This window comes from Coffea eugenioides, chromosome 2 (assembly GCF_003713205.1).
Source record: "Coffea eugenioides isolate CCC68of chromosome 2, Ceug_1.0, whole genome shotgun sequence".
Classification (NCBI taxonomy): Eukaryota; Viridiplantae; Streptophyta; class Magnoliopsida; order Gentianales; family Rubiaceae; genus Coffea; species Coffea eugenioides.
Window position 1 is genome coordinate 2819218 of NC_040036.1, and position 70026 is coordinate 2889243.

Genomic DNA, 70026 nt, shown 5'->3' on the forward strand with positions numbered 1-70026 from the left:
TGTATTTTCCTTATCTCTACGAGGGAATTGGATTTGCCAATTGTTGTTCCTCTACTTTTTGCTATGTTGAATAGTGGTCTAAATTTTAGGATTTTCTTTTTCTAGTTTCTGTACACTATCCGCTCATTAGTAATTTGAGGATGTCGTATCAGCAATTGCTAAATTGCTGTGTCATGTGTGTTAATAATTGAACTGCAACACTCTGAACTTAAGCAATGTAATGGACTTTATTTTTTTTTCTCAATATTCTCTTTAGCATTCTGAAGGCTTGATTTGGAGTGCTTAATTTTCTGTTGTCTTCTCAACTCCAATTTTGTACTCTTTTTTTTTTTTTGTCAGTCGTTATCCCTACTCCTACTCTATTCTAATCTAACTACGGGGAGGTTCAACTGGACCTACGGACCAACGAGGACCAGCACCTATGAATTTTGTACTTTGAAACACGAGATTTTTGCACTGTAAAACATCTTTAATAGGGGAGATTTCCCGGCAGTCTAGCTAAATGCCAATCTGCGTGAAGCATGGAATGTGATGCTCTGTGTAGGCAAGTGATGTATCAGTCGTCCTGCTTGTGCCTGTGCACGGATGCACGATATGAAGAAGAATTGGAAGGGAAAGAGAGAGATGGGAAGCATCTTAGGCTTAGATTGGGGATAATTTCAGAAACCTCCCTTGAGGTTTGTGACAATATCACTTGATACCCCTAAATTTTGAGAAATCTTACCACCTCTTTTATTTTCAACTGTTGTAACATTATCAATCTATTTCAAAAATGTATTATTAAAAAACTCAAATTTGGAGAGAGAAAATGTTTTCATGCCAAAATTGCCCTTGTGTTATCCTATTTTCTTCCAAAAGTAAACATACATTACTAAAAGCCTGAAAATAAAGAGAAATAGTGTGAAAGCATAATTCTAATAGAATAAATTATATTAGTTGGTGTTTTGAAGGTACAAAATATTACTATTTTAGAGTATGTTTGAGGTGATTAAAGTCAAAAAAATTAATTTTGTACGTTATAAGGTGTTTTAGTTAATTTGAAGAGTTTTACAAATTTAAGAATTTTAAACTTTCTAAATTTTTTCATATGGCAATATTAGAAACAGACTCACTTGACGTGTTTTAAAAAATGTAAAAGTAAACTTTCTTTATTACAAAGTATTTTTTGAATGAATTTAGAATTTTATAAATTGTTTAAAATTTTTTAATGTTCTAACTTTTTGTCCAAAATTGACGACTTGAAAACAAGAGAGAGAGAAATTACTAACAACATGCTAAGATACTTATTCAAGGTATTTTCAGCGCACAAATTTTATTTTTCTAATTATAATAGTTCTTCTTTTGCATTTCTTGATTGATGACTTTAAAAATTGCAAAAGATCTTTCAACCTCATTAATATGTTATAATTCTGAAGGATTTAAATTGGTTTGTTATGAAAATTAAAGGTCGACAAGAAAAGAGAAATTTTGGAATAGAAATATTTTATCTCTCCCAAAATGAGCTTTTAAATCATATTTTTTAGATGGATTGATAAAATTATAAAAAGTTAAAAATAAGGGGGTATGTGAGATTTCTCAACATTCATAAATATCATATGATATTGTCACAAACTTCAGGAGAAGCTTCTGAAATTACCGCTGTGGATTATGTATTTCGAGACACAACTTTTGGAAGGAAATTGAAGATATTCATTTGCTTTATTAGTGTAGATACGTGGTGGATGGACAGCTTCAAGTTGTAGACATAGCAAATATTTTGGATGGAGTTAGATTGGGGGTGAATGTCACGTAGCTCTTTGCCATATATCATCTCATCTCATCTCGTCTGTTATTGCCATCTGAAAAGTCTGTCTGATTTGGGTGAATATGATTTTCCAGTTACTCTTTGTACTATCCAAACACCCCCATTATTATTACATATCATCTCATCTCATCTGTTATGACCATCTGAAAAGTATGAAAAGTACGTCTCATATCGGAAAAGATGAAAGCAACTTATTATCAGTCAGTACTCAAGTTTTGACCAACACCCTGTCTCCTCTCTGCTCTCGTGGAAAGCGAATGTGTGATATGTATTGTAACTTTCTGCTTCCCATAGAATTTTTAAAAGAGTGAACGGCCAAAATGGTCATTTAACTATTCAAAATAGCACCTTTTAGTACCTAACTTTTTTTTATGGCCTAAAAGAGCACTAAACTCACATAAACGTGCCAACGGAGTCATTTTACCGATTTTTTGCGGTGAATCATCCGATTACAAGGCAACGTGGAGTGAAGGCATATTTTTAAGGGGGCAAAAATGTCTAACAAAATATGGCAAACCTATTTCTTGGGTTATTATTATTTTACCCCATTAACGTTCGGTATCACTATCAATTTCCCTTTTAACGCTATCTTTTAGTCACTTTACTCTTAAAAGTAACGGTCAAACTTAACGAAATTTGTTAATTAAAGTAAAAAGACAAGTTTAGCCCTTAAAGTTATTATCATTTTACCCCCATAAATTATAGTCTCAATATCAATTTACCCGATAGAGTTATTTTTTAGGCAATTTATCCCACCATTAAACCAACTTAACAAGTTAAAAAACTTTAAAAGAAAGTACTCTCCTCTTTATATAATAAAAATAATAAAAAATTTAGAGTGGCTCTTCTCCTCTTTAGTATCAAGAAAAAAAAGTCAAAATATTAATTTATTTCTTTTTGACAATCTTATTAATATTAAAAAATAGAAAATTTGAAAGGGGGAGGGAGAGGGAGATAGAGAGAGAGAGAGAGCTCAATTCTTTTTTAGAAAATACAAATAAGAAAGAATTAAATACTTTTATTATTTTAAAATTATTTCACTTTACCACCAGATTTCAATCCTAATCCCAACAACCTTAAATTAATACGATAATATTAGACTTTGTTTTCTTTACAAAATCTAATTTTCTGTCTCCTTCTTTCCTATCTCTTTTTCTTTTCATAGTATTAAAAAGTGTGAAAAAATAAATTTGAGAAATTTTTATATTTTTATATTTTTGGATCTCTTAAAGTGAAAAAAAAAGAAGAATAATCATTCTAAATTTTATTTTTAATTATATATATAACGGTAAATATATTTAAAAATTTTTGACCATAATAGTTAGATTAACGATGAAGTAAAATGCTAAAAAAATAATGTTAGGAATTAAATCGATTATATCATTATAATTTAAATGAATAAAGTAATAATAACAGTGTAGTAATGTTATAGAATAAAAGGGTATTTTTGTTCAAAATTTCTTAACATGTTAAGTTGAATTATCTATGGAGTGACTAAAAGATAACGTTAAAGGATAAACTGTTAATAGTTATGTAGTTTAAGGGCGTAAAGTGATAATAACCCCTATTTTTTCCTCGCAAGCCGGCGCGTTTAATTTCCATTTCCATTTCTGTTTCCTAGTTTTGAGAAAGAAAACACGAACTTGCTGCTAAAATCTTTTCTTTTCATTCATTCTTTCTTTTTCTTTCTATCTCTATTAGGACTAGTAGGACTAGAATGAGAGGGAAAAAAAGTTTCTTTTTTTCTTTCTTTGCTTTCTTTCTTTCTTTGAGGACGGTCTGGGGGGAGAATGGCCCAGGAGACGAAATCTGCAATCTTTTGTTGAGTTTGATGAGGATCTGCTTCTTCAATGGAGTCACCTAATAACCTCCACATTTTAGTTTATCTGTTCTGACTTAATTATTGTTAGTATTGTTATTGGGTTTTGTTGTTTCTATTGTTTCTTTTGCTTTTTCCCTTTTTCTGGGTCTTGTTAGTGCCGGCCTGAATTTCCCATGATTCTGAGATTTTGAGGTTGGTACTTGAGAGAAGAAAGCAGTAATGGTTCTACTAATTCAATGATTCAATCCTAGAGGGCTGCTTGAAAGGTGGTTCCGAGATGTGGGTTTGAGGTAAACTCTATATATTTTTCTTTTTTTTTTAACCACTACTATTTGGGAATTGGGATTTCTTAATATTTGACCAAGACCCTTCTCAAAAATCAACGCCGTTGGCCTCAACTTCCGGTTCCTAGACTTTCTTGACCTCTTCAAGATGACAAGAAAGAAGCAGTCCTCCTGCCGAATGATCAAGGCAAAATTCACTTTCCCTTTGATGGGGGTCTTCCGGCGTTCTTTAAGCAGGGAACCGTGGTGGACGAGAAAAATGGAGCTTTGGTTGGGAGAGATTCCGATCTTCTGGCTGATCATCTTCTGGAATGTCTTGAATTCCAACATTGGTTGGACACGAATGTCTCCAATGTTGATTTCCTGCTCTCCATCGTAGAATATCACCAGAAACGCCGATCCAAGAATTGAGTGGGGAACTAGAAATTTTCTGGGCAAAGATTTAGGCTCCGTTTGGATTAGCTGTTTTTGGGTTTGTTTTTCAAAAACACCACTGTAGCATTTTGAATCTGAAAAACAAGTCCGTTTGGATTAGTTGTTTTTGGGGTTGTTTTTTAAAAACTATATGAAAAATTTTTACTGTAGATTTTTTTAGATTATTTTTAGAGGTATTTTTGAAACATATTTTTAAGTATTTTTAGAATATTATAATTTTTATATAAATATACATTTATGCATTTATAATCCATTTATATTTACAAATGTATAGATGTATATTATTATAAATGAATAAATTATAAATGTATAAATTATAAATTATAAATTTTATATTTTTATATAAATATGCATTTATGCATTTATAATATATTTATAGATATTTATAAATAAATATATTTATATATTCATATAAAAATATATAAATGTATTATATTATATATAATACATAATATAAATATATTTATAAATGTATAAGTGTATATTATTATAAATGTATAAATTATAAATGATTATTATAAATATATTATAAATTATAAGTGTATATTATTATAAATGTATAAATTATAAATGAATATTATAAATGTATAAATTAATATATTATAAATATCTATTAATATATGTAGAAATGTATTTATATAATTAATATAAATGTATATATGTATTGATATTATGTATAAATGTAAAATTAATATTATGTATATTAATATAAATGTATAAATGTATTAATATATATAATACATAATATAAATGTATATTTAAATGTATAAGTGTATATTATTAAAAATGTATAAATTATAAATGAATATTATATAAATGTATAAATTAATAAATTATAAATATATATTAATATTATGTAGAAATGTATTAATATAATTAATATAAATGTATACGTGTATTAATATTATGTATAAATGTAAAATTAATATTATGTATATTAATATAAATGTATAAATGTATTATATTATATATTATACATAATATAAATGTATATTATAAATATAAATAAATATTTATATATTATGTATAAATGTACATTTATATAAATGTATAATATATTATACATTATATTATATATAATTTATATAACATATAATATTTATGTAAATATATTATAAATATATAAAAATATATTATAAATAAAATAAAATATTTATAATATGTATGTATAAATATATAATATTAGAAATGTATAATATATATAATATACATTATTATTAATATAATTTATGTATAATATACATAATTGAAATATACATATTAATATATATTAATATATATTATAAAACAAAATTGAATAAATATATTTATAAATTTATATATAAATAAATGTATTTATATAAATATATAATATTTATTTCAATTGATATAATATATATAATATTATACATAATTGAAATAAATATATTTATATTAATATAATATATATAATATACATAATTGAAATATACATATTAAAATACATAATTGAAATATACATATTAAAATACATAATTGAAATATACATATTAAAATACATAATTAAAATATACAAATTGAAATATACTTATTAAAATATACAAATTAAATATACATAATTGAAATATATTTGGAGTTGTTTCTGATATATTGTTTGGATATGGTGTTTTTGAAGTTGTTTTTGAAATACACATTACTGTAATATTTGGAATGTGAAAAACAGTTTTTCAAAAACAGATGCAAAAACACTCAATCCAAACGCAGGTTTTGAGGTAAACTCTATATCTTTTTCTTTTTTTTTTTTAACCACTACTATTTGGGAATTGGGATTTCTTAATATTTGACCAAGATCCTTCTCAAAAATCAACGCCGTTGGCCTCAACTTCCGGTTCCTAGACTTTCTTGACCTCTTCAAGATGACAAGAAAGAAGCAGTCCTCCTGCCGAATGATCAAGGCAAAATTCACTTTCCCTTTGATGGGGGTCTTCCGGCGTTCTTTAAGCAGGGAACCGTGGTGGACGAGAAAAATGGAGCTTTGGTTGGGAGAGATTCCGATCTTCTGGCTGATCATCTTCTGGAATGTCTTGAATTCCAACATTGGTTGGACACGAATGTCTCCAATGTTGATTTCCTGCTCTCCATCGTAGAATATCACCAGAAACGCCGATCCAAGAATTGAGTGGGGAACTAGAAATTTTCTGGGCAAAGATTTAGTTGTTTCTGGAAGTGTTAGGACAAATAAAGATATTCTAAATTGGTCAATGAAAGAAGGAATCAATGAACTTGTAGATTAAGGACAATGCTTGCGAGGAAGAAACAGATTTGTCATTTTTTTTGGACATTTTTACCCCCTTAAAAATATTCCTTCACTCCACATTCCCTTGTAACCTAATGATTCACCACTAAAAATGGGTAAAATAACTCCGCTATTGCATTTATGTGAGTTTAGTGACCTTTTTTATCACAAAAAAAGTTTGATGACTAAAGGATGACATTTTGAATAGTTGAGCGACCATTTCAGCCATTCACTCTTTTTAAAATTAACATTTATTCACGTTTGATCCATCACTCTTTTATGAAGTTAGTTTTAGCTTTTAATAATGATTATGCCAGATTGTTGCTGCAATTTTGCTGAGAATATTTACTGGGCAAAATTTTATACATTCTTTGGAATTAGTAGAGACATAATCAAGTGTGAATACTTTGAATCAATCTTCACATCTCCTCCTCCACTTGTACTTTAAATGTAAATAATTACAAAAACAACGTCATATAACAGAAATAGATTCCCAATATTTTTCTTCTTCTTATTGGAAAAAAAGAGATTTCATTTCTCGCATGAATTCTACTGAAAACAAAAGAGAATTTGTTATCAAAGTGGAACTTGAGAAAGTGCATATGGATTAGCTTTTCTTATTTTCTTCGTATCTTTCTATATATAAGCCATGAGAAGGGGATTTGGTATTAAAATTTTGTGTCATATTTTGATTTTTTTTTTATTTTAGCCTCATAAAAGTAGGGATTTACTAAAGATAATTATTCAAATTTATTATTTTCTAGTTACCTCCACTTCCAATAACTTCTATTTTTTTGCTTGTCTGTAAAAAATAAAAAAAATAAAAAAATCATAACCTCTTTTTCTTTTGGAACAAAAAAATAAAACCTAATATCTTCCCTTGGCCTAAAAAAAAGAACTTAATTTTTTCTCAATTTACACACTCATAGGGTGTGCTTTTCCCAATGATACATATAATAGACGTGCTAGAAATTTATAAGCATCTAATGTCCGTTTGTGGAAATCTATCTCGACCAGATGCAGGCATCTAAAAAAACAACATGGACCATGGTGTTATTTTCAAAACCGAATTAGTGGCATCTAATCAAACTGATACTGCATCAGTTTGTTAAATGTCATTATTTGGTTCTTAAGTCTGTTTAAGGACGTTTATAGCTTACCAATTTAATATGGGCCAATTAGTAATAACTCAGGTAAGAGAAACCCGCCCTTTTGAAAGAGAATTTGTCTGCCAACTTTTTCAACAACGTACCAGCTCCAAAATTATGCACCTTTTACTCTTTGACAAATTGATTGTACTTATTATAATTGATTTCTTTTTAGCCAAATTACTGGTTTTGTCGTGGCACTTGAGTTCTTGTGTGCTAAGAGTTGGATCAAATTGCGCTAAAAGAAATTTGTCAGAGAACAAATTGTACTTATTATAAAAATGTGCCAACTTGTCACCTCCGATAATTTAAGAGTAAATTTTATTTACGCTATCAGTGTATATATTATCACGATTGAATGAATAATATATGAGTGAATTTTAGATTTTAAATTCAAATTTTACACGTGTAATATATATTTAATGATGATAGTGTATACACTGACAGTATGTATAAGAATAATTCATAGTTTTAAACCCTCATTTTTAATGAAAATTTTGATTGGTAAAAGACCAAACACCAAAGAGGAATTTTCTATTTAACTAAAATTTTGCACGAGAAACAACAACTGAGATGGACGCGGCTTTGCAAAAGTTCAATTTCTCAAACATTTGACGCTAGAATGACATCCAGAAAAAGTACGGAATTATGATTTTTCTAATTGGATACTGGTTATTAACATGCAATTAATTGTTTGAGCGCATGTAATTGCATTCATGCCCTTCATGAAGTTTGGATAGAGTATTATTTGAAATATTATTTGGAATAATTACTGTAGCACTTTTTGTGATGTGATATATGTGAAATAAAAAAGTAATTGGGAATATAAAATGGTGAGTTGGGAAATATGTTTATGGTGCAAGCGAAATATTATTTGACATATTTTAGCTATCCAAACACTCCAACATTGTACGTGTTTGGATAGAGTATTATTTAAAATAATTATTGTAGCATTTTTATGGTGTGATATATGTAAGATAAAAAGTGATTGAAAATATAAAAAGTAGTATTGAAAAATGTGTTTATGATACAAACCAAATATTATTTAGCAAATTTGAACTATCAAAATTATTAATTATTTTTTTTCCAATAGGTTAACACATGGGTTTCTTCAAAATCAATCCATCAAGAGACACAATTGTGTTTGGATTGCTGAATTATCCTAAATAATATTTCATTTACATTATAAACACATTTTTCAATCTATTTTTTTATATTTATAAATACTTTTTTATCTCATATACATCATAATATAAAAATACTATAGTAATTATTCTAAATAATAATCGGACTCTTATAGAATTAGTGGAGCAATTTCCTTGATTGCACTGGTAGCATGTTTGTTTGGATATGGTATTATTTGAAATATTATTTGGAATAATTACTGTAGCACTTTTTATGATATGATGTATGTGAGATAAAAAGGTAGTTAAAAATATAAAAATGTGAATTGAAAAATGTGTTTATTATGCAAGAGAAATATATTTAGAATATGTGATATGTGAGATAATGTAGTCAACTTATTCCAAATATTATTTCCCTTGCATCATAAACACATTTTTCAATCCACCATTTTATATTCTCAATCATCTTTTTATCTCACATACATCACATCACAAAAAGTGCTACAGTCATTATTCTAAATAAAATTTCATGATTTTCTAGTGGAAGAAATTTCCTCCAGAAATAAAATGACTCCTGCGGACCCCTCATACAAAATGCCAAGTGCCACCAAAAATCAGACCGAAACTTCTCGAAAACGGAAAGCCGTAGAGCAGAGCTTCTCGTTCTTTCTTTTATGCTTTCACCTTTTTTTTTTTCAATCCACTCTCCTTTTTTTTTGTTTGTATTTTCTCTTTCCCGTTTTTTCGATTCTTGAACTTTCCTTCCACTTTCTCTCTCTTATCTTCTTCTGTACTCTCTTTCTCTTTCCATTTCCATCCTCCCTGTATTTCTTCCATACGAACCTTCTAGAATTACCATTTTTCCTCAGACCTTCCCATCAGATCTGCCGCAGTTAGTTTTACTCGTATCGATATTCGTACGTTTATCCGATATTATAACTTCCGTTTCTTTTCATTATTTTTGTTGGGAGGGAGATTCTGTTAAATTTACATTTTTAACTGATTTTCCATGAATTTTTGTTAGGTTTAAGAGCGATGGCTCCACCGCCGGTGGAGCGGAACGGTGGGGAATCGACGACTACGCCTCCGCCTCCCGGAGACGCGCCAAGATCTCTTCCGACGCCTTTTTTGACCAAGACATACCAGCTGGTTGACGACCGCACCATCGACGATGTCATCTCTTGGAACGAGGACGGATCTGCCTTCATCGTCTGGAATCCAACTGAATTTGCCAGAGATTTACTCCCTAAATATTTTAAACACAATAATTTCTCTAGCTTTGTTCGCCAGCTCAATACATATGTAAGTTTCATTCGTCCTGAGGTGACCAGAATTGATTTTTTGGAAGTTTGATGTTCTAATCTGGCTTTATATCGTCGTCCTTCAGGGATTTCGGAAGGTTGTACCTGATCGATGGGAATTCTCGAACGATTGTTTTCGGAGGGGTGAGAAAGGCTTATTGTGTGATATACAGCGGCGGAAGCTGGCGGCACCTCCCGTTGCTGGGGCTATAATATCTCCGGTGGCAGTACCGACGGCTGCTGCTGCTGTTTCTGCCATTCCGCCTCCTCGAACGGTGTCCCCTACGGATTCAGGCGAAGAGCAAGTCGTCTCTTCCACGTCATCTCCTTCGGGGTTTCGTGAGACGGCAACGGCTGGCGGAAGCACAGCCGAGCTAATTGGGGAGAACGAGCGGTTGCGGAAAGAGAACATGCAGCTCAACAAAGAGTTGTCCCATATGAAAAGTATGTGTAGCAATGTTTATGTCTTGATGTCAAATTATTCCAACCATAGCCACGGAGCCACTGCCAATAGTAAGGCGGAAGGTAGCAGCAGCCAGGCGCTGAAGGCGCTGGACTTGTTGCCACCTAAGCCGATTTTCGATGAATCCGGCGCAACCACGGAATGTGGTGAGGAGGACCGGATGGCAGTGGACGAAGCTGGCGCTAGGATATTTGGGGTGTCCATTGGTGTGAAACGCGGGAGAGAAAATGGAGAAGCTGCGGCTGCTGAGCACGATAAGGAGTTGCAGCTGCAGCAACCTGGAACTGCAGACGTTAAATCAGAGCCGATAGATGATGAGAATAGTAATGGTGATGATCAGCAAACGCACTGGCTTAGACAGTGCCGCATTCAAAATCAGAGGTGTGTGATCAAGTAATTAGGAATTAGTTGGAATTATTAGCTGTCAGTAGTAGATAGGTTGAACTCGGGCGGACACCAGACTTGGTGGGAATTTGTTGGTCCCGGGTCAGGCACGTGATAAACGGATCTTGTGCGTTGATCAAGGTTGGATTATAGTTGTGGGGGACCATTCTCAGGAAGCTTCTCTTGGATTGTCATTTGCCTTCTAATACTACTTTTCTTCTTTTTAGTTTTTTGGGGTGCTTTTTTTTTTATGAAGTTTATATTCTAGGTCAAAAAAAAAACAATTTGTACTTTAGTACTATAACTTTAGGAGTACTTTTTGCCTTCCCCTTTAGGGCAACTTGAAGCTAGGATATTTATCATTAGTATTTCTTCAAAAAAAAAAGGGATATTTACCATTATCATGCAATAGTGAATGAGAAATGGACAGAAATTAAATATTTGTAGAGCGGTAAAGAATGTGTTTACAAAAAAAAGTAAAAGAAAATCACAATCCAAACAAGTGTTTACAAAAAAAAGTAAAAGAAAATCACAATCCAATCAAGGCTTTAGTTTCTAGCTCCGACCATGCAAACTACGAGGCTCTGGGTGTATTTAATTTCATCAGGCTGGTAACCCTTCAGTACGCGGGGAGCAGCAGTGTTCAGATTTTATTTTCACAGGTACCTTTTGGACAAAATGCTACCATTTTTAAATTCAAATGTAATTTTGACTTGAAAGTGTAATTTTATGTATCACACTTTGTCAGAAATTGTTGTGGCAATAAAAATTGGGATTTGTCAGAGAGTGTAATTTTCACTTGTCAGACCTGAATCACCATTCAGTTGCAGTACCATGGAAAAGTAGTGAAGGTCCAAGCTTGCTCAACTTCTGGTCCATTTTCGTGTCGAAGCTGCCAAATGATGCGTCGGGCTTTTACAGACGACTTTTCAAACGGTGACGTTGGCAAGTACCTATTTTTGTTGGTTACGATTTGATCAACGGATGCCAACGCGAGTACTCCACCGCTGTCTGATGCCCATTTTGATCATAATGATAAAGAGCAAGAGATTTTATCTTTTAATTTCGTAAATATCCAAAAGTTCGAAAAAGTGTCAATAAACGACGGAGTGGAAGTAGAGATTTGTTATTATTATTCTGATGCTTGTTCTACTGTATTTAATCACCAAGGGATGTTATCATTGGTTAGTGTTGTTTCATTGTCAACAATTTAACTGTGTCAACTTCAAGAATAAATGAAACGCACTTCAAACTACAGATCCAAACGGTTTTCTCGAAATTCTTTGTCGAGTGAGAATTATCTTTGATTGGACCTGCAGTATTTGGTTATGGAAGAAGGAAACTCTGCTCCGTGATTAAGAGTTTGGACATTCTTACTGTTTATTACCATATAGATTTGTCAACTTCCTTCTACAAAACAGTCGCTTGGGATTCCAGTTACAATATGTTTAAAAAATGTCAAGTCGGGGTGTGTTGAAATCTGAAGCAAACCGCTCTGTTTGTTACTGGTGTACATAAAATTAATTGTGAAATTTGAGTGATTTTGGACTTTTTTTTTTTTTTTTTTACAGTTATCCAAGTTTTAAGTTTTAGACCTGTTTGATAATACAATGCAACACTTAAAGTTAATGGATTCAAATCTTAATATGTTCAAACGCATTTGATAATAAAAATTAAATATTTGAATTAAGTAAGTGATACTGAATTTTCTAGACAAATTTACTCCTAAAATTAAATGATAAGTTATTCACTTATCACTGAATGTGATATAAATTCAAATCTATTAGATTTAAAAATTAACAATTCAATATTTTAATGGATTCATACTTCAGATTTCAGTTTTCAGATTTCAATTTTATCAAACACACCACCCTTAGCGTAAAAAGAAATATAATCCGCGGACATTTTGGGCAAAGCAACGGAAATGGAAGGAGATCGTTTCTTTCCTGTTGGATTAACATGCCAATGTCTAGTACAAGAGAAATTCCTTTTCCCCAGAGAATTCATACAAATAATCTCTCACATATTGGCTATGTACGTATTATGTCCATCATTGTATTAAATGATAATTTTTTGATACTAACATATTGACTTTGTACCTTTTACATCCTTTACATATAATGAAGGATTAATCTTTTCTATATTGACAGAGTATATACTGTCACCGTTGGATGAATGACAACTATGCAAAATTTGAATTTGAAATGATGATTTTGTGTCCCTCATAAATGAAAAATGCCCATTTTTAGTCTTTTGGCTCGTTTATACTTGTATTCTTGCAAAAAAAAATCATGAGCATCTCATGCCTCACAAACTTCAGGGGCCAAATTGAAATATTGTAAAGAAAAAAAAGGGAGAAACATTCATCATATTTGTTTCTTTTTCGTCCTATATTCTTAATCAAGAATGTGGCAGTAGCCATGGCTGCCTCCGATAGCTGTTCTGGTGGTCGGTCTCCTGTCAATCGCTACCATTTTCAATAACAAAATATCACAAAAATTCAACTCTTCATTTATTTATTTTTTGCATAGAATCTGATTTTGATATTAGCTTTTCTAAAACAATAAAGTTGATAGAAAACATATTGTTGCAATCGTACCTACCACTATTTATTCTTTTAGTTTTACCCACATATGTTTGCAAAAACTAATATTGAAATCATATTCTACGGAAAAAAAAAAAAAAGAAGAAGAAGTGAGGATTTGAATTTCGGTAAAAATTTTTAACGAAAAATGACGGCGGCCAACCGCAGCATCGCTTGCACAGTGGGCAAAGGTAGCCATGGTTGGTGTCACATTCTTGATTAGGAAAATAAGGCACAGAAGAAAGAAGCGTGTGGTACTACTCTTTTCATTTTTCCATGCAATTTTTGAATATTTTGTCCTTAAAATTTATGAGGCATAAATTACACATGTTTTTTTTCTATCAAGAATATAAGTCCAATTGAGAGGAGAATCTAAAAATGTGCGCTTTTAATTTGTAAAAGATGAAAAATCATCATCTCATATGTGAGAAATATAAAAAGTACAAAACCAATATGCGAGGGATTATGGACTAAAAATCATCATTTTAATATGTGAAAGATATAAAAGTTAGAAAGCCAATGTGTGAAGTGCTATTTATATGATTTTTTCTCTCTTCCTTTTGGTTACAAGAAATGTTTTTTCTTACCTTTTTTTTTTTAAAAAAAAAAAAATTTAACAAAGGAGCCGCGAGATTTGAAAAACAAATAAAAGATGAGAGGATTTAAACTCAAAACCTAGAGTTCCAACCTTAATTACCTGTTATTAGATTGAGAGCTCCTCGCGGTTACAAGAAATGCTAAATTGAGGTCAAGCGGGAAAATATAACCGAGCATCATCTCGGAGTTTCCTAAAATTTTTTCGCCGCTACGGTATCATTATTTTCTTTCAAGACAGGGTTTTTGTTGGTTCCGGTTTATTGTTTTGCTTGTGAGCAATCTAGAGGAAAGCCAAAAAAAAAAAAAAAAAAAAAAAATTGCTTGGATTGCTTGTTCCGTCAGGAAATATTGTCATTTTCTGTGATCACATTTCCCTATCACCTTTTTCCCTCACATATATCAAATCGCTACAGTAATTTTTCCATGAAAAAAAAGCTTATTGCAACTTTGCACGGCCTTCGAACTAACCAGTTCACAGGCCATGCGCTCAAAGCAATACGTGTAACTTCTAAACTTCATACTCGCTGGACGCTGCACAATTAGCATATCTCATAAAATCTAAATGAATATATACTTTAGATACGAAAGCCATGAATGAATAAAATGATGGAAGCACTTGAAGGGTTATTATACCATAATGCTACAGCATATCCTGTATCCTAGATTTAAAATCAACGATGGATATGGGTACTAAACATGCAGCTCTTGAAACCACCAAAAAAAAAAAAGAAAAAAGACAACAGTGGAACATATGGGAATTTACGCTTTAAAAAACCTGAGATTGCCCATTATTGAAAAAGTTGGATCATAGAATCTGAAAATGAAGCTTTGCAGCAGCCCAGAGTCCTTTTGGTTTCCTTTTAGTGATGCACGCTATAGATGGAGCAGCATTTTCTACTTTCTTGAAAACAGACAGGCATATTAAACGATCGACTTTTGGATTTAGGAGATGCGTACTCTAGTAAATTGCAACATATGTATATATATATACTCGCACATGGTATTGGAGACTAGATTCCCTCTAAATCATATTATTGTGGCCACTCTAATTTCCCCATGGACGCTGGCCGGATCGCTGTTCAAATATTTATACAAGTAGAAGAACTGCAGATTGCAGAAAACCGGTTGGATGGATTCTTTACGTTTGCCATGTAAATACCCGCAACAAAGAATTGTAGATTAAGAATGAGGGACTTTTCTAGTGGAGTGGTCCCAAATGGTAGCGACAGGAAAGCGCCCAATTGTAACGAGCAGCAACCATTGTCATCAGATTAGACAGGAAATCAGAAGTTCAGAATTCGGCGTGCTTCTTGCAGTAGCATGAGATAATCAAGTTGATAACTAAGGCCTTCAGGGCTACAAATTTATTGGGATTTTCTGAGCACATTGGAAAGATCACTACCCGAGCTTCATTAAGATCAGTAACTGTACTACAGTACGAAGTATGTTATGATAACAAGTAATCCCAACACATGAAGAACAACTAAACACATATCTACTCTTCTTTAATACCTTTCAAGAATTTCACCACATGAAGCATTGTAGGACGTTTTGTAGGATTATCAGACAGGCATGATGCAGCAATCTGCAAAGTCTGAAGCATCATTTGCTTTGAATCTGCGTCAAGCGCCACCGGGTCAAGGACTTCTGCAGCCTGACCACTTCTGATTTTCATGAAAACCCAACCGACCAAATTCCCGCCTTCAATGTCCTTGAAATCAGGCCCTGTTGGCTCCTTCCCCGTAACCAATTCAAGCAAAATCACACCGAAGCTATAAACGTCCCCCCTTGTTGTTGACTTCCAGCTCTGGCCGTACTCTGGAGGAATATACCCAAATGTACCAGCAACATCGGTACTTACATGAGTCTCATACGCGCTGATCAATCTTGCTAAACCAAAATCTGCAACTTTCGGCTCAAAATCTTCATTGAGTAGGATATTACTGGCTTTAATATCCCTGTGAATTATGTGAGGAGTAAAACCATGATGAAGAAATGCTATCCCCCGTGCAGCACCTACAGCAATTTTGTAGCGTTTCTTCCAATCTAGCAACTCAAGAGTCCCACTTCGATTTCTCAGCCAAAGGTCTAAGCTGCCATTGCTCATATACTCATAGACAAGCACCTTTTCCTCGCCATAAGAGCAGTACCCAAGTAATGGCACCAGATTTCGATGCTTTACCTTTCCTAAAGTCTCCATTTCTGCCAAAAATTCCCGTTGACCCTGTGTTTTATTTTCGTTGAGCTTCTTAACTGCCACTATCTTTCCACAAGGCAATGTTGCTTTGTAAACGGTTCCAAACCCACCATCACCAATTATATTAGTCTTGCAAAAGTTGTTGGTGGCTTCAAGAATATCAACTATTGTCAGTTTGAGGAGCGGCTGCTCAAACATAGCAATGTTAATGCTTAGAGGCTCTTTTGATCGGCTGCTACTCAAGAAACATAGATGCTGATCTGTAGAACTATTCAATTTGCTATCCTCAGCATACTCTGGATCATTTTTCCTGGTACTCCTATTAATCCATGCCTGTCGCACAACAGCCACAGAAAGAGCAATTAACATAGCTATGACAATAACTGTTACCAGCGCCCAAATATTTAGCAGTGGCCATCTCCTCCCAAACCTTTTGATATGGCATTCGAGGCTCGCAGTTCCTCCACACAGATCCTTGTTCCCATCAAGCAAAAGTTTTGATCGATTTTGGCAAATTCCATTTTCAGGGACAGGGCCCACCAATCTATTGTCTGTGAAATTCGCAGAAATCAAATTGCCTAACCCACATATTCTTTCAGGAATTTGCCCAGAAAGTTTGTTGCTTGAGAGATCCAAATCCTCAAGTTGCAGGAGATTGCCAAGCTCGGAGGGTATTTCTCCAGTAAAATCATTTCTGTGAAGATCTAATGATGTCAGATACGACATACTCCCAATTGATCTTGGGAGCAGACCATCAAGGTGATTATCACTTAAATTCAGGATTTCTATTCTCCACTGCATGGAGTTAGATAAAAGACTGTCCAAATGACCTGTAAGACTATTTTTCTGAGCATACAGGCCCACAAGGTCTACCATTTCCGAAATGGATGAAGGAAGCTCACCATTGAGCTCATTTGAGCTCAAGTCCAAGTGAGTAAGCCCATTCAAATCCCCAAAACTGGAAGGCACCGAACCGGATAGCTTATTACCAGTCAAATTTAGCTTGACCAGTCCACTCAATTGACCAAGGCTTTCAGGAATTTCTCCTGTGAGCTGATTATTCCCGAGATAGAAGCCCTGTAACTTCAGCGACTCACCAAATTCCTCAGGAATACTACCTGTAAGTAAATTCCCAGATAAATCTAAAGTTGTGAGATTCGTCAAACCAGCAAGCGATCTGGGAATCTCGCCAGAGAGGATGTTGTTGCTGAGCAAAAGGTCCACCAAAACCACACAGTTTCCAAGTTCTGCAGGTATAGAACCAGACAACATATTGTTTGACAGATCATAAACTCCATGGTGCTGAACAAAGCTCGAATCTGGAATACTAACATGATGGAAATACTTGGACTTTTTCATAGGAATAATCCCAGAAAGATCATTGTAAGAAAGAACCAAGCATTGAAGTTGAGGCAAATCAGCTAAATCCTCCGGAATTGAACCATTAATCCTGTTTCTACCTAAGTCCAATGTCGTAAGAGCAGTGCAATTCCCAATCTCACTGGGAATCCTCCCATCAAGCAAATTGGAATTGAAATTCAAGACAGAGAGAGCAGTTAAGTTTCCAATCTCCCTTGGAATGAATCCTTTTAACTGATTGTTAGCTAGAACAAGCCTCTGAAGTGAAATTGCATTACCAATTTCCCCTGGAAGAGTGCCCTCTAAGAAATTGTTTGCTGCAGAGAATTCCATCAGATTCATAGAATTCCACAAACTCACCGGAATAGGACCCGTAAGGTTATTGGAATCCAATTCAAGAACCATTAGAGGAAGCCGTGAAAGATAGAGCCCACAATTTGATTATCCACCAAAATCAGCTGAGTTAGATTAGTACACTTGACAAAAGCATCTTCAATGGTCCCAGTAAGAAAATTGCTATCAAGATCAATCTCCAAAAGCGCAACAGCATTGCAAAGTTCACCTGGAATTCGGCCTGTCAACAAATTATTACTAAGACTAATGTGAGTAAGCATTGTACAATTCCCAATCTCAGCCGGAATTTTCCCCGAAAAATGATTATTCGAGAGTAAGAGAGCATCAATCTGAGTCCATCTGCCAAGCCAAGAAGGTAAAGGACCAGAAAGCTGATTCTTTTCCGCCGCAAATGAGACCATGCTCAATTCTGCAAGCTCTTCTGGCAAAGGCCCGGATAGTGAGTTGAAAGAAAGCATTAAAGTTTTCAAATTTCTGCAGTTTCCAAAGTTCAGGGGGTATTGAACCATTCAGCTCGGTGTAGACTAAGTTTATTATAGACAAATTTAGAAGCTTCCCTATCGATTTTGGGATTGAAGACTTTAAAGGGTTGTAGGAAAGATCAAGCTTACTCAAGGACCTAAGCTTGGAGAACGTTTCGGGCAATGGCCCGCTGAAAGAACAAGAGGGTGAAAAGAAAATTTGAAGGTTGAAAAGTTCACCGATTTCTGGCGGTAACTCACCGGAAAAATGGTTGATGCCGAGGTAAAGGTCCGTGAGGTTTGTTAGCCTGCCAATTTCCGGGGGAATGTGGCCGGAGAGAGAGTTGTTTGAAACGTCTAAAGAGGTTAAAGACTGAAGATTTGAGAAGAGAGTTGGTGAAAGAGAACCTGAGAGAAGGTTATTGCCAATGGCTAATACTTGCAGGCGGGATCGATTGGCAATCTGGGTTGGGATATTCCCTGTGAGTGCATTGCCGGAGAGGTCCAGAGAACGAAGCTTGGCCAAGTTTCCGAGCTCCGGCGGAATGACACCAGTGAAGAGGTTGGGACCGAGGGTGAGGACTTCAAGACGAGTCAACTCACCCAGTTGGCTTGGTAACTCGCCGAACAACAGATTACCGCCAAAGTCTAAGACTTTGAGCCTCTGAAGCGAAGCAATTTGGGGTAAGATTTCTCCGTAGAACAAGTTGGACGAGAAGTCAAGTACAATGAGGCTGGTGAGGTTGAAAATGGAGAGAGATAGTGGTCCTCTGAGCGAGCAATCCGGAAGAACGAGAGAGATAACTCGGCCGTTTTGGCAATACACACCCTGCCAACGACAATGTGAAGTGGCAAGTGTCCATGAAGTCAAAAGCTGCGGATTTTCAAGAGAATCCTTGAAAGAAATTAAGCTTAATGTGTCAGGGTCAAGCTCTGTTTGCTGTACAATGGCTCTGGAGCCCAAGAAACTGAGGTGCAAGAGGAGGGAAACAGAGCCCAGAAGCCTGAAGGCGAAGGTCATTGCTGTTGTTGGTGGCATGTAGAGAGAAGAATAATAATGAAAAAGTGGCAGGCGCAGGGCAGGGGGGTCACAATCTTAACATGAGGCTGGCTGATGCTGCTGTAAATGAACTCCCAGACGAGATGACTGTCCGCTTCACTACTTATTTTTCGCAGTCTTTCTTTTAACACATAGATGGCAAGAGAGAGAGACAGGGAGGGAGAGAGATGAAGAAATGCAAATTTGTTATTGGGAAGAGGAAGAGAGTCGGGGTGACGAGGAATTTCAAATGGCTTTTCGATTACCAACATTTCGGGTGCAATGTGGGGGGCCAGGAGATTTCTGGGGCCCACCACGCATACATCTGAACTCTGAAGAAGAAAGGAGGGGATTCGATTTTCTCAGACGATACCAGCTCCAAAGTAGGGGCGCGAATCGAAATCGAAATCGAAATCGAAATCGAAATCGGTAATTCAGAACTTTGAAATCGAAATTTTTTGAAATTTTGGTATCAAAATTTTTGACCAATTTCAATTTCGAATTCATCAATTTCGAATTCAATTCGGAATTCGGTAAATTTCGATTTCACCGAATTCATGAATATAAAAATTATTATTATTATTATATAAATATTATATTACATATATATAAAAAAATATTATATATATGTGTGAAAACAAAATTGAAATCGAAATAGAAATTCCGAATTCGACCAATTCGAAATCGGATATTCCGATTTTTATTCCGAATTACCGAATTTAAAATTCCGAATTCAATTTGAATTTGATCGGTAAATCGAAATTTTTCAATTTTGCACACCTCTATCTCCAAGTCCCCAAGCCCATGCTTCATACCCGCGGTGCAGGGTGCAAATTAATCAAATTACTCCAGACCGCTTCGTAGTTTGATCAAATTTTCAAGTTCGAGTTGGAGCCATTTTATAAAATAATTCAGAGTTTGAATAGAAAAAAATTAAAACTCAAGGACTCGTTAAGTCTTATCAAGTAGCATATTTATAATATAATTTTTAATTATTTATTATAAAATTATGAAATTTACTAAAAAACTAATTTGAAAGCTTGATTAAAGTCTATTGAATTTGAGCTCGAATTCAAACTCGACGAGTTCGAACTCAAGTGTTTTTTCTCGAGTCAAACTTGAGAAATGCACTATTCAAATTCAATTCGACTCAATAAGAGCTTTATAGAGGTGTACACCATGCATTAAGTACTAAATACTAATACTACAAACGAATTTCAGTCTAGGAACAGCATCTGGTTTGAAAAGGCCCTGAGAACTGGATGCAAATAGATTATGAAGAAAATGAGAAGCGATGGTTAACAGGCTACTCCTGAAAGGGTACAATTGAGTCAAGTTGAGTTAAAAAATTTGGATTCGAACTCGAACTCAGTTTGAGCACAATTTTGTTTTCCCTTGCACGAATTCATGCAAATCGTGTCTAACTGACTTTAGGAAATATAATTTATATTTTTTTTATAACTTTAAACAATAGACAAATTTGACATTTCATACTAACAAATAATATATGTATGTGTGTGTGTGTGAAACTCAATTGAGATCGATTAAACTCGACAAACTTTCGAACTTTACATATTCAACTCAAATTGGACTCATCAAGCAGCTGAAGCTACTCCAACTTGAGTTCTAATTTGATTAACACGAGTTCAACCTTGAGTTTAACTGATCAAATTTGTGATTATTCGATTAAATTAGATTCATTTGCACCTAGATACTCGGACTTGTTCGTAGTGATATTTCTGTCCTTCGATTGAAATACTTCACTAGGGTCTGGGGGTAGAGATTTTTGACGGGACGACGAGAGAGTAACATTAGAAAGGGCCTGGCGGGCCTGATAGAACTAGAACTGTTAATCGAACTCGACCTCGTTAGGAAAACGAGCTTTAAAATGTGTTCGAACTCGACTCGTTAAATATACATGTGGCTTGAGCTCGAGCTCGAGCTCGACTCGTTTATCACAAACGAGTCGAGCTTCACGAGCTCGAGCTCGTGCAATTTAACCTTAATAAAAACCTATAATTTTTAATTTTTATAATTTTGATTTCTAAAATGACAAATATGCCCTTCATTAACGAACTCTAACTAGCTACTCGAGTATCAAACGAGCCGAGTAAGCCGAGCTTACTCGGCTCGTTAACTAAACGAGCATGTTTCGAGCTCGAGCTCGACTCGTTAACCAAAATTAACGAACCGAGCTCGAGCCTTAACGAGTCGAGCTTTCAAGCTACTCGATTGACTTAACAGCTCTAGATAGAACCCCCCGTCTGTCCATAGGAAACAAACAAAAAGATTCGGAATTCTTTTGCCACCGGGGCATCCATGGCCTCAGTCACAAAATTACAAAGTTGTAAGCTGCTTCCCCATGTCACTTTTCTTAACCTCTTGGACTTTTTTCTTGTCATATAGGACATTAGGACCTTGCTAAACCGTTGCTTACGTAAGGGAATGGGGGAAGGCCCTTAGCTTTCCCTTCTCTTGGAAGCAATACTTCATTGTTCATAAGGAAATCAGTTGAACAATGGCTATGGCATAATTGTTTCACCCTGTGTGAGTTCTCTTTTGTTTTTTATTTGATTCTTATTCAGGCAATTCGACACTTCAGGGGACTAAAATTCTACTAACGGAAGCAAATTCTCATCTCATCTCTTTCCCAGGGAGAGCATAGTACTAGGGCATTCATTAAAGGAGAAAGAAATTGAACGAATTCTGTATGTTCAGAGGGCTAACAGTATTGTATCCAAGCAATGCATTAGTATCCAAGTCAACAATCCTCCTGTAATACTCGCCATTTGTTGTAATTAGCAGCCCACATCACAATCAGAAATACAGTACTCCATCAATTTTAGTGTATCAATTTCAGTAAAACTTCGCTTGTCAATTAAGTGGCAGTGTAACAGCTGTGGAGAGACGATAGCTGTTTGTCCATGATGTCCCCTATTGTATCTTGCCCTGTAATAATTAAATGAAATGGGGTTTGGAGTGATTACCACACTTGGGTTTTTTTTGGTACTTAATTTGGTCCGTCAGTGAGCTGATTCCAGCCTTCGATGAAACAGTGCTAGAATGTGGCAAATTTTACAGAAACAGCATGGTGTTTAATTTCTTGGAGAAATTTACTTCAATACATTTTACTGAAAACAGAAAATGTACGTAGAAGGATTGTGAGTTGTGAATATGACTGCATAACCAAGGGAAGCAATTGCTACTTTTAACCCTATTGAGTTGTTAGCAGTGCCCACACTTACTGCACTACACAGAACCCACCCCACCACCACCGCGCTGGTTTCTTGTTTCTCATGAGCTGATGCTTTGCTTTCGTTATGTCATCTTAATACCGTTCCTGTTTAGGAATGAAGGCAAAGTGGCAATAATGATGACTAATTGGTGATCGATGAGAGGAGTGCTCCCATCCCAGCAGACACCCAAGCTTGCCTTTACTACACCTACTTTTCTTGATCCTATATATGCATATAATTTCTTAACATAAACCTCTTAGAAGGATGCATATGAAAATTGGGATTTGAAATCTAACTTTGAAATATGAATTCATTTATTGAATTGTGTTGATACATTTGAGTATATACTATCACATTAAGTGATAAGTAACTATTAAATGATACATTAAATATATATCATTTAACTAATTCAAATGTTCAATTTAAATATACATTAAATATATATTGAATTTATTTAAGTTATTAAATTATTAATATATTTGAGTATATATCACATTAAATAATAAGTGAATAGTTTAGAACTTCTTTTTTAGAGCAAATTTTGTCTAGAAAATTCAGTATCATTTAATTAATTCAAATATGCAATTTTTTTTTTTATCAAACGCATTTAAACATGTTAAAATTTGAATTCATTAAATTTAAATATTGAATTAAATTATCAAACAGGACCTTAGACACGTGTATATGATATTAGAAGCACAATTTCCCACAACGGACGCCTCCTCGTCTTGAGCTAAATCTTTGGGCGGCAACTGGATTGTTACTTGAGCCCGATTGTGGAGGATGGACAATTTCCAGCTGTATGGTCTAACAGGCACCATAAATTAAAAAAAAAAAATTTATCTGTTTGAGGGCCTTAGCATTTGAGGCCCACAGAGAGGGTTCAACAACTGAAACACTTTTGTTCCAATTCGAGTGAGGCCCAGTCCAGAAAACATAGCAACTCACATCCCTCGACGAACTAAGTCCAGTACATTCTTGTTCAGAGTGCATGCCGTGCCCAATGACCCAAGACTTACCATTTGGGCGGTGGCGACGGTGATGGCATCGGCCCAAGGCACATTATCACCCACTCCTTGATGTCGGAAATTGTATAGCTGCAAATGAACAATTGTAGCCAAAAAAAAAAGAAAAAAAAGGTAGAAATTTATACAAAAACGATAAGAATGAAAAGAACAGAGCATCCTTGTAATAATGAAAAACTTGAAGAGGGGTAATTTGAAACATGAATTCAGTAGACAGCTCTTTAATCTATTTAGGGGGGGAAAATTTGGAGAGAAAATAAAATGGATCATGAAAGCAAGTTGGATCCTTCCTTTTTGTTTGGGACACAAAGCAAGAAAGAAAAAGGAGGAATAGAAGGGGTTTAAGGTCTGTCCGAAGCTTGAAACTTTTCTTCCCAAGAGCGAGAAGAAAGCGAAGGAAGGAAAACGGTTTGATCGCACTTTTTCAAAATAGTAGTAGCATCAACTTTGTTCTTGAAAGGGTGAGATGGATCCCAAACAAAAATGGCTCTTACGTGAGATAACTTGTTACAGAATCTTTTCTTTCCATATGTGTCTCGATTTCAAGCAATGAATAACTACTCCAATTTTTATTTTTTTTTTGTCATCACAGAAAGTATTCTTTCGAACTAATTTTCCTGTGCCTGTGCACCTGCCAACAAAATACACAAGACGGTAGAAAGGATCGAAACACAACCATACAATGCCAGGACCTAATGAATCAACCCCAGCACCAGCCAAGCCGACCTCGAGCGGCAAACTACTATTTCATTCCGCTAAAAATTTCGCTCAATTCCTTTTTCTCTCTCCTGAGCTGACAAACTAGACCTTTACGTGTCATCACTCACCAGCAAATGAATTGAACTCATGTCCGCCCTTTTTTACTGACAGTTGTACGGGAGAATAATATAAGTACAAGCATTGCGAGATACAAGTAAAGGTTGCAAATAGTAACTACCTTCGACCGAGGAAGAGAATTTCGGAGATGCATTTTGAAAATCACACTTCTGTACAGCTATTTGGTGCTCGATGCATAGTTGCTGGCTGTCGAACGTCTAGGAAGAGGACACATGATCCATTTGACTCAAAAGTAAAACGAGTTGAGTGGTGAAACGTGTCAATGCCCAACGCGAGTCAACTCACGTGATTAGGACTGACTGCTTAGTGCTTGACAAAGAATTTGGAGACAGCTTTGCACGCGATTCCAATCTCCAACTTAAAACGACGTGCAAATTGGAAACAAAAGAAAAGAAAAGAAAAAAAGAGAAGTTTGTGCTATTCATGTTTCTGTGTTTAAATACGGCACATTTTGAAGACAAAAAAATGTTCTATTAAATTAATTGAACGTTCTTGTTATCTTTTTCTTTCTAGAACACTGAAAAGAATTGGATAACAGGGAACCCGAGACGCAGGTTGGTTGAATCAGACACCGTCGCATATGGACCATGGAGATGGGGCGGGGACCCATCGGCCACTTCTGCTGTAGACTACTGTACTTACAGGCTACAGCTAAATGCAATTGGCGAAGAACGGATTCGTTTGTAGGCATCGTCCGACAGCACCTATATACAGTAGGGGATAATTTCAAAAACCTCCCTGAGATTTCTAACAATTTCACTCACCTCCTTTTAGGCTTGAATAATTACAGTAACCTCCCTTCATGTAGTAAACTAACTATAATATCCTTCATTTAAAAATAATTGCTACGAAAAAAAACCTACAACTATAATTAGTTTTTCATTCTAAAACAACAGCTACCACATAAAATAAACTCTTATTCTTTCTTTTCGACTCCCTCTCCTACCATTTTCTTCCTACATCTCATAATCCATTATTTTTTTACAATTGCCATCTACATAATTATTTAATATATCTCGAATCCTCATTATTATGGAAATAGATCCTCTCTCCTTTTTTCTGTTTTCCTTTTTTTGTAAGTATTATTGAATTGAAATTGCCAAATGACAAGTTGCCGAATTAGATTTGTTGTCATACTAAATGAAGATGAAAAAGATGGCGGTAATACATAGTACATATGAGAAAACAAAAGTGATAGCTAAAAAGGGAACATAAATTGAGAAAGGTTACGTTATTATACCAATTGGATAAAAAAGAATTTTGGAATATAAAAATTGCAATTAGATTTGCCTAGAGACATGAGAAGTGGTTTCTAGTGTTGTTTTTGGTTGCTTCACGTTGGTATTCTTAGTGGGTGAGATTATTTTAGCATCAACAATATTGCGGCCATTTAGATTGAATTTGAAAAGCGACATTGGTCAATTCAAACACTGAATTTAAGTAGAAAAAATGGGATAAAGGTTAGGTTGAATGCAAACTTTAATTGTCATAGTTGATTTGCATAGGGAACTCTGGGGCGACAGCAGTAAACTGTCAAATTTGTGAGAATATAGATATTAAGTTAAATTGATTTATTGAGTTCGTTAGAATGATGGTTATGTTGTTTACAATAGTTACAACGTAGAAGAAGTTTATTAGTGAGTTTTTCACCTTTTTAAGTAATGAAGAGGTATTTTAGAATTTTTGAAGACAAATTTAACATATTAGATCTATATTGTTACTGAAATGCTAATTATAGGAGAGGCAAGTATAATTTTTTAAACTAGAGAGGAGCTTCCTGAAATAATCAGAAACTTTAGGGGAAGTTTCTTAAATTATCCAATATAGTAGATGTAGGAAGTCTTCTGACATAAGAAGTCGACACGTAAGGTAAATTGTTAATGCAATTGAGTTTGTGGGCCAAAAATGCACAAAGCATGATAGAAAGACCCATTAATGTGTGTGTGTTTCTTCCGACTGTTTGAAGAAAAAAAAATGATAGAAAGACCCATTAATTGGACACCAAGCATGTGATTTTCTTAAGTGGTTGGATCCCATTTTTAAGAACATTCTTCTGAATCCCACAAAAAAAAAAAGGATCTTCTTTTTGAGTGTTGTTTCTATTGATTGTTATTTTGAGGTCATTAATGTCTTTTTTGATAAATTGTCCGTGTAGGCCATTAGTCAAAAAGGGAAAGTGCAACAAAAAATAAATGTTAGGAGAGAAAGTATTTTTAACACAAAGTTAAACTATTGAAAATAGGAAAGGGTTGCAGTGAATCAGCTCAATTTAAGGGCTGATTTTAGCAAAGCGTAAAATATGATCAAATAATGCCATAAAATTTCATTTGAAATTTAACATATTACAACTCATCAATTCACAATTGTCTACAATAATTGAGATATCTCTGCGTATGAAATAGTATCTAGCATGTGTAACATAGAAAATAGTTAATTTTTTGTTTAATTGTTTGTAGTACCTAATTTAATTGTAATTGATTTGAACTTTCCTTTATACGTATAATTTAATCTACAATGGTTAATTTACTCGTATAATCTTTTTAATTTTATAGGAACGAATGAATTGTAAATAAGCATCGTAGTAACACTAGTGAGGATGTGCGGGCTGTGATTAACACTAGAGACGAAGAGCTTCTATTCTAATCGGGCGCCCCACTTCAAAGTCAGGCGCGTTGGAAGTGCTTCTACACGACTAAAGTCGTAGCCAGATTTGACAGCAGTTTACGTGTCTATTCATTGTTTCGACACGCAGGCAGTCTCCGGGATTGCTTGCATCTTATTTACACACATTAATTAATGATTTACTTGTATTATTAATATATTTTTCAATCATTTTTTTATTTCATATATATCAATATTTTTAAAAAAAAATTATTTCAAATAATCTCCGATCCAAACATGTCCACCAAGCCGGTGAAGAAGAAGAACAACATAACAGCTTCTTGCTCAGCCTCGTTGGCCGCCAGCGATTCGCATAAAACCTCCGCAATTTGGATTCCTTTCTAGTGCGCAACGACACATGGCAATCGCTAATGCTGCATATGCGACTCATTGTATAATGGGCACCGGGTGCTTTCTCTATCGTGAAAATTCCCAGGAAAACGATTTGCAAGCTTTGTCGTGGTTGTTGATTGAATATACGATGTGATTTGTAGACAACACATATACCCATGGAATTTACACTTGGACCCTGATTTCTCAACTAGTATTATGTAAAGTAGTAAACGCGTAAAAAACTAAAAATGGCCCTGCATCGATCTTGAACAAAGGTAGAATTCAGGCACTCGCAAATGACAAGTAATGTTCGTTCAATGTTACATAAAGAACGGTCGGGTGCCGGGCGGTGGTAGGAAGCTACAACCGCGCCTCCGCTCTCGAGGAAAGGAACAAAAATTTGTTAATCTGAATCTGCATATATAGGGGCGCTCGTAGAGTTTGACTCTTATTCGGAGTTGAAGGCTTGCTCAAAACTTTTCAAGGCGTTACATGAACAAGTCTAATTTGTGATCTTTTATTAATATTAGCAATACGGTGGCTAACCACCTGTTTCAAGCACGATTTATTTTCACTACAATATTCTTTCCACCAAAATACAAAGAAAGAGTCGCACATAAATTACAAAATACGTTACTACTACTATAAAATTATACATTTACACCTGAAACTAGTGTGATGGTTGAAGATATAAGCATTAAACAAAATTTTTCTGGTCATCACCAAATAGTTACGAGTGAATTTAAAGCATGCAAGTGCGCAGAAATATATATCCTTGGGGTTCTGAGAGCTAGTTTAAATAGTTATCCAAATTTGACTTACAAAACAACAATTCCAAGCAAACAAGTACTCCTACTATACAATCACGGAAGATTCTTGATGATCTTTAAAACCATCTGCGATGTGTACGTGAATACATATTGTCTGAAAGAGGAATGGCTTCCCTCAAAGCGATGCACTAGAGTTGTGGAGCATAGATTTTTTATTGTACGGTGGCACGCGATTTCCTTGGTTTGACTTGGCAACAACCTAAGTATCATGAGTTTATTGGTTATAACAAAGAATCTCATGAAGCTAACAGGAATTGGATCACCTAGTCATGATGATGATTAGCACATTGTTAGATGTTAATGCTAATAAAATCTAGAATTCCAAGGGAATGCCTCAGTGTAGTTGCTCTCTTCGGCCTGTCTTAATCGAATGAAGAGTTAAGTGCACCTTCCGAAGTTGTTGATAAGATATTTTTTTGGGTTTTCCGGTCAGGTGTATTGAGAGAAGCACCACAAAAGCCTAATTCCCATTTGTCCATGATATTGTATTAAAATCAGAGAAAAAAAAAGCAAGTATTCTTCATTCCAATTGAGCCAATAAGCTGAAGCCATCATAGATTCTCTGCAGGAGGCCCCGACCATTTTATCAATGATGCATCATCTATCAATGACAATAATAAAAAGGAGTTCAAACTCTGAGTGGAACCGGGGAACTGTTGAAGCAACAAAATTAATTGTAGGCGGTACTCGGCTTTCCATTTTAAACAAGACTTTGTCTGAATTCGAAAGTTGTTTCATTTTGAGCCGTATATAAAAACTCAATCCCTTTTTTCTTTTGCTATATATAGAATTTGCACAACTATTCATGGAATGCTAAAATGTGCCGGAATCTTGAAAACTTGTAAGCCAAGCCCTCCACATTCAAGTGCGTCATTCATCTATAAAAGGCCACAGGATCATGGTAAAGACTCGCGATCGACATACCTTATATAGTCTGTCTACTTTTAATTAGCAGTACTACTTCGTTTTCTGCTAGCTTCGACATGTCGAGGCTCCTGGAACCGCTTGCTGTGGGGAGAGTTATAGGAGAGGTGGTAGATAACTTCACTCCAAGCGTGAAAATGAACATTACTTACAATGGGAACAAGCAAGTGTGCAACGGGCACGAGCTCATGCCTGCTGTCATTGTTGCTAAACCTCGGGTGGAGGTTGGTGGCCAAGACATGCGTGATGCTTTTACCCTCGTACGTATATGTCCTTCTTATGCCCCCCCATTTTCCTTACGTATGTGTCCTAGCTAGCTGCATTGTGCTCTCTTATTTGTTTCTGATCTTTCTTGCCTCTTTTGTGCATTTCTTAAAGATCATGACCGACCCCGATGTTCCTGGCCCTAGTGATCCATATTTGAGGGAACATCTTCATTGGTTAGTAACGTTTTTATTTCACAGTTCTTTTTCTCTCTCTCTCTCTCTTCATTTCGAACAATATATATAACTTCCTTATTTTATGTGTAGTGCTTTACATGCATCGATCTCTTATTTTGTAGGATTGTTACCGACATTCCTGGAACCACTGACACCTCTTTTGGTAAGTTTTTCAAACCAAAACATTTTGCGCAGATCAGTATTTTGGCTCTTTTATTCGTACTGATGGCTCAATGAGAGGAGGGAGAGGTTGGTTATAGGTAGGTAGTTAAACTAGTTTAACTTGGCATGATTTTGATCCAACAACAACAACTACAACAGGAAGAGAAATCGCGAGCTACGAGACCCCTAAGCCAGTCATCGGCATCCATCGCTATGTGTTTATCCTGTACAAGCAGAAGGCACGCCAGGCGGTGAAGCCACCAGCTACTAGAGACCAATTCAATACCAGAAGCTTCGCTGAAGAGAATGGGTTGGGATCACCCGTGGCTGCTCTCTACTTCAACGCCCAAAGAGAAACAGCAGCAAGAAGAAGATGAGATGAGAGCAGCAGAGCTTCATTTGAAGGCCCCCCCCCCCCCCCCTCTCCCTCAGAGTCAGCGGGCAAATTATCTTATGTTATTCCATCGGCCATGCTCCTATGCTACATATATAATATATATACATAAACCTTTCCACTCACTGGGGAAGTATCACTGGGAGTACTTATTGTTGAAGAAGAATTTGCGTGTCAGATTTTCTACACGTTTCTACTACAGTAATAGTACCAATTAACAAAAGTCATCCTCACCTTTAGCGCTTTGTTATTACCATCATTCAACTGAACTCCCTTCCCCTTATTAATGCACAACTATTGATATGCTATTTACATGTGGGAAAAGACTACCATCACCATTGGGATGATCATCGGGATCTCTGCAACTTAATTGGAGTTGCAGTATTGTGGTTCCTCCAAAAAAAAAAAAAAAAAAAAATTGCAATGTGGTCCCCTACGTACCAAATCTTTGTTCAACGCATTAACGAAAAAGACGAGCTCAATCTAAGCGTCACTGTAGGAAACTGCATCTGGTATATATTTCATTGGCAGCGTACGTTCCCATCTGGTCATTAATTTGGAATGTTTTCACCTAATGTTATCTGCAAGAACTTGTTCCTCCCATTTGGAGCTTGCTACCTAAGAGCATTATTTGTTAAAAGGTTACAGCAGGCTTTCTATTTTTATATATATATATATGTATACTATTGCCAGAAATCCCTTGATCGACAATTCTCCGCTGCTAAGACCGAAGATCCATGGTGAACAACTCTGCCAACTTCAACAGCACAAGCAGAAGATACTTATTAACTTGGCCAACAGGGCAGACTAGTTCAATACAGTTGATGAAAGCACGTTTATAACCAAGATGACTGGCAATCTCTGACGATACATATAAACTCCCAATCTTCTCTGTTGTAGTTTACACATTTTCTGAAGTACCATCCTTCACATAATTCCCAAAATACATGGGTACATCTTTGCTGGCTCTCGCATTTTTTCCAATGCTTCAATCAGGAAACTTGGGGCAACCCCTCCCCTAAAAAAAAAAAAAAAAAAAAAAACCAAGGATCTACATTTACAACCACGGCAATAACAAATTATGAAGCCAGACTGACTAGCTCGAACTTGACAAGGTATAGAGGCCACAACCACACATTTTAGAAGAATCAGTGTTTTGAGATTTGACGACATCCATCCTTGCTGCCACGATGAACCGCTATCCTACAATCAAAATTTTATTGCCAGAGAAGAAGGCAGGTGTCATCAACCAGTCAAGCGTTAATTTCTGCATTACATCGATGCTCCCTGCTGCAGCTCCTTCTGCCCCAAAACATGCTTGAACAGGTTGCCTTTCCCAATCTCACAGCCTCCAATTTGTCTGAATCAACTGATGCGGATTGTGAGGGAGTAGGAGAATCTCCTTGCGTTTGATTTTCTCCAGCTTCAAAATTAGGGCAAGGCCCATCATTGCATGTACACAAAGGAATAGCAACTGAAGGAAATGGACTACAAGTGACAGGACAGAAAAGATCTGATGAAACAGCAACTACACGGTTCTTTCTGATATCCTGTGACCCAGAAGGTGTTGACTGCTCCTGTTCTCGTGGATGTAGCATGCAAGGCGTACATAAGCCCAGAGATAGATGCAATTTACTTTCCTTTGCAGGGGTACCAGGCAGTCTACTGAAAGAGACAATACCATGTCTGCAAAGCGGGCAAGGAATAGAACCAGGTGGACCCAGCAATTCGGAAGGAATGTTGCTTGTCGAGCAAAGATAGAGTGCACATCTAACACAAAGTTCATGCCCACAGCCTAAAAAGTACACACCAGAGGCCAGGTCCAGAATTAATTGATCATGACCAGGAAAAAAAAAATGTTCTCCCTCTACACACGAGTAGCATGCATAAAATACAAGTAACCCAAAAAACTCCAATGTAGTGCATATATATCACAACTACTTTTTTGTGTATAACACATATATTGCTTCAGAGTAGCGCCCCGATCCTTCTTACTGCTAAAATGTCTATAATCACACAAACATAGAGCTGCTTTCCTACATATAGCTAGAAATGTCAAAGTGTTGCAAATTGAGGCATGAATTGCAGTTAGAAAAGGAAAGATTCCAACATCAGTGTAGGACCTACTTCTAAAGACAATTGCAAACATGATATTGCACAAAGACGGACAAAGGGCAATGATGAGAAGGTTTTCCTAATTTCACGTGCAAGCTTTAGCAAATTTATCCCTGGAAATGGTACAAGAATAATAGATTTTCGGAACACAAGAAGAATGACAGAAATCAATGCTCAGAAAAACTTCAAAAATCTCTGGGAAAATTTTTATCATTTTGGCATAAACGTGAGCAACGATCAATACAAAAGCAGAGGTGAAGACCCAAAGGTAGGATGTGCACTCTCATCTTTCAAATAATTGTGGAAACAGGAACTATTTGACTTTTAGTTATGGGGAATCGACTCTTAGAAATTAGAGCTCTTGACTTCTAATCCCCCACCCCTCTTCCTGCTTCTTAAATCCCACTCTTCCCCTGCTTAAAATTTTTTTTTAAAAATCTCATCCTTTAGAGTTGACGGGACAGGAGTTATCTCTATAGGTTAGGTAGGCTATCCATTAGCTAAAACTAGAACAAATCAAACAGCACGCCTTCTATAATGTAAGTGAAAGGGAAATCAAAAGAGAGAGAAAAGACCTTCAGCAGCTACTGAACATGCTCTTTCAAGGCAAACGGCACACGTATCGCCATCATCAGAAGGGGTTGCTGACATCTGCATCCCACACTCTCTGCAAATTTGGCAAATAATCAAGCTAATTGAATTACTTAAAGTTCTTTCTAAGAACTCAAAACCATTCTCATCATTTATCACACAGATCAATTAACTTTTCAAGCATGCTCTGAAATAGTAAAATGCTTGAACTTGTAGAGGAAAACATATACAATAGAAAGGTATTGCCACACATATATTAGAGAACCAAAATTAAAATTTACCACCTTGCAATAAGACCAGTGACCAGTAAACTGATTTTGCAGTACCTCACAAGAAAAAAGTGCAAATTTCAGTAATTACCTTGCTATGTTGAGCACGCTCATCAGAGGAAGTGATAAATAATGAGAAAAGGGGAAAACTGGGATTATTGAATTTGAATTTGGAGTCAAAAGTGGTTCAAGCCAGTGACGACCCCACATTCTGGCAACATCAAGAGGGAGCCAGCTGAAAGAAATCATGTATACATCAAGCAGGGCAACAAAAGAAATGCAAAAGATGGGGAATAATTACTATAAAATGCTCGATGATCTAAAGTAAGAATAATAATACTCAATAAATTACCCATTGCAATTTAATGTCATCCTATTGGCACCCTTTGCAAGGAGGATCTGCAGAAAAAGAAAACCGATCTAAATATAACTAGAGCACCACAAAATAGAGATGGTCAAGGAAGAACTAATCATCACCTGACAACACTTTAAATTCCCCCCACAAGCAGCATAATGCAGAGGAGTGCTTCCAGCTCCTACAAATCAAATGTTTGGCAATACATAAACACCAACCACTAGTAAGAATCACAATGTGGCTGACAATAAGATACATCCCTAACATTATAGGGAGCAAACTACCTATTAAATCCATTGAAGTTCCATAATGAAACGTCACAGCTGAGACACTGGCATGAAGATCAAGAAGCAGCTGTACACAATCAAAATATCCATTCAACGCAGCCATATGGAGTGCAGTAATTCCACCATCAGCAGCTTTATTTACAAACTTCGACAGTGCACTATCAAAAAAAAAACAAATAAATAAATAAATAAACCAGAACAACCACAGTTTGTTGTGTGGAGCTCCTACTAACATGAATTGGTACATTCAGTACATTCTTTGAAGAATACTATTTGCAGAGCCCAGTTAGTTCTGTTTCCTTCTCTAAGGGCTCCATGATCAATATTTTGAACATATACCAACATAATTTTGACAGTGCACCTTCTCATAAGCATAAAAAAGAAGAATAGAAAATAAAAGTCCAAGAACCCCGCTCTTTTTATGTATTTCTTCTTCAAGAACTCCCTTTCATCCCAAGTTGTTACACACATATTAGCAAGAAACCATCATAATCCCACAACTCAGAAATTTCTTCGGTTCAAGAATGGAGAAGAACAGTTGTAGCTTGATCGGTCCCATTAATCTTAAGATACAAAGAAGAAGACTGATGATGTCCTTATAGTAATAAGAAGAAGAAGAAGAAGAAAAAGAAGACAAAAGGAGAACGTTAAGGAGACGCACCTTTGTTCGTGCTTGCTTTTTACAATTGAAACATCGTTTGTATCACCAATTTTTTGAGTTTCCATAGATTCAAAAGGAGCACTTGGTACAAAATCAGCCACAACAAGTCTCATACATCTTACATGCCCATTCACTGCCGCAAAATGAAGAGCTGTCCTCCCACTAAGATAGTCTGCTCTTGTGACCTAAAAAAAAAATGAAGCACATAATTTAGTGGAGTTTAGATAAAAGTTCAGGTAAAAATTCTCAAGATGCAAATGTAAATATTTTTGAAGCCAACCACACCCCCAACCTAATTCCACCTGGCAAAGCTCAGTCTAAGGAGATTCATCAGTTATTTCTCAAATTTTCTTAAGTGCATGTTTGGAAAAGGGGGGCCAGGAAGAGGGTGTGATGGAGAAATTATTCAGCAAAAATGAAAACTCACATTGCATCTAAAGAGAAGAAGAGTTTGAACAACTTCCCAATGGCCATACCGACACGCCTGCATCAATGCCGTCTAAAGCAAAATAACCAGAAGAAATTTAACAGATCCGCCAATTTATCTGATAATATTGGAAAAAAAAAATAGCTATAGCAGCAATCAACTAAAAAGTGTCAATTGGGAAACAAAAAGAAGCAGCAAAATTAGTCAAGATTTAATACCTGACCGCAATAATTTCTCGAATTCGCATCAGCTCCGTTTTCAAGCAACAATGCAACAATCTGAAAATTCCCAAAACGAAGATCAAAGAGGCCAACGCAAAATGCGCCAAATTTTTTTTTTTTTTTTACCAAAATGCACATGATTAACTAGACCACTCGTTAAAATGGTTAATGGATTTTCAATAAAAATGCAAAAAAAGGCTTATAAAATCAAATTGCAGCTAATTAGAAACGAACCTCGTTGTGGCCTTTAGCGGCAGCAAAGTGAAGAGGAGAATTAAGCCCACCAAAAGTTGAATACTTGGCCAGACATGGGTTGCAATCAAGCAACATCTTTGCTTCCACAAAATCGCCGTCCCTGGCCGCCGATACCAACCTCTCACCTGAGGCTGAGCACCCAAAAGAATTCCCCATCCCACCACAGCCCAAAAAGAAAGTCTCAGCTATCTTCTCTTTTTATTTTATTTTATTTTATCTTTTTGAGGAGTATAACTATCAAGAATAAAATGGAAGTTGATGGGTTATGTGTATCAGTACTTGTAAAAATGGTGAGAGATTAGGTCAACTGTCGTTAAACAAAATTTCAAAAAAAGCAAGAATAAAATGGCAAGATGATGACTAACAACAGATACAAAGGGACGAAGAGGGGTTTTCTTTGTTCCTTTATTTATTTATTTATTCCCCTGCAAGGGAGATGATGTGGAAGAAATTTTTTTTTCCTTTTCTTTTTAGATGGGTTATGGATTTTAGGCCACGGGAGTGGGATATGGGGGGAAATTTTCCAGTGGGGATCTTTTTTTTTATTTATTTTTTCTTCTTCTTCCTGGATTTGTAAGTTTGGAATTAGAGGGTTGGAGTGTGGAACACTTTATACCCCCAATGTCGACTATATTGAAGTTGAAGCACCAGTCTATAATTATGACAGCGAAACTGTTTTGCTTTGAGAAAACAAAGAGAGAAGAAAGAGGAGAGAGATGTGGGGGACTCTTGCTGACTGTTGAAATGTGATGCCAATTTTCAAGGCAAACTTTAACTTTTTCGTTTCTTATTGGCTTTTTTATATTAGGAACGAAGAAAGGGGAAAGACATGAAGACTATTATATACTCGTAATTATATATATAGGTAATAATGAAAGAGAAGCAAATAGGTAATTCTTTTACCGGGGGAATCAAAAGCCAAAAAGCCTCTAGCAATCGAAGGCTATGGTCTCGTTGAATTGTTAAATTTAGAAATTTTTATAAATATATATATTATAACAATGATTTAATTTATATAAAATTAAAAAATATATTCACGAAAAATATTTTAAAAATTCTCGAAAAAATGACAATCCATATCTTACCTTCGTTTTCTTATAAAGTGTTGCATTTGATTTGATTTGGTTTGTGTTTTCTTCCTTGAGCTCGGGCCTGCACTTGTCGCCCGTTTGTCTTTTGGTTTGTTGGTCCTTTTCTTTTTCTTTTTTTTTTTGTCCTTTTTGGATAAAACGTTCCAATCAAATACCGCCATCCATGAGAGAAGTCTTTTTTTTTTTTTTTTTTTCCAGCAACAATACATTGTATAACCTACTCTATTCTAATCTATGGGGAGGGGGAGCCTAATGAGGCTTGTGTGTTAGGGACTAGTGGTTGTAAAGACCCAACTAGACCAAGAGAGTGCTATGACACTACCTTTAGATTTTTTTTATTGCAGGTGAGATTTGAACCCTTACTTACAACCCAAGAAGGGACTTAAGTCCCTCCCTGGTGGCCACTGAGCTAAACTCAGTGGTTTATCCATGAGAGAAGTCATCCAACAGAAGTGGTAAGTTACCACTGGTAACATACAATCAGTTAAAATAATATTTTGCTTGTATCATAAACATATTTTTCAACTCATCTTTTTATATTTCCAATCACTTTTTTATCTCACATACATCACATTACAAAAAGTACTACAGTAATAATTCTAAATAATATTTCAAATAATACTTTATTCAAACAAACCCAACCGTATTGACGTACATATGTTTTTGGTCCATTTTTGGGTTTGTTGGTCTTGTTATCACCGGTTAATATAATATAATATGAGTAAATTTTATATACACTAGCAGCGTAAACATTATCATCATTGAATTCATGACATGTATATAAATATTAAATTTAAATTTAAATTTTACATAATTGTCATTCATTCAACGCAAACATGTATATACTATCAGTTTAAAAAGATTAATCTATATAATATACTATATACTTAGATGGATGGACTGATTGGGAGATTGGCTTTTTCATGTGGGATTGACGGCAAATGCGTCCTCTGCATTTGTCTTTCTTATTCCTTTTTTGTATTATTACAAGCCATGGTTGGATTTTGATGTATCCATTGTGTTGATTATCGTCACACTCATCAATTATCAAACCTTTTTCGTGTTTGCAATTTCGTTTTTATTGATTAATATATATATATATATATATTAATGTTTTGTGATAGGGAGCAGCAGAACTGTTGGGTCTAAAGTAATTACCTGACATGTTGCCGGCTTTTGAAGGTTACTCGGGATCTAGGTTTAATTATCGCCCTTCTTACTTTGGTAAGAAAATGTCAGGAAAGTAATTAACTGACATTGCTGCCATCAACTTGAATCTCAGTGACATGGAGAAATCATTACTCATTTTCTTGCTAAAAAAGGTAAAGGAGTCCAATCTGGCTTGGTTCCGGATTGTTTGGGTCTAAAGTAATTACCTGACATTGCAGGTTGAGGTCGGTCCCGGACTTAAAGGTTCTGGGTTCAAATTCGCTGGTTTTTTCTCTTGTTTCTTAAATTTTATCATTTTTTGATTTAAAAAAGTTTTAATCACCTTCGTAGAGTGTGTTTCACAGCGTGCATCATTAGTATTTATATATATATATATATATTGCGAATGCGGATGACAAGGTGACGCCAACCAAGTTACTTTTCTCGGGGATGTTTTATTTTTGTGTACTTTTTTGTTTAATTTAACTGAGCTACTATAAAGTGTATTAACGTTGGATAGATTAGTTGGGATCGGTTCTGATTTTTGAAGAGCGGACAGCGGCCTGGACAACGATTGCCAGCCAAATGGAACTTAAGCGCGTGAAAATACGGCGAAGTGGGATGGAGAGGGGATGCCACCGTCGGGTTGGGTAAAGGGTATGCCCCATAACCCATTCGAGTTGCTTTTCTCAAATGTGAGTTTTTTTTTTTTTTTTTTTTGGGCAACAAAATGTGAGTTTACAAATAGGGGATATTCCACCGTATGTTTTGGATATCATAATACTCATACGCTTTAACGAAAAAATACGAGGAAAAAAAAGGTTACAAATAATGAAGTGCTACGAACGATTATTAGAGTGTCATCAGCAATGCTCATTTCTGTTAACCAATTAAAATCATAATTGAACTTGGTAGATTTAAGACAGCATTATTGTCATTGATTGGTACCTTGACAAACACCATTAACAATTCAACGTTCACGTGAACTTGAGTAAACATGTCTCTAAAAAGGGAAAAAAAAAAACTACTATTCCGAACCAAATCATACAGTTCATCAATTTTCATGTCTCAAAAGGACAAAGTAGGACACTGCACTTCTCTATCCTATGGGCTAAAGCTCAATTGCATATATTTATGATAATATTAAACCTTTTAATCGTGTGTGTATATATATATATATATATATATATTTATATGTGTGCGCGTGTAAACTGCAATGGTAAGAGGGTCATTTCTAGAAATGTATTTCCGGACTAATTACTTGTCAAGTTTAATTTGTGATTCTTTTTTATCAATGAAAATGGTCTGAATAAGATTATGAAACCTATTAATTTCATATCAAAATGCAATCTAAACAGAATTACATTTTTTTTTTTTTTGCTACTCAGGGGGTATCCGGGCTTCGGGTATGCCGGACCCGACTAATCCCCCCGAGACCCGAGAGAAGAGGCTCCATCCCCTCGAACCGGTAATCACTGGAACTCGATCTCTGGTGGGGGGAGAATGGACAACGGTTCCTAAGGAGGCTCTCGTGACCAACCGAACTGTCCAGGAGAGGCCTAAATAGAATTACATGACTCTACTTATTTGTCCAATTGGTTGGCACCATCAGATTGGTCAAAAAAAAACCAACTACCCAGGTCGCAAAGAAGTTTGCCCCGGACAGGTATGAAATTTCTCCTTTATTATATTTCTTTGGAATATGCTGTCACCAAGAAATGGTGACCCAAAGCCGAATTAGCTGAGCTGATGCTGATGAGTGATGACGATCTCTTTTCTTCAGGTTGTATTAAAATATACAGACATAGCGGAGACGATTGACATTCAACAAATGATCCTCCATTATTCAAAGCAATAATTAGTCAATTGTGAGCTGATTGATATTTAAGTTCAAGACGATGCAATAGCAACAAGCTGGAGAGTGGAATGAATGAATTGAACCGAAAGATCCAGGAATGAAAAGGACTTTCAACTTCAAGAATGCAGTAGCTACACCTAAACTATAACATATTATTATCTTCTTCTTCTTCTTTTTTTTCTTGTTGGGAAATACATCTTGACTCGGGAAGTAAACCAGATGATCAATGAAGGAATTAAAGGAATTAAAACCAACCTTCTTTCCCATGCTTTGTCAACCCCAAAACAGCAGCCAAAAATAATAAAAAAAAAAAAATAACCAACGCTCACCTACTAGGAAAATTGGAAAACACGTTTATGACGAGAAAACCTGAGTATGCAACTTTGACAGAAAAAACAGATGATGAAATCCTTCTTGTTAGCTTTCTAAAAGGCTAAACCCACGCTCAATCCCTCAGTTTTTAAACCAACCGAGCACCTCACTACATTTCCTTGAAAAAAAAAAAGAGGGAGAAAATAAAAATAAAATAAAAACAGCAAGTAACCATCGTGTGAAGCAAAGTGAGCACACCAGCAAGCAGGGAAACCTTTGCTACTGCAGGTAGCCACCACAGTGTCGTCTGAGAGTAGATGATGCACCATCAATTCAATTTACATTCCCCAATCCATAACTTCAGGTAAGTGCATGCAAAAAGTGAAAGAGAGCCACTCTTGATGAAAGTCGGCTGCCTCCCCCTCTTAATATCGCTGCAAAGACACCACAAGCCTTGCAACTCCTTCAGAAACGAAGCAAATTACAGAGCAAACTGGGTGAGAAAATAACCAAAAAGCAAATCGCCAGCGGGCACGAGAGATCTTCAAATGTAACCACCAAAACTTTCAAGCAAGCCGTGATGTGATGATACCATTCTATGATTGTAGTTCAACTTAGCCAATACATAAATTAGGTTCTACAGCAGCCTCAGAAAACTTCTGATTTTAGTCAATCCATCACAAACAGTCTGTGACACCCGATCGTTTTTGAGGTACCCAGGAGAGCTTTCTTTAATCGCCACAACTATGTACCAAGCAGCCCAATCAATAACAGTATGTCCTTTTATCCTTTCTAGCAGTCTTCCTATTGAAGCAATAATTGCCCCTTAAGGATGCAACAAATTTGTGATTTTACGTTTTTGAAAGAAAGCTCTCCTTTTTCCTTCATCTAATTAGAGCTATACAATACATCTTTTTTAGGAAGCTAAATAATCCGTGGGTTGTTTTGTTGGCTCATTATTCCCTTTCAAAGACTGCTGAAGTAAACAAAGCTATTAGCAAGGAGAAACAATCTAGCAACACATCAGATTGGCAATGCTTGGAAGTTGGGCTCTATTGCTATTGGTTGAAGATGATTATGGAAAAATATACAATACTTCATAACGAGTAAATGAACAATATGAGAATGACAAAGTTCAGTATTCATTTCATAGCCATATTATTGATTATGGTTGATATTCATTAAACAAGTTGCCAAGCATTTACCACCACTTCACTGCCACAGTGATCTTCTAGGACAATTATGATAATGTACAACCATGCAGCTGACACTTGAAAGATAGGTAGTGGCCGGTGGTAATAACCATCCTTTCCCCAGGCAAATGCCTAGGTTCAAATCCCTCAACGCCCCAACAGAGTAAGTTTGATTCTGTCATTTATTTCACAAACGGTTCCAGAAGGGTCAGACCATTTCCTCCACGGCTGGGGAAGTGGGAAGAAAAGGATAGATGAGAAAACTTGTTCAAGACACCATTCTTCTTCCCAATATACCACCAAGAAAACATTTCCCAGACAATTAAAAAAAAAAAGATTTCTTTGTCCTCCATCAACTCGCCAACACGAGGAAAAACAGTATCTCACCGTTTCCCTCACCTTTTGGTTCCCTTTCTTGCTTTGTCCCGTAAACTCATATAACATAGGAAAGCTGCCTAGAGGAAATAACCTGCGTTTTGGATAAGCAACTACCCAGGTAAGAGGAATCATCTTAGAAAATCTATGTCCCATTTGAAAATATGAGAAGTGAATGCCAGAGATGGCATACGTAATTGTCCAATTATCCTAGAACTGCGTGAATAAGGGTTAGCACAAGAAAAGGGATAGCAAAATAGTATTTTACCTAGATACAATAGTGTGTGTTAGCGATGCAGGGTCAGAAATGTCAGGAGATTTCAATCTTCAGGAGCTCAAGAATAGCATTTTTCATCCCAAACAAACATTAGCCTGTTGAAATCCCCATTGCATTTAGTCTGTCAAACGGTCACCCTCTACACGTACGCTTTTATCATCCTGGTCTGAGTAATCAGAAGCACCATCATCATCTATATCGGAATCTAGATGGGGTTCTGATTCCCCACCATGCTTGCCGTTGTTCTGAGTTGCAAAACCATCGAATCCATTGTCTACAAAGTTTCTCTTGACACCATCCATTTCATAATCCTCTCCGTCCCTCCTATAGGTAACCAATGCTTTGTCCACCTTGGCCTTTCTTGGACTCAACAATATTAACTCAGCCAACTTTCTCCTAGCCAAATACAAATCATTTGGCTCAATCAACTCCCCCTTCTTATAAGCCTCTCTAAGAAAAACTGTATGCAACTTCCCATGATTCCCCCTCGTAGATAAATAAAATATTCCCTGATGCTGAAGCAGAAATTCTTTGAGCTTTTTTGGCAAATCCATAGCCAATCTAAAATGTGCAATCTTCTCCAAAGTTATCTTCTTTTCTATAGTCAAAGACAACAGCTCATGAATCGTTGCAACAGCCCTCTTCTCCATCCTCTTTTGTGCCTCGAGTGACCTCAAATCATACTTGGAGACATCCTCGTAGGGAGACCAATACGGCAACCTCTGCCATTTCCAAACTGCAATCTTATAATACTTTCCAATTTTAAATCCAGGAGGAAAATTAACAAGAAAAGAAAAGCGAATATTCTCTGCATCTGCACCCTTCTCTCTGTACTCTCTTTCCCTGGCACTCTCGATAGCGCATCTAGCCAATTTGGGTTCCTTTTCCACAGTTTCAATGTACTTGTTCCTCGTCTCCACAGCATCAAACAATCTAAAAAATTGCGGATACTTCAAAACTACAGAAAGTTCAAAATCATCGGGAAATCCAAACTCTTTCCTGGCAATCCGGACATGTTCTAAACGGAGGCGACCAGTATTAGAGAGCATTAACAGCTTCCGGAGTCGAATTACCGATTCAGGAACCTGAGCCAAAAGGGCTTGATTTTCTTGCTGAATTTGGAGGTGGGCTTGGCGTGACAGCCTACAGTATAGGATTCTTTGAACAGGATGCTCAAATATTTCGAAAACGTGGGGGAATTTGAGGATAAACCGACCGGCTTCCAACTGTTTGAATCCGATGCGGCGGGAGAGGCCGTCCAATCGAGAAATGGAGAGCATTGAACTGGGTTGGGAGAGAATGAGGTCTTGGAACTTGAGGACTTTGCGGATTTTCTTCTCCACTTCCATGTAATCGTCGAATCCGTGGTCGCGGACTCGTTGCTGCTTCTTGGGTATAGAGGTGGATTGGGACATGGATCGCCATTGGAAAACGTTGTGGATAACTGAGAAAGATTTGAAGGGCGTGGATTCAGATTTCAGGAGTTTAGTCGAGTATCCCAGGAAGGAATGCATTTCGACTCTCTTTCTTTATTTGGGGAGGGTTTAGGGCTTTAGATGAAGCCTGAAGGCTTGGCGGATATGTCGTTAGTGGCGAGGGCCTTTGGAGTCCTTTGATGTCTCATGAGCATTGGTTCGAACAATTGGAAGACATTTAGGACGGGAGTGCGCTAAACACTAGTGTTGTTAGACTCCGGATCGGTCGATTCGACCAGTCCGATCATGAACCGATTTTCTTTCTAAATTAATTTGTAGTACAAAATTCCTTTGGTTAAAACCATCAAAAATTGGTTAAGCTAGTGATCTGGTTCGACTGGTTGACTCGATTCTCAAACTTTTCTTTCTTTTTTTTTTTCCAAATATAATTTGAATTACTTAAATTGTAACACTTTTATTTGTTAATATAAATAAGAAAATGTCATCTATTAAGTGTAAATATCAAAATCACTCATTTTCTTGAATGATCCCTAAATCAAAATGTTTTCATTTCTATGTTCTTATCAATTTAGTATCAGTGATTCCAACTTGCATTAATTTGTTTTAATTTAGATTTTTAAGTAATTTTGGAGAATGGATATATTTTAGCTCCGAATTTACATTTTTATATATAATTAGGTGTATATTTGATTGCAAGTCTAATACTTTTAATATATTTTCTATGGTTGGCCAAATATAACCAATAACTTAATTCTAATATTTTTGAAACTTATAAAAATATAGAATAATTATAATATCATGACAACGTCAACGGATTTTTTAAAACGGTTTGATCGATCCGATTAGTTGACCCCTAATCCAGTAATTTAGTCGAGTCACTATCTGATTCGAGTTTAATAACATTGCTAAATACAGTAGTGCTTTGCAACGCCAGCGCAGGAAGATCAGAAGAACCAAAATGAAAACGTGTTATTGCTTAATACTACTACTATATGTTTTGCATAATATGTTTGAGTTACTGGCTGAGTATATGACGGTGTTAATTCTTTAGTCTTCTGCAAATTCTTTAGAAGACTCAACCTACTAAGCCCATCAACTAGCCTGGGCCTGTCCATATCTTTGAATTTGCAACCCGTCGCGTATTTCTAACACTAAGAGCACGTACTCAAACTAGGCCTATCAATTGAGCCATCTTACATGAGTTTTAATAAACTCAGATTCGACTCATATAATTAATACTACTTTCGAAGTTCATGTTATAAGTTTCAGATTGATAAATGTAAACCTCATACTTGATTCACAAAATATTCGGATTGTAAGTCTAATTTGGAATTAGTTCAAACTCACTTATTGTTCCCTAATTTCCTCAACGGTTTATCTAATTGGTACTCATAGGGCACTTGTTAATATATATTTCAGGTATTATATTTTTAAAAATATAAATTTAATTAGAAAAAATAAATAAACATTAAGGAGAGCAAGCAAGTTTAAATAAGAAAAATATATAAATGCAAGAGAATATAATAATTGTTAGTATGTGTACATATATATAGTAGGTTAGATGAATATTTGGTGTATTAACAGGGCATCCGATTGAAAAAAACCCCTTCCTTAATATAATTACTATAACTATTGAATTCTAAAACTAATTTAACATACATAGAACCACAGTATTAAAACTATACACAAACCAACAATAATTCATTAAAAGGTATATAAACCAATAATTTTCCTATAATAATATATCCAATTAGTTCAAAGTACATGGAAAATAGTAATAAAGCATAATCAACAATTAATACATTTTCAAAGGTTCTCAATTTGTTTGTACTAAAATTTGTCCTTCTGAATCTTTTGATATAATTTGTATATTTAATATTTCTTATATATATATTAATATATTTTAACACATAACTCATAAGTATAAAATATTAGTGTGTGTGTGTGTGTATATATGCTGATTAGAGGGCAAGACCTATTTTGGGTTTGAGCTTAACAAGGTTTAAACTTGACTCATATTTAATTCATGTCTAATATTTAGATCCAAAGTCAATCCAACTCAATAAAAAATCAGGTTCGTGAGTTTACAATTTTTTTTTTCTAATCAAATGGGTCAAACTCGAGCTGTCCCGACCGTTGATAGTCCTAAGTCAAACTCAGCAGCATGGAAGATTCTACGTGGGGGCAGTAGACATCAAACCGGCATATGGTGTCAAAAGTTTTTTTTTTTACCCTTTGGTGAAGCATATCGATCCAAAATTTCAAAGAAGAAAAGAAATGTGACAAATGCTTATCTGGTTTCTTTTCACAACCACTATTTAGAAGTTGGGAAAGCAAGAAAAAGAATTTTCATAGCATCTTTACGTGGAAAATTCTTTTTCCATTTTCCAATTAAAATATTGATTTTTGTGCTGGCACTTTTGTACAAATAAATTACCGTATAAATTTATTGCTCTCTTAGCATTAGGAAAGTTTTTCCATTTAATTTCACTTCTCCAATTACCATTGGGACCTCTTTTAATTAATGCCCATTTAAGACTCATTAGACAAACCTTTAAAATACTAGTCTTATTATGAATAGACTTGAGAGATCCCTTAAAATACTCAGACTCAAATTAGTTTTAAGTAGTACTACCTAATAGGGTTAGAAAAACACTGCCTTAATTAGTGGAAGCAACTGATTCCCATTTCAAGAAAAGTCCAAAAATTAATATATTTAACTTCAATTTGCATGATAAATGAGTTCTTCTTATGGAGATTGCCGTCGTTTGATTTCACCTACATTGATAAATGAGGACTACAACATACAGCCTGGGCCTCGCTATAACCTAATAACCCTATGCCATTACTAGAAGCATTCTTAATGGCAGCGGGTACAACAAGAAGCAGTTGTATGCTGAAGACATTTAACAAAAGATTGTGCTAGTATGAGGTTTGGCTTTGCTAGGATAAACATAGGAGTATTAGTAAGGCCAGCAGATGGAAGAGAAGGAAGTCCCTTGGAGTTGACTCGGATGATCTCGTGATAGCCTAGTTAGGTCTCGAGATCATGTGTTCGAATCACCTCTCTAACGCTTGTGTATTATTAAGAAGCAGGGGGCACAGGTACAGGGAGATTAGTCCAGCAAAGCTGAGATACTCCCTGTGTTGGAAAAAAAAAAAATAGGAGAGAAGGAACAAAATAAGAAGATAGCTCAAAAGCAAGCCTGCCCTCAAAGGACGAAAAACAATTGACACAGTAAAATTGTAGTATCTATCATTCATTACCCCAAAAGTTTGAGAAATGTGCATGCAATATAACAAAAGAAGACAATTCTGCAGCCAGTATATGTATATGTAATGTAATGTAACCCTATTCAACAAACTAACATGCACCACTGACAAATACAAAGAGACAGGGAGAGAGCTGACTTTAGTATTTCAATAGGCCATCCGAGTCAATACCCGAACCACCGTCCACCACGGAGACGACGCCATTCTATCTTTAGCCATTGAAACAAAATACTATCTCAAGAAAACCAGTCAAGATTTACCAAGGTTCGCTCTTGACTCGAACCCCCCTTTCTTTTTGTGCCAATTCTAATCAACACCCTAACCCCACTCTCGTTTAAATAAACAAATCTTTTCATTATCACCCAATAAGAGAGACAACCCCATTAAAAAAGAAAATGGCTATTTAATTATGCTTTTACACCATGCAGCACTCGCACATTTCGCTGGCCGAGTCAACTGCACTCGAGTGCAGATCTGATACCTTGAAGAGTGCGACCAATCAGGGCATTCACGGTATCGATGGATTCCAAAGTCAGCTTGGATGCTGGCAAGCTGTTCACCAATATTTGGAACCCAACTGTCAGCAAACAACCGTTGCTACCGCCACCAGCAGTAGCTTCTTTCGCAAAATTTCCACTGGAGCTATTAGGCCCGGCTGAGTCAGGGTAACAATCTGGAACTACTGAAAAACCTGATGGCAGCAAAACCACGCAAGAAGAGTCCCCCCCGCTCATCACCACATTCATTGCCGGTATGTCAACCGCGGCATATACTATCAGAGATCCCGACACGTCTGTGGATGTCTCTTGCAAGATCAGCATGCCATTTTGATTCGAATTTGGAGACGTAGCCTGCGAGATTAAGGAAACCAAATTTGCATGAGGTGCAATAAAAAAAAGTTTCATATGTTAAACAGTTCTATATACGCATATGAAAAAAAAAAATATTAGTTACTAACACTTGAACGAAGAAGAGAGATGCTGTTGCCAAGATCCTGGCCTTTAGCTATGTGAAACATCTGTTGCATAGCACCATCATGGGATAAGACATCCCACTGGGACCTCGTCTGTTCATTCCGTAGGAAGTCAAAGAGACGCTGCTCAGACACGGGCATCCAAACGGTAGATGTGGCACTCAACACGACACCAGGAGGCTCACCTGGGTTGCCCATGCTCTTCCGCATTACCAATTTTGCTTCATCTGCATTTCCAACTTGGACAACCTCCCATTTGTAGACTGTTGCGCACACGCCAGCACAGAAGTTATGAGTCATGCGTTGTGCAAGCTTTGCAATGCTCCTCCTACCACTTGGACTAATTACTGTCATAAATGAAGCTCTATCAGGTTCAAAACTTGCAGTTATAACGTCACGAGTACATGACTAAAACGGCCACGCCTTGAGAGAATAGGCAGTAAATCGTAGCTATAGGAATTCACAAAAAATAATAGAGAACAGGACTCAGACCTCCATGATCTCCACCGGGGACGGTTGAAGACGTTATGACTGCCAGGCACTCACATTGTCTCTCAAGGGTGGCAACCCACTTTTGTGCACCAAAGCCCAAGCCTGACCTAAGTAAGGGCCGGTAAGATTGGTGAACATTACTATCATCATATTCCATGTGTTCAACCCAGATGACCTGCAATTTACTTGTGAAGGTTATATAATATAGATCTTCCAACCAGGTGAAAGCACTCGATCATAGACATAGCATGTCAGAATTAACTTGAGATGATATTGCATATGCCCATGCGTTTCTTGTCTTTTAAGAGGTGATGTCATATTATTGGATAATTGAGGAAATGCATTACAGTTCGACTTATAAGATGAGATATAACCAGCAGTATGTCTATAAAATTAGTCAATATCAAGGAACAAAACCTAAGGTACTCATCAAGATGACCAAGGAAAGTGGTAGTCATTAAGACCAGACCCTTGCTTGCTTTCCTTTGTAAATCGTCACTTGATTACTTGTCAATTGTAACAACTCACTATTCCTTCTATAAGCAAGTCTTATTCATTCAATGACAACCACTCGTGTGTGTGTGTGTGTGAGAGAGAGAGAGAGAGCAACAAAACTTGCTACGATAAGAATATGGCAAAAATAGTTTTTGAAAGTCCACAAATAGAAGAAATAAACTATCGGTAAACACATGCTCCACGGAAAGAGGAAGTGTGCAGTCAATCATAAGGGTGATACCAAGATTTGCAACAAAAGTTACATTCAATTGAGAAAAAGCTGCATCACTAAACGCAAATAAAGGGAAAAAAGGCACTACTCTTTTATTTGTATTCCAATATATATATATATATATATATATATATACCAAGATTAATAGATAATATATCTTGCCTTTGCAAGACTAGAATAGAAGACATTTTACAGATAATAAATCATTCCTGATAATAAAGAAGATCTCTGTGCATGTGTAAATGCATATCTCCATGACGCAGGTCTCTCTCTCTCTCTCTCTCTCTCTCTCTCTCTCTCTATATATATATATATATAGAGAGAGAGAGGCATTGCGTGTATATTTATACAACAGAATATGCAAGCTTCAAGACATTAGCCTTTCATTTAACATTAATATATTCATCAAGCAGAAGTAGAAGCAAAGATTTCTATCACTATTATAATCCAGATACCCTGATTCACACATTTCCCAACTGGCAATCGACTAATTCAGCAGACACTAAGAACCCAAACTTTGAGATTTGATGACTATTATCACATAAAACATTACAAAACTATCTCATCAGTATTTTATAGTAATCAAGATTTCGAGCATTTGAAGACAAGAAGGCATTGGACTACTATCAGTTCAGACTCAGAACCAAAAGCTGGAAATGATGGGACTCCATTGGCATGATGCCATCTTCATGTACATCATAAACACAAAGCAAATAAGCAGCCAAAAAACATAACAAACACATTGAAATGAATTGCACTAAAAGAATGGTGACAAAGAAGATTTTCTAGTCATTATTTACCTTGGCATAACCATTTGGCATATCTTGCACAATGCAGCCAGAGGGGAGCCTTCTGCAATCAGAAAATATTTGTGCACTTGGCCCTCCTCTGATGGAATCAACAGACACATCAACCACAGCCCAAAAACCCTCAGCATGCTGCTTGCAAAACCGGAGAAACTTCACTTCACGAACAGGGACCAAAGGTGAAAGAACTTGGAACTCAGCATGCATCTAACAGATACCAAACCAAATTCTGGCATTAGCAATTAACAAAAAGAGGGCAGAAAAGAAGAGATTCTTTCCGTTCTGAGGGATATAAGCAAGTGAAAGTAGAAGAAATAGCACACCAGTTGCAAAGCACCATTTCTTGTTCCCCCCGTGCCATCCGTAACCACATCAATAGTAGAGGCTCTCCCAATCATACATGAAAAGAGCTCGGTCCACCGGTTCTGAAGAATAAAACAGAAAAAATATTCATAGGGAAATACAAGTACATTAGTTTTTACATACATGCAAACTACAAGAAAGGAGGGGCAATGCATTACCAGCAATTAAATAAACCGAGAAGCAGAAACCATCATGTACATAAATCCATATGTAGCATAAATCAGGTAAATATTTGCAGGCAGAGAATAATGACTGTTTGATTGAAACAAATGACTCGAACAGAACTAAGAAGATTAATTATGGCAATAAAAGTGAACGACCTACCGGGTCCATTAATATTTCCACAAGAGATGTGCTGTTAATAATTACGGTTCCAGTTGCCTTTGTTGCTTCTGTTACGAAATTACTAGGTTTCGTGCCGACACAAGGAGGAAATACTCTGTTGTATTCCTCAAGGTTTAATGTTTCACTGAATCCATCCAAGCTTCTAAACCAGAGGGGGTTATCAATTTGAGCCAGCTTTAAGAGTTCATCCATTGCTGCCACAGCAAGCTCCAGGTACATAGATTTGTCAATTGACACATCAAAACTCGTCATGCCCATAGAAGATCTGATGGTAGGTAGGATAGGCAAAGGATTGGTAACTGCACTAGTAAAATCAAGGCCCATCGGCACTGGAGTGCCAACTGAACTTAAGGCTGCAAAGGCATTTCTTCCTACCGCAAGCTCCAAATCAGAGTTGCCTGGGGCTATAGGACTGGCCAAGGATGACAATGGCCTACCCAAAAATTTGTTTGCCAGGCCACAAATTCGACTAAGTTCATCTCTCAGACGAGCATTTTCAATCCTAAGATGGTGCTCCTCGATAGAAATCTCTCCAAGAGCTGCTGCGCCACCACAATTGCTGCAAACTGGATTCCTCATAGCTTCTTTCATTGCAATATTTTCAATTCGAAGCTTGTCATTTTCTTGCTTCAGCATGTTATTCTCATGGCGTTCCATTTGAGTCTAGTGAATGCAAGACATGCTCAGTTTGATATTTCCATGAGACAAATTTCAGCATTGAAAAAAATGGAAATGAAGCAAAGAAAAAATCCGTGAAAGTTACCTTCATCTGGGTTCTTCTATTCTGAAACCAAAACTTCACCTGCTTGCTTTCCAAGTTCAGTCTCCTGCCAAGTTCCAACCTCGCCTTCTCATCAGGATGGGGATTCTCCTTAAAGGAACTACAATATTTAACCAGATAGAAAAACATATAAAAAGACAAGCCAAGTTTCGTCTGTGTCGAATCTAATATTATTATTCACCACTAACAAATCACAAGACAAAAAATTTAGACAGTTAGTATAAAATGAGCTCACGCTTCCAGCTCTTGAATTTGAAATGGAGTGTGCCTATGATATTTCTTTCTCCCAGATGATGATGCTTTGTCTCCCTGGGTGTCCTGATCATCTCCTGATGCCCCTTCAATGTTGTCACTCCCAGACCTGCTCTCATACTCCTCCTCCTTGGACTTGTCCGCATCTCCAGGTCCAAAATTTTCCCCGATCAAACCCATGTCTCCAGCACCCTCCATCTTGGGTTTCTGCATTTAAGTAAATTAAAGCTCGTTCCCCATATTAATCAATCAAACTATAACCAAGAAGGAAACAATTTGAAGGGCAAAAATAATTTCATCCATTATATTGATAATACATGCAAACATGCATATACACAGATATGAATTAGACAGAAAGAAATGGCATACAACGGCAAGGGAGAGAGGCGAGGAGTTGAATATAGGCTGGACCATAGGAGGAGGAGAGACCATATGCGGCTGAGTGTGTGCCAAAGCAGAAGTGGGAATGGTGCTGTACAGATTATCAGCCATCATTAATCCGGCATCCCCACCACCACCACCGCTACTACCACCGCCAATGAAACCCCCAAAACTCATGAAAGGAAACGGGTGCGATTGACAATGAAAATAAGAAGAAGAAAGAAAGAAAGAAAACTTCCTTTTTCTTTTTCTTTCTTTTGATGCTTAAGAAAGACTCAAACTTTCTCACCGAAAAGGCCAAAATCTTCTGCTATCGTTTTCAAAATGGTATTTGCCTAGATTTTCTCCATCATGATCTCATCTTTCCTTTGACATCAAAGTTCACACACAGACACCCAGACACACTACTGGGGACTAAGTAACAAAGCACCATAAACTAGTAGGGAGAAATATTTCCATCTCATATTCTAATCCATGTCTACCACCATAAAATTACTCGTATCAGCATTCACTTGAGTTGCACCGTGTTTGGACCACGTTCTACTAATACTTCATAAATAAAAAGAAAAGAAAAGAAAATCAACTCAACCCACCAACCAAAACCCACAAAATTTAAGAACAGCCAAACGGGTTGGTACAAGACAACCAAGATACCTTATTGCACCTTTCACACTGCTACTATTACTCTCACTATTCTACTAATAACCCTTTACCCTCCCCTGTCTCCCATGGCAAATGTGAAAGGTTTGAAGAAGAACATGAAAACCCTAGATTTGGGATTTTGGTTTGACTCCTCCTCAGTCCTTAGCTGTAATGATGAAGAAGAAAGGCCCCTCCTTCCTGCCCCCTGGCCCTGTGCCCCCGTAAAGGCGTAGTAGAAAAGCATAAAGTAGAAAATGAAAGGTTTTAGAAGAGCATGGATAGCGAAACAAGAAAACTAGAAAAAAGGTGAAAAGCCACCAGAACTTCTTTTTTTTATTTTTTATTTTTTTAAAAAAAAAACTATTAAAAAATGTGGACTTTTCGGTACCTTACAAAATGAATGCAACCAAGAATATGAAAAAGACCAGTTGACTCTCCCTCCCCTTTTTCCACCTCCTCTTCTGTTTTTTTTCTTTTTTAATCTCCTTCTCTCTTCTCTCTCCCTCTCCCCCTCCCCCTCTTCTCTTTTGAACTACTGCTCGGCTTTATCCTCCATTACCAAGTTATCTGGGTTTCTTTTCCTGTTTCCTTGTGAGATCACGGAACCAATGAAGCCCCAGTACGAGAACCAAAAAGCAACCAAAAAAAAAGAAAAAGAAAAACATTGTTGACCGGGCACCACAGCGGAGTGGTATTTTTCTTACACAACTAGAAGCGTAAAAAGCGTGCTTGTTTTTTGGATGTGTAAGATGTACTTGAGTACGAAAAAAAAAAAAAAAAAGAGTACGAGATATATAGAGATTGAGGGATAAATACAAAGTCTGAGATTCGCGTGGACCTTTCGAGTGGAGTTGAGTCTGTCTCTCTTTTACAGCGTTCCGACTCTCTCTGGATGCTGAATTGCTGCTGATATACGTTGGGATCTGTTTATTTACCAAAGAAAATGAGTAATCTACTGTTAGTAAAAAAAAATAAATAAACAAATAAATAAATTGAATGGGTTTGATTTTTATAGCGTAAAGTAAAGGATAGATTTTTTTTCTTTTTATTAAATGGTGATGGACACCAGATTAAGAGCCGACTTACTTCTTACAGAAGTGACTCCAATGGCAATGGCGCACGTTAGTGAATGCTAGGTTTATATTTGTTTAGAACGAATTTCCAAGTCCCGACTCGTTGATGAAATCGAAACCCCCTATTATAAAAAATTAGAGGACAAAAAAAAAAAGTAAGAACGAATGAAGAAGACGGACAGGGAATGGTTTTAATTTGATTAATGTTGTCGAGAGAATCAAACCTAAGAGGCTTTGGACATGGAGAGAAGAAAGGCTTTGGATATGGATACTCACTCACTCAGTTGCTATGGCTACGGCTATGGCTACTCTACTCTTTCACACCCTACTCACTTATATGTTCTTCTCTGTATCGTTGCATCTGTTCTATTCCCTCCACACCTTATTTATTGACCGCTTAGGGGCACGCATACAAGGAAACTTTATCATTTTGGTCTCACTCACTTAGATTTTCTTTTAGGTCATATATAGATATGAATGAACAAATGGTCTGCGTGAGTAATTTCTTTTCTCAAGGACTAAATATTCTTGGAGACCAGAAGGATTTTGGTAAGTAATTTAATTACATGCATGATTGAGACGATATCTTTGAGAATGGCAAATCTAGCCCAAATATTTTCAATAAATATGTGAGATGATTATGCTTAGTGACGTGTTTTCTTTTCCCCAAGGCAAAGACAACGTTCGAAATCGAAATGTCCGCCCCACGCGTGGCTAATATCACTGCGGGTAGCGCGCGTGTGATTGACTCTAGACTCGACTGGACTTCGGGAGTACTAATCCCCGCTCCAGAGTCATCAAATCTCTCCATATATGTCCAAAGCCTTCGGCGGGGGTACTTGGAAGAGGCTTCGCGGCTCAGTGGACACGTCCGCACTTGTCAAGAGAGGACTTTTATTATTATTATTATTACTAGTATTATATTTTTTGTAATTATCTTCAGCCTCGCGAGTCAACCCCCACACGGACAGAAGAGAAGACGTTAGGATTTCTCTCTACGTCTTCTTCTGTTAGCTCCAATCTGTTAGTGGTTGGGACGGTGGTCAACAGGTCAAGTTAAAAATTATAACTTTCATTTCTTAAAGATTTTTTGGGTTATTTTATTAAATCGGAACTCTAAAATTATCTTTAGGCATGGATGTTCCAACTTTGAAATAATGCCAACGCTTGAAGGCTCCCTATCACATGCCAAAAAAAAAAAAAAAATTATGTCTTGATTGATTGTTGGCTAGTATTATTTAGGTTCTACTGGTAAAACGACCCTGAGTTTGAGAGTATATATGCACGCGTAAAGTTGTGAACTGGGGCTTCTTAGACCGACGGTAGAGGGTAGAGAGATTATAGAGACTTAACTTAACTAGAATGGTCCGACCCAAATGGAATTTCCATTGATGGAGGGAATTCGATGCTCGCAATATTTAGGGTTAGGGACTGCGACTAAACTGGCTACGATTCTAGGGGCTTTCATCTTCTGCTAGCATAAAACAGCTGCCCATACTACACCCTTTTTGTCTACTCCCGTGCAATTTAGCCTCCCCCATCGCGTTCCAAGTAATTCCATTTACTGTTTGTTTTGGGATGGTGGATGTTACATTTCCATTTCCATTTCCTTCTCGATCTCTCTCTTTTTTTCTTTTTTTTTTTGGGGGTGCCTAGTAGGTTATCAGTTGGACTGCTACATCGTAGTACATCCTGTGTGTAATTATAATTATCTTGTGTATATTTAGTTTTTACGCTTAATTTTCGAGTTATCGCCGCCCATGCATGCACAGAATGCTAAATCTCGCCCTGTTGCCATCCAACTATTTATCCAAAAGAAAAATGGAACAAAACATCTCATGCATGCAACAATACCTACTAGCATTTAGTTCTAAGCTGATTATCGTCGTGCAACAGGTTTATATAAACAAAACTAGTTCCATCAGAGTATCTGCTGAAACGATGTTTAGAAAAACGAACCAAACCAAAATTAGATCCCAACAAAGGAAGTACTGTTGAGATGTTGTGGAGAATTCATTAACTAGGGTGTCAATTAATGAAGAAATACATTGAAAAAATCAATATACGTGGACTAATGTTAGCTCCTCCTCGTGCTCGTGCTCATTCATAATGAAACAGATTTCAGTTGGTGTACTTTTAATGAGGAATTGAGTTCAATTGAAAGTGATTATTGATTTAATTACTCATCATGCTATCATATCCACAGGTTCACACTCGGGATTTACCAATAAGGTAAGATATAATCTAATTCAATATATACATCCTCAATTTCCCTCCTAATATTGCCATATTTGGTGATCCAATTAAAGTTGTCCGACGGTGTGTTTTCCTTCACTATTTGGTGTCTCACCAAATTTTTTAGTGATTCATAAATGTCATGTTGTACGTGCCACATATTTGGAGTTTACTATACATTGCGATTTTATGTTTGGCATACTTCAAAAGAAGTAGATCCTTTTGATAAAGTTAAAGTCTAAATTATGAATTTTGTAATTTAAAAATTAAGTGCTGAATTTTATGTGTTATGCATCTAAATACAAGAAAATGATCTTTCTAATGGCTGTCTCCAACGTAAACTTTTTGAATATCCACTATTGATTGTTAACTAGCTAAACCAACCATTGCTAGTCCTCCACTAATCCCTTTTGGAAGATCTAGTAATCTTATATTTAAAATGTAAAGCTCACCCGAGAAAAAGGCACGGTTGATCATTAATAACACCATATTTAAGCTCACTCGAGAGAAATACATGGTCCATCATCTTTTTTTTCTTTTTTTTTGTCAATCTCACTTCTTTACAGCTATTTTTAATTTGTGGAGAAGAGAACACATCCAACTATATCATTGAAGGAGAATAAATCACTATCGAACCGGGATTTAAAAGAAAGCCACATTGAGTGGCATTTATGAAAAATAAAATTTGAATCCTTGACCTTCTATCCATAAAAGCACTTAAGTGCCTAGTGGTGGCCAGGTCAGATGATTTGGTTCACGTTGATCATCTGATAACACTAATTTGCTCCTTGTTTGTCAATTGATGAGTTTTCAATTCTGACATTGCTCTCCATTGGTTCCATTGTGTGGCAAAAATTGAACTAGAAATGCTTCCCAATGCCAAGGTTCAGATAAAAGCATTTACCACACGTTTCCTTTTCTTTTTCTTTTTTCCCCCTTTTTTCTGAATAGCTGGGAAAATGAAGTTATGGATTCGCAGTTCCGAGATACAAAGGCACCGTATAACTTCAATTGTAAGGAGGGACATATGTAAATCAAGAGGAAATTTGTTCAAACCGTTATTCGCATTTCATCAAATAAATTTTTTCATCCATTACTTTTAAAATAGTAAATTTACATCTCTTACAAAATCAAATCGAAAAAATTTGGTTTCACCATAGGTTTTCGATCATTTTTACCTTGAATCCATCACGTAATCCGCACGTGATCATTTTTTAAGGAGAACAAAAATTATATCTCATTTATAGTTAAGCAAATAACATGATCTATATTTATTTTTGTCTCTAAAAAATAGGATCTGACCTGAATTATATTTATTTTTCTTCTAATAATGTGAAATTTGGCATAATTTATATTCATTTTTGCCACTAAAAAGTGAGATCTGACATTTTTTAGCAGGGATCAAATTTTATTAATTTGAATTTGTAAGGAATTTAAAGTCAATATTTTAAAAAAGAGGCACAAAAAATTTATTTGATAAAAAATAGGGGACGTTTTAGATAATCTATATCTACATGTATTGCAGGGAAGGTTTTAATGGAGGCCTCCTGGATGGCTTTCAAATCTCCCATACTTTTTTTCTAGATTTTTTATTTATTTTAATACATAAATTCAATTAAAAAGTTTGAAATAGCGTGATTTACAACTAATCCTATGACAATTCAAATTTAAAATTTAAAACTTTCTTTCCCACTTAAAATAAGTGTTTAATAAATCGTTTATAGTTTGTTTTCATATTTTAACCCCTTTTTCCTTCCATAAGTAAAGAAAATAAATTTGGATAATTTGATTAGTCCCATGTTTAAATCATTCACCCCATTACAACTTTATCACTTTAGCCCATTTTATTCCTTGATTAATAAGATTGATTTGTCAAATATGATGAATAATGTGACTTGTCCTATTTTTTAATCAGTTATATAGTAATTTTTTAGCATTGTTCTTCCAGGTATATACACGTAGATTTGTCAAACATTCAGATGACATATCCAATTATAGCCATTTTTTAACCATTTTACCTTTTGCAAACTAAATTAATTTTTTTAACTTTAAACTTATCCTATTAGACGATGATTCCAACCAAGGAAATAAACATTCTGACATACAATGTCATGTAGATAATTTTTTACATGCTCAAAACTGCATCTAGATAATTTTGCACATAATGCATACATCAAAAAGTGCACATAAAACAAAATTTTGATATGAATTTTAAATTAATAAAAAAAGCATTTCAATGGTTGTTTTTTGGAGTATTTATCAAAAAATTTAAAATAAATATATTTTTAAACAATTATCTTGAATGATTGTCACAAAAAAATAGTAGTATTTCATCAAATTTATGCCCAATTATTTTACCTTCATGACTATAATTCTAACTCTTTATTTGAAAAAAGAAAAACTTAAAAAGTGAGGTAATGGATCCTAAATGATAAAAGGAATAAAAAGATTGGAATATAGGGTCGGGAAGGATAAAATAAGGTAATAAATCCTAAATAATAAAAAGGAGTATAGGGTTTGAGGGGGTAAAATCAAGGGAGCTGCAATTGTGGGTTGGGATGAAACGATCAAAATGGATGATTTATATAGGTTAAATGGATATAGTTTTACATGATTTTAGTTATCTTACACATTTATAATCCACTACAAAATTTTATTTATTTTTTCTTCCATATTCTTTGAGCAACAAAATAAGATATTATTGTAATCAACAAAAAATAAGAACACGTTGCATTAATAAATATTTTTTTACCTAAAAAAATTACACAGAAGAACCAATAGTGGTGATCATAAGGAGTTTTAATTTTGTCACTCTACAAGAATCTCAAAATAATTTAGATGTGAATGCAAGAAATCGATTTAGACTTAATAAATTAATTAAAACTTTGATGGAAGGGAGGGAGAAAGTAGGATAAAATTTAACAAAAATTAGAAAAATAAAAATGAAAGAATAGGAAAAGAACGTTAAATATGCATTTGTAAAAAGTAGAATATAATTATTGAATTTGTAGTTAGTTAAATTTGCTTACTAATGAATTTGAATACACGTCTAATTTAATTAGGTCTAAATAGGTAGTTTCAATCTATCCATTTAATAGCCACAAATTAATGAGTTTAATTGGGTTATCCATTTAAAGTTAATAAAACTGCATACCCATACTCATTTGTTGAAGAGCAAGTTGAAAAATTGGTCATTCTTTATAATTATATATGGAGAGTAAAAGGATATGAGGTAAATAGGTTGCCAAATTGGGTAAGAAATTGCATCATTTGATAGAAGCAGAGTAGAATGAAGGAAAGGTAGAGTTTGTATGAGAGAAATGAGTTGGAGGGATATGAAAAGTTTGGGTTAGAAAGGTAAGAAAGAGAATAATGAAAATTAGGGGAATATTAACGAGAAGTGACGCAAAAAAAAAATAAATGGAAGGAAGTGGTAACAAGTTATACTTGGAGTGTTTTTAATATTTCTTTAGATATTTTTGTGATCTTTGTTCATATTTTTTAATATACGTTAAGGTTTTAGATAAGGTACATAAATAAAATTTAAATTATATACTAAAATAGCACTCTTTTGATTTTTTAACCTTTTTTCATGTAACTAATATAAATAATTCATTTACTACTAGTCTAAACACCTGTACTGTACTGGAAGAAATTTTAATCGATGGAGGAATTTAAAAAAGAGTAAAAAATTTATGTAATTGTTCGTATAATTTAGGACACATCAAAATATATTTTAAAAAAAATGAAATTTTGTAGCAATAGTTCAAGGTATGATAAAAACATCTCCATTATTTGTAAACTACCACTTTTGATGAAAGTCGAATCCTGAAAAGAAAAAATAAAAATGTATATCATAAACTGAGTGAAATGAGGGTCTAATTAAATATAATTGAATATTTAATTTGATAAGTAAATTAAATACCTGCCAACATTTTGTATTCGATTTAATAATCTTCTATGAAGGTGTGAACATTCTTTACACCAATCAACTCTATGTATGAAACACCAATATTAGGGGATTAATTAATTCTATTGAATTCTGTGGAGTTTGTCTACAAATGAGAAGGCATGATTTTTGCATGAATTAATGTGTTGATTGAACAATGTACCTTCATTTTTCTAGAATTAAGAGCATACATAATTAAGAAATATCAGTTTTTAGAAAGATTGTAAATAATATTGCATAAAAATATATACATAAATAATTTATACCTTCATTTTTAAATCTCTAAAGTAAAAAGCATCACAACGAAATATGAATTTTGTATGTCTGTCTTGAAAATCGAGATATAAGTTATCACTTGAATCTCTAACTTCTATGTTCACATTGTATTTGTTAAGAAGAAAATGTGATGTACGATACAGAATATTATATTAAAATTAAAGGCCCAGTTTGACAAGTGAGTTTTTTGGGTATTTGTCTAAAACTTTACTGTAGAAGTTTTTTTAAAAAAATTTTGAAGTGTGTTTTTTTTTGAATATTTTGAAGTGTATAGTTTAAAAATTTTGAAAAGTTTTTTGAGGTTACTGTAGTTAAAGTTTTTAAAAAACTTGTAGCAGACAAATTTGACAAAAAATTTGTCTGCCAAACAAGGCCTTTATATGACAATAATTACCTAACAATAGTGTGCACTACGTTATTACAATTGATACAAACCATTTTTGCAAAATGAGATCGATATGGTTGTCCACAATTTTCGCATAACTCATAGAACATATTGTCTATATTAATGCTTTGAATGTAAGCAAGTATTCGAAATTATTTAACCTTGTAAGGGGTATATTTCATAATGAAATTAAGTAGATGGCCAAGATGGATACTGTAAGAAAGTTGAAAGAGATGATAGATTCTTATTTTTGTTTACGAAAAGTACGAATGAACATACGGGGCAAGCAGCAATGAGAAGAGATGATAGATGTCGATGAAGTATTATGAGAAATGAATAGATGTGATAAGCATGGGAAGAGATGATAGATACCGATGAAATACTGGGGTTTTTGTCCTTTTCTTTTTTTGTCGAAACAATGAACTGTTGTGGTTGAAGGATGCTATGTTTTTATCTCTTATTATGGTTTTAGAAAAGTTTTAATTGGAGTGAAATTCGTATTTGATGCAAGCCAATTAAAGCGTGTTGAATTCAAAGACGAGAACATCTCCTATTATGATCTTGGGGAGTCTTAATTGGAGTGAAATTTGTATTTGATGCATGCCAATGAGAAACGTGCTGAGTTCAAAGACGGAACCGTGGTGGTGATTTGAAAGACATGCATACTAATGACTTAAAATGGTGCTGAACATGCACATATTAATGAGTTATTTCAATTGTAAAGAATAATGTTACATGATGAAATGATTTCGAAAAGTAACTAAATATCGGTAGTACATTCAGTGGGAGTTGAGATGAATGTATTTTATGGACTAAATTAAATGTAAAAATGTTAGAAAAATGGAATTGGGAGTGAGAAGGTGTGTGTAAATTTATTGTTGAAAACTCCTTCTTAAATTTATATAGATATAGATTATTATTATTATGTTAAATGTAAATTCGTGCATAACACGGGTTGCAATACTAGTTTTTCTTTGAGTGCAGTGACAACTGACAACCGACAACTGACAAGGGGTAATGTAATATGTTTTCCTTTTCAGCAAAAAGGAAGTGACCAAAAGTTTGAACGGAAATGGCTTTCTGGAAGGATACGAAAGGTGACCGCGTCCCAAGTGAACTTTTAACTGCCCTTAGGCCCGCTTTATAAGCAGCAAAAGTTGTCCTGGAGTATTGTTTTCGGCGGAAGACGCTGACACTGGTAGTAATCAGTCAGTCAGTCCGGCCCCTAGCACATGATGGAACCATGAACGGTCGGTGGCCCAGAAAGCCCATCGGCCTTGTGAGTATTTATTTTACAGAAGAAGCCCTTTCTACTCCACCAACAAACTACCAAATGTGGCGCACGGCTTCTGGATCTCATTTGGAGTTGCGGTGCATTTATTGAAAAATATTTGATAATTAATTTTTTGTAATTTAAATAATATAATTTTTCATAATTTAAAAATACTTATATTAGAAGTGTTTCTTTATAAGCTCTCGCAATTCCAATCGGGTCTATGCACTTGAGATTAGAGAGGTTCAAATGTTTTTCTGAAGATTCATTTTTGTAACTTGTATAATGAAATGTGGAAGTACCTTTCTCAAATGCTTAAAATGTACATAACTATATCAAGTGCAACTGCCATTGGTAGGTAGGTTAGATTTTGTTGGTAAATATATGTATTCTTTTCACTAAGTGTTTTTTGGGCCTTTTTCACTATGTGTTAGTAGTATTTATATTATTATATGTGGTTATTGTTCCCACAATTTGTGTGCGTCGATTATAATCTTGTTCAAAACTTATTTATATTGATCTCACTATTTCAAGACATCATATCCACTATTAACTCATTTATTATAATTAGCTTCCCAGCTTCTTATTAATATCACGTGTGATATCGTCACTATCATTAATATTAATATCAATGCTAAGAAGACATCGGTTTAGTGGATAAAGTTGAAACTTCATTATTCTATTATTAATTTTCATATCAATAGTTAAATAGAAAAATTAATGCTAAGAAAGATTTGGTCTATTGATTAAAGGTGAGAGCTTAAGGTTTAAAGGTCCCCGGTTCAAATTTCACTTTTCCCTCATTATTTTTTAAATCTCACTTCTTCCCTATTAAATAAATTACACGTAATACTGTACCATTGATCTTGAACCCTCACTATTTTAAGAAAATGGGAATATAGTGCTATAATGACTTCATGAGCAAATAACTCAACTTGGGTTGATGACATATTATTTTAGTTTGCAAATTACATTTTTAGAAACAATGATAATCATTTTTGACTTTCAATATTTGGTGATTTTGGGCAAAGAAAATTTTAAGAATAGAAGAGCTAAATCCATTCTAAGGTCAAGAAAAATGTTTAGAATGGTTTCTATAAATTGCTTATCTTCGCCGCAGGCGTGGACTAACTTCTCTACTTATCCCAAAAAAAATAAAAAAATAAATAAAAATATTGAGAGGTTTCGTTAACGTGATTATTCAAACTAAAGGGGTAAATTTGCCAAACAAGAGAAAAAAAAAATCGAGGCGGATGACGTATCCATAAAATTGACACGTATATGGCGTGCGACATTCGCATACGATAAAAACAAAAGTTGTTCGCGGGTTCAGGGCTAGGGTTTCTACCGGTTTCAGACTTGCGCCGTCCGCCATGGTTCTCAAGTATGTTCTTCCCGAATTTCCTTCGCTCCTTTTTTTTTTTTCACGTTTTTAGTGCTTAGATTGCTTTTATATTAATTTGGTTCTTTGTCCTTTTTTCCCGTGGTTGTTACATCATTCTGAAACAGCTCGTTTCTTGATGTTTATTGTTGGTATCTGCTGGTACCGATTGGTAGCTTTTGACAATTAGCAGGAACTCTGTTTGATTATGAGCTAAGATTTTAGGGACAATTTTAGGTTTTAGTGTTTTATGGAATCTCTATATTGGCATTTGTGGGAAGAAAATGAAGAATGTATTAAGAAGAACAGAAGCTTCAGGGTTTCCACGTGGATCTTCAAATTAGGTTCAATATCGTGTATTTGTTGGGTTTCTGGTCCTATTTGGATCTTGTCACCGGTTGGCCTATAATTTTTGATGGATTGCTGCTTTAGATGAATCGAATTAGAGTAAGAAAATGGAAATTTCTCGGTAGGCCCGTTGGTTAGCGTCGTCATCTCTGAGCTACTGTTTTGGAATTGTGTAATGTAACAGGTTGCTTATGCTATCAAGAGATCTTTGTAATAACCTAATTAATTTTGCAATTACAGAACTGAACTTTGTCGCTTTAGTGGAGCCAAGATATACCCTGGTAAGGGTATCAGATTTGTTCGCTCTGACTCCCAGGTAGAGATAATGATCATTTTGATGTTTTCATTTCTCATGGTGTTTGCCCCTTGAATTAGTTTTGAGCAAGCAGGATGGTGGCCGTTGTTCAATGTTGGCATTTTCTACTGCATACTGATAGATATATCATGTGTTTGACCTCTGGGAAGCTAAAATTCTGGTTCCGATACTAGGTTTTCCTTTTCGCCAATTCCAAATGTAAGAGGTACTTCCACAATAGGTTGAAGCCTTCAAAGCTCACTTGGACAGCCATGTATAGGAAGCAACACAAGAAGGTATTATACTTTCTCTTCCTGCATGTGGGTAGATCAGTGTGCACAAATGTCTCTTATTATAAAGTTTAATACAGGAAAACATGCTTCTCAAAAGCATTTGTTGTTGAAGTTGGATGGCTTTGATGTGTATAATTCGTGCTCTCATAGGACATGGCCCAAGAAGCTGTCAAGAAGAGACGTCGTACAACTAAGAAACCTTACTCTAGGTCTATTGTGGGAGCTACTTTGGAAGTCATTCAGAAGAAAAGAACTGAAAAACCTGAAGTTCGTGATGCTGCAAGGGAGGCAGCTCTCCGGTATTCTTTTTCTTTAATTATAGAACTTGGGACTGCTGATCCTTCTACTTAAAATTTAACCTTTTGCAATACCATAAAAGTGACTTGGTTCTGTTATCTGCAGTGAAATCAAAGAAAGAATAAAGAAAACCAAGGATGAGAAGAAAGCTAAGAAAGCTGAGGTGATGGCTAAGACACAGAAGAGCCAAGGCAGGGGCAATGTACCCAAGAGCGGAGGAGCAAAAGGTCCCAAACTTGGTGGCGGCGGTGGCAAGCGCTGAAGGTTGTTTAGTGTTTGACTTTCTGATATAAAAGTTGATGTAAGTTTGAAATCTACCGAGGTTTTGTTAGGTTAATAATTGTGTCCTTGCGGGTTTTGGTTGGCTGTCTGTTTTTTGATTCATTTTGATGAGCAGCATTTATTTTTGTTTAAACCATTTTGTTAGGTGGTTTACTAGTAGATCATGGTAGGGGATCCATTCGACCTGCAATTTTTAATTTTATAACGTCTATGTTTCTCCTGTTGAAAGAAAATTTTACTTGTGTTTTTTGTTTTAGAGGTCCACAACTTCTGGAATTTGACAGACATCGATTATAATGGGTCTTATGCGTGTGTTGTTGGAAATCTTCGAAAGTTTGATGCACAAATTCGAGCTAAAATGTTTTACTTCTTACCATTAGCAGCGTACAAAATGTTTTACTTCTGCTGTCAAATAAACTGTCATCTGTTTCCTAACTAATCTCCTTATCCAATACGCCCGTCCTGAGCCCCACTCTTCTGGTGGTTATTGGTAACGCGTGTCTGGCCAGTTTTTACTTGTCAAAACCCCATTGTTTAGATTTTCAGGGTTGGTCTCACTGCATCCAATTATTCCAGCGAGTAGTTTAGACTGCTCGATTTGCCGAACGATATTCCTTGGGTTTCCACGCTGCTTTGTTTTAGATTAAACGTTGCGGTTAATCTGTGAAATGTTTCAGTCTTTCAGAGGTGTGCTGTGGGCTCAACTTTGTTGAAAGGTTTGTCATGTCACCAAACGACACTATTATACTACGATACATGCGCGTACGTATAATCTTCATTGTTTTAGTAATCTAGTTCCAGTGAACCATGTATTGATAAACACTGATGTCACCTTCGCAAATTTTAGTTTTCTTCTTAACAAGTATCTTTAGGTGGGGTGTTATAACGTTATAATGCATTTCCATGCTCTGAAACCTCTCTATCTCCATTTACACGGGACAAGTTCAGAAATGTTCATTGAGGTTCTTGACAGTTTGATCTGGCTTCGCTAGAATTTCATACCTCCATTATGTCAAAGGGGAAGCCGCAGGAAAAAGAAATATGTGGAGCAGCTAGTAGGGTGGGGTCTGGAGTTATCGAAAGATTTGAAACGGGAAATTTTATCTCACTTGGAACTAATTACTTAGCAAATTTAGCAGTCGACCTTTGACTGAGGTAATGTATTGTTGCCAATTAAACAAGCAAGGCCTCGCAATCTTGTTCTGGGTCATATTTTTTTTCTGGAATAAAAAGGTTCCACAATGTATGTAGAGCAATTTCATTGGTCAATGATTAACTATTAAACTTGTCGCATAATTGATCCGGACTAAAGTAATTAGGCTTTTTTTTTTGCTTATTGCGGATTAAATCATCTTCCAACCACATTGTTTGTTTAAATGTAAATGTCACTGAATATGATCAGAACTTGCGCACAAAGGATTAAAAAAGATTAAAGAATTTTTTCCCAGAAAAAAAAAAAGGAATAGAAGATAGAGAGCAAGTAACGAAAAAGTTAATGAACTTCGAGTCTTTCTAAATTGGCCCAAAGCTTTAGCAAGAAGTAATACTTACGCTGAATTCCATGCCAGTCAGTGACAGTGCTTTTAGTAATTACATTAGTGCAACTTTCAGCTACTAGTTCCTTAAATCAAAGTGAATATAACCTCTTCTCTAATTTTTATTGCACGTAACATTTTCTCTAAATCTTAATTACATTATTGTTTTTAAACGGTAGGAAGGACTAAACACGTAAGTAGAATACCAATTAAATACTCTGGTTAAGAAAACAAAAACTCCCAGTCACAATCTAATGTTCGATTCTGAACATAAATTTTGATTAGCCCTTTTTTTTTTTTTTACCCCTTTTTTGTGACATAAACATAATACTGCAAAAATTTTGTGATACGACTACTTTCCCATTTCTTTTTTTTTTTTTCCTTTAACAGAAAAAGCAATCAGGCTTTTCCTTGATCTCACTTTTTAGCTGACAGAGGATCTTTCATCTTAGGAAACTGATCGATTTTAGGAAACGGTTTTGGTGTAATCAATGGGTCCGTCCATTCTCCTTCTTGAGCCTTCACCCCAATCCAGCACTCCCTGTCGGTTAAAAATAACCGCCACTGCAAAATGGAAACCCCAAACCCCACCCCCCCCACTTCTCTAACTCTCACTCCTCATCATCTACTCTACGAACCCCACCTCCTAGTCCTTTCACCTCGTCACAACCCAACCACCATCTGCCACCTCACCACCGTTCTTAAAGTCCAAACACGTGTCACCAGATCAAGCGACAGTTTTTGGTGCAATCCTTGAACCGACCACGCCAGATCCCAAATTCGCCCAGGTGTTTTCTCTTCGCGTAACGACCACCGACTCCCCTGTTTCTCTCTCATAACTCGCAGCACACTAGCCACGTTCTCCGAAGCCTCCATTCATGACGCAACCCAATAACTCCATCCAAATCCTAAACTGCTCCCCTTTTTAAAGACCGAGAACTAGACAAGTACTCGTTCAATTTTCTTGAAAGAGAGTTCGAAGGTATAGAAACATGGCGGGTGAAGATATAGAAAATGGGGCGGGAAAAAACAGGGGAGGAGGAGCGAACTATGCAATTCATGCAGAAGAAAGAGATGCTCAATGGATATCCTGGCTGATTCCAGTTTTTATTGTAGCCAATATTGCTGTGTTTGTGATGGAGATGTACGTCAACAATTGCCCCAAGCATATTGGGCCCGGTAACAAGTGTGTGGCGAGGTTCCTAGGGAGGTTCTCTTTTCAGCCTCTGTCCGAAAATCCCCTTTTAGGGCCTTCTGCTTCCACGTAAGCTTCCTCTAGTTTTTATTTTCTGTTACTATTACTAAAAGGTTTGAATTTTTTGTCTCGCTTCTTAGTTATGGAATTGAGGATATACTTTTTGTGGTCTAAAAATGTGATCTTTCATGTTTGGAAGCATGATTATGTGCTTCTGATTGAAACTCAATGAATTTCTATTGTGTCAATTATTTTGTCATCGGAAATCCTCCAAAGTTTTGTGCTTTACCAGAAAGTAGGCTTGTTTCTTTGCTTAATCAGTACTGATTTTCTATTGTTTTTTTTTTCTTTTTCTTGGGTTTAGTGCCTCTTTGGAACTTGAAATTTGTAGGAAAATTTTTTGAAAGTTTTAGGACAAATATACGGAGGATGAATTCCGAAGGATGAATTACGTACTTCAATAAGAATTTAAAGGTCATGTGTGGTTGTCTCCTACTGTAATTGTTGCTATATCTGTATCTGCATTAACAAAATTAAACATACTTACGGATGGGTAGATTATTATGAAAGTAACTGCTTCTTAGGCCGGGGGAGAGGTTTCCTTTTTTTTTTTGTCTGGGTAAAGTGAGAATCCCCTTTTAGACAGTCAGCTAGCTTTTGTCCTTGGTGGTTTCTTCAATAATGCATGGTCTGCCTTGTGTTTCTCGGAGCATGCTGCAAATAACTTTTACTTTGCTTACGGTCAAGTGATAGTTATCTGAATGTTATGTATCTTTTCAGATTTGGAGTTGTGGTCAAATGGTCACTGACCAATATAAGGTCTTTGATCTCCTTTTCTTTTTAGCTTTTGTGGTCAGTTCTCCCTCATTGGTGGTTCAAGAGACTACTAGAGGATTTCGTAATTCAGATGGGTTCCCATTAGGATAAGCCAGTCATTGATAGGAATTTTTCTTTTCTAATGGGAGGCCAAGGTTAACCAAAATATGTATTGCTCCTTTCCTGACATAATACCTTTCGATTTAGTCTAGAGAAGATGGGCGGTCTACAGTGGACTAAAATTGTTCATCAACACCAAGGATGGAGGCTTATCTCATCTATCTGGTTGCATGCTGGCATTATTCATCTTGTTTCAAATGTGTTGTGCATTGCACTTGTTGGCATTCGCCTGGAGCAGCAGTGTGGCTTTGGTATGTCATGCTCCGACCTGTTTCTTCAGTTAGTCTAAATTCTACTACCTTCCTCCTATGCATGAATTTTAAGGGAACAAGATGCAGCTTTAGATATGGTTCATTGCTTGTGTTTAATTTAATAGTTCTTTTTTCAAGAAGACATTTTTCAATCCGTTTTCATGCTAACATCGATTTAAATTTTGATCTGGCAGTGAGGATTGGAGCTATCTACTTGTTGTCAGGATTTGGAGGGAGCATACTTTCCTCCTTATTTATTCAACGTAGCATTTCTGTTGGTGCTTCTGGTGCTCTTTTTGGACTTCTTGGTGCTATGCTTTCAGAACTAATCACAAACTGGAATATTTACACGCATAAGGTGGGTATGAGTTTTTCTCTTGCATGTTAGGTTGTTGAACATGCTATCAGGCCACTATTATTGACAACTTTCCAAATACTGGTTGTTTGTGCTGTTATGTATGGGAACATTTGAAAGGCTTTGCAATTGGGACAGTTTACTGATGATATGACACTCTTTTTATCCTTCTAATTTCAGCCTTTTTTTTCCACCCTTTCAATATCTAGGTTGCGGCGCTGTTGACCATATTGGTGATTGTTATCATTAATCTAGCTGTTGGGATTTTGCCGCATGTTGACAATTTTGCTCATATTGGTGGATTCTTGACTGGGTTTCTCCTTGGTTTTGTCCTGCTGCCTCGTCCTCAGCTTGGTTGGGTAGAGCGGCGTAATTTACCGGCTGATGTTCGTGTTAAATCCAAATACAAGGCTTACCAATACGTGCTGTGGTTGGTTTCTCTGGTTTTGCTGATTGCAGGGTGAGTCTGCTCGTCAAATGAATTGTTGTGAATCTTACCTGTGTTGTTTATGTTCTTTAATTCATTGTTTAGCTACTAGAGAGAACAAATTCTGTCATTTTTCTGGGGTCAAGTATGCTTTCTGTATGTATTACGTGTGAGCTGCCTTTATTTTTCTGCTGGGTACATTTGGTTAGGCTGTTTGGCTGTACCTTGAAATTATTGTCCATGGATAGCAGGTTACCTTTCTTCAAGCATTGAATATATATATATATATATATATTTTTTGTCATTGGACTAGTGCTATCATAGACTGAAATTTGGGAGGACATTCAGTATTGGAGTTCACACATTTTGATTCAGTGCAATGACATTCTAAATTCTATTTGGTTGATGCTTGCAGGTTGACTGTCGGACTTGTAATGCTATTTCGAGGAAAGAATGGATATGAACATTGTCATTGGTGTCGCTACCTGACTTGCGTTCCCACCTCTAAATGGAAGTGTGATGGGGAGTAATTAGCTTCGAGAATTTGGGTTTCTTATTTGGTCTTCTAACTTAGAGTTTGTCAGGTGTAAATGATAGCTTGGTAAATAATTTGTAGGCAGTAGACTCGCCACTTTCTTTGTGGTACCATTTACAGCTTCAAACTTTTTTCGTCTGGGCTATTATACGAATCGAGGTTTTCTATTTTTTTTTTTTTATTTTAATATTGTTGTGTACATGCACGCAATAAAAGTAGATTCTCGTTATTGTTGCATGACGTTCATGTTCGAGATGAATTCATTGCCTATTTTTTTGATAGTACTTCATACTTTACAACGTTTACCTAAAACTCCCAATTGTTGTTTGGCATCAGTTTACTTCAT

General features: G+C 35.7%; 8 protein-coding genes across 12 annotated transcripts; 4 read left to right on the plus strand and 4 right to left on the minus strand.

Moving 5' to 3' along the window:
* The first annotated feature begins 9608 nt into the window (after positions 1 to 9608).
* LOC113762438 (heat stress transcription factor B-2b-like) lies at positions 9609 to 11245 on the plus strand. The gene is made up of 3 exons (XM_027305893.1): positions 9609 to 9788; positions 9896 to 10173; positions 10259 to 11245. The coding sequence occupies exons 2-3, from the start codon at positions 9907 to 9909 to the stop codon at positions 11030 to 11032; spliced, it is 1041 nt and encodes a 346-aa protein (XP_027161694.1). The 5' UTR covers positions 9609 to 9788; positions 9896 to 9906; the 3' UTR covers positions 11033 to 11245.
* Positions 11246 to 15508: 4263 nt separating this feature from the next.
* LOC113763020 (leucine-rich repeat receptor protein kinase EMS1-like) lies at positions 15509 to 19592 on the minus strand. Its single transcript, XM_027306697.1, is given in 3 exon segments — positions 15509 to 18184; positions 18187 to 18595; positions 18597 to 19592. Coding segments are annotated over 3 exon segments (3894 nt in total). The 3' UTR covers positions 15509 to 15695.
* A 9923-nt stretch (positions 19593 to 29515) lies between these two features.
* On the plus strand, positions 29516 to 30435 carry LOC113763763 (CEN-like protein 1). 2 transcript variants are annotated; one of them, XM_027307681.1, is made up of 4 exons: positions 29516 to 29716; positions 29835 to 29896; positions 30019 to 30063; positions 30222 to 30435. In XM_027307681.1, exons 1-4 carry the CDS (start codon positions 29516 to 29518, stop codon positions 30433 to 30435), a joined length of 522 nt encoding a protein of 173 aa, XP_027163482.1. The 2 variants fall into 2 exon arrangements, with proteins under 2 accessions (XP_027163482.1, XP_027163481.1); XM_027307680.1 differs by having other exon boundaries at positions 30019 to 30059; positions 30218 to 30435.
* A 758-nt stretch (positions 30436 to 31193) lies between these two features.
* On the minus strand, positions 31194 to 36085 carry LOC113753970 (E3 ubiquitin-protein ligase XBAT33). 2 transcript variants are annotated; one of them, XM_027298256.1, is made up of 10 exons: positions 35613 to 36085; positions 35376 to 35435; positions 35158 to 35229; positions 34731 to 34915; positions 34067 to 34227; positions 33905 to 33963; positions 33780 to 33826; positions 33519 to 33662; positions 33143 to 33234; positions 31194 to 32247 (listed from the first exon to the last, which is right to left on the minus strand). In XM_027298256.1, the coding sequence occupies exons 1-10, from the start codon at positions 35787 to 35789 to the stop codon at positions 31706 to 31708; spliced, it is 1539 nt and encodes a 512-aa protein (XP_027154057.1). In that variant the 5' UTR covers positions 35790 to 36085; the 3' UTR covers positions 31194 to 31705. The 2 variants fall into 2 exon arrangements, with proteins under 2 accessions (XP_027154057.1, XP_027154062.1); XM_027298261.1 differs by lacking the exon at positions 35613 to 36085 and having other exon boundaries at positions 35158 to 35275; positions 35376 to 35423.
* Positions 36086 to 40088: 4003 nt separating this feature from the next.
* LOC113760719 (protein ROOT PRIMORDIUM DEFECTIVE 1) lies at positions 40089 to 43499 on the minus strand. Its single transcript, XM_027303401.1, has 2 exons — positions 41880 to 43499; positions 40089 to 41705 (listed from the first exon to the last, which is right to left on the minus strand). The coding sequence occupies exon 1, from the start codon at positions 43400 to 43402 to the stop codon at positions 42005 to 42007; it is 1398 nt and encodes a 465-aa protein (XP_027159202.1). The 5' UTR covers positions 43403 to 43499; the 3' UTR covers positions 40089 to 41705; positions 41880 to 42004.
* Positions 43500 to 46575: 3076 nt separating this feature from the next.
* On the minus strand, positions 46576 to 53224 carry LOC113759835 (homeobox-leucine zipper protein ANTHOCYANINLESS 2-like). 3 transcript variants are annotated; one of them, XM_027302414.1, is made up of 9 exons: positions 53198 to 53224; positions 51320 to 51543; positions 51067 to 51184; positions 50283 to 50966; positions 49919 to 50020; positions 49590 to 49802; positions 48063 to 48237; positions 47556 to 47917; positions 46576 to 47448 (listed from the first exon to the last, which is right to left on the minus strand). In XM_027302414.1, the coding sequence occupies exons 2-9, from the start codon at positions 51532 to 51534 to the stop codon at positions 47050 to 47052; spliced, it is 2268 nt and encodes a 755-aa protein (XP_027158215.1). In that variant the 5' UTR covers positions 51535 to 51543; positions 53198 to 53224; the 3' UTR covers positions 46576 to 47049. The 3 variants fall into 3 exon arrangements, with proteins under 3 accessions (XP_027158215.1, XP_027158214.1, XP_027158213.1); XM_027302413.1 differs by lacking the exon at positions 53198 to 53224 and adding an exon at positions 51748 to 52506; XM_027302412.1 differs by lacking the exon at positions 53198 to 53224 and adding an exon at positions 51706 to 52506.
* Positions 53225 to 62852: 9628 nt separating this feature from the next.
* On the plus strand, positions 62853 to 64724 carry LOC113761474 (60S ribosomal protein L24). Its single transcript, XM_027304475.1, has 5 exons — positions 62853 to 62934; positions 63520 to 63595; positions 63769 to 63870; positions 64018 to 64166; positions 64270 to 64724. Exons 1-5 carry the CDS (start codon positions 62924 to 62926, stop codon positions 64424 to 64426), a joined length of 495 nt encoding a protein of 164 aa, XP_027160276.1. The 5' UTR covers positions 62853 to 62923; the 3' UTR covers positions 64427 to 64724.
* A 1941-nt stretch (positions 64725 to 66665) lies between these two features.
* Positions 66666 to 69861, plus strand: LOC113764092 (RHOMBOID-like protein 2). The gene is made up of 5 exons (XM_027308149.1): positions 66666 to 67245; positions 68200 to 68363; positions 68558 to 68721; positions 68928 to 69178; positions 69561 to 69861. The coding sequence occupies exons 1-5, from the start codon at positions 66974 to 66976 to the stop codon at positions 69673 to 69675; spliced, it is 966 nt and encodes a 321-aa protein (XP_027163950.1). The 5' UTR covers positions 66666 to 66973; the 3' UTR covers positions 69676 to 69861.
* Positions 69862 to 70026: the final 165 nt, after the last annotated feature.

Bases quoted from the DNA above. Each gene is read 5' to 3' on its own strand.
- LOC113753970 (XM_027298256.1), bottom strand. From the start codon at position 35,789: ATGGGGAATTCTTTTGGGTGCTCAGCCTCAGGTGAGAGGTTGGTATCG. The intron at 34,228-34,730 runs GTGCGTCTCCTT...TTTTTTTGATAG, and splicing joins AAAAGCAAGCACGAACAAAG to TGCACTGTCGAAGTTTGTAA. The intron at 33,827-33,904 runs GTGATGATTAGT...CTTTTTCTGCAG, and splicing joins GGAATTTAAAGTGTTGTCAG to ATCCTCCTTGCAAAGGGTGC.
- LOC113759835 (XM_027302412.1), bottom strand. From the start codon at position 51,894: ATGAGTTTTGGGGGTTTCATTGGCGGTGGTAGTAGCGGTGGTGGTGGT. The intron at 50,021-50,282 runs GTAGGTCGTTCA...TTTATTCTTCAG, and splicing joins TGGAAATATTAATGGACCCG to AACCGGTGGACCGAGCTCTT. The intron at 48,238-49,589 runs GTAAATAATGAC...AGTAAATTGCAG, and splicing joins TGCCAAATGGTTATGCCAAG to GTCATCTGGGTTGAACACAT.
- LOC113764092 (XM_027308149.1), top strand. From the start codon at position 66,974: ATGGCGGGTGAAGATATAGAAAATGGGGCGGGAAAAAACAGGGGAGGA. The intron at 67,246-68,199 runs GTAAGCTTCCTC...CTTTCGATTTAG, and splicing joins TTAGGGCCTTCTGCTTCCAC to TCTAGAGAAGATGGGCGGTC. The intron at 68,722-68,927 runs GTGGGTATGAGT...TTCAATATCTAG, and splicing joins GGAATATTTACACGCATAAG to GTTGCGGCGCTGTTGACCAT.
- LOC113760719 (XM_027303401.1), bottom strand. From the start codon at position 43,402: ATGCATTCCTTCCTGGGATACTCGACTAAACTCCTGAAATCTGAATCC.
- LOC113762438 (XM_027305893.1), top strand. From the start codon at position 9,907: ATGGCTCCACCGCCGGTGGAGCGGAACGGTGGGGAATCGACGACTACG. The intron at 10,174-10,258 runs GTAAGTTTCATT...GTCGTCCTTCAG, and splicing joins TTCGCCAGCTCAATACATAT to GGATTTCGGAAGGTTGTACC.
- LOC113761474 (XM_027304475.1), top strand. The intron at 63,871-64,017 runs GTATTATACTTT...GTGCTCTCATAG, and splicing joins ATAGGAAGCAACACAAGAAG to GACATGGCCCAAGAAGCTGT. The intron at 64,167-64,269 runs GTATTCTTTTTC...TGTTATCTGCAG, and splicing joins GCAAGGGAGGCAGCTCTCCG to TGAAATCAAAGAAAGAATAA.
- LOC113763763 (XM_027307681.1), top strand. From the start codon at position 29,516: ATGTCGAGGCTCCTGGAACCGCTTGCTGTGGGGAGAGTTATAGGAGAG. The intron at 29,717-29,834 runs GTACGTATATGT...CATTTCTTAAAG, and splicing joins TGCGTGATGCTTTTACCCTC to ATCATGACCGACCCCGATGT. The intron at 30,064-30,221 runs GTTTTTCAAACC...TACAACAGGAAG, and splicing joins ACTGACACCTCTTTTGGTAA to AGAAATCGCGAGCTACGAGA.